The 64,478-nt window shown below is 44.6% G+C and overlaps 1 protein-coding gene across 7 annotated transcripts; it reads left to right on the forward strand.

Annotated features, from left to right (window-relative positions):
• Window positions 1-27,797: 27,797 nt before the first annotated feature.
• YPEL5 (yippee like 5) lies at window positions 27,798-41,022 on the forward strand. Of its 7 annotated transcripts, none has more exons than XM_075042476.1 (8): window positions 27,798-28,067; window positions 31,746-31,782; window positions 31,886-31,950; window positions 32,132-32,283; window positions 33,576-33,669; window positions 35,204-35,306; window positions 37,045-37,217; window positions 38,891-41,022. In XM_075042476.1, the coding sequence occupies exons 7-8, from the start codon at window positions 37,077-37,079 to the stop codon at window positions 39,113-39,115; spliced, it is 366 nt and encodes a 121-aa protein (XP_074898577.1). In that variant the 5' UTR covers window positions 27,798-28,067; window positions 31,746-31,782; window positions 31,886-31,950; window positions 32,132-32,283; window positions 33,576-33,669; window positions 35,204-35,306; window positions 37,045-37,076; the 3' UTR covers window positions 39,116-41,022. The 7 variants fall into 7 exon arrangements, with proteins under 7 accessions (XP_074898577.1, XP_074898579.1, XP_074898582.1 ...); XM_075042478.1 differs by having other exon boundaries at window positions 33,576-33,641; XM_075042479.1 differs by lacking the exons at window positions 33,576-33,669; window positions 35,204-35,306 and adding an exon at window positions 29,275-29,354 and having other exon boundaries at window positions 27,978-28,067.
• Window positions 41,023-64,478: the final 23,456 nt, after the last annotated feature.

Genomic DNA, 64,478 nt, shown 5'->3' on the forward strand with positions numbered 1-64,478 from the left:
TCCAGTGAATGGCTGAGACTGTGAGACAGTCTTATATTGTTCGACGTTTTCCTTCCTCGTGATGATTACGGGTATCGGTGCCCTGTTTTACCATACCTCTATGTAAATGTCAAGGCTGACAACTACTAAGAAAGCATTCAGGAAGGCAGGAATACATTTAGTTTCCAAAATTCATGAAAAGCAATGTTTTTCTACACAACCCATAATTAACCTGGGGAATTCAGTGCTACACAATATCAGTAAGGCTAAATGCTTTACAGTCTCCAAAGTGAGATTTTATTTTTACTGTAAATAATAAGGTCTTTGTTCTGTACATATGCAGCAGCTGACACTACACCAAAACTGCAACTCTGAGGTCCTACCACCATGTAGGGGTGCAAGTAAATAAAAAACTATAGCTGTGCGATTCCTAACACAATGATGACAAATTTGTCTGAAACTTCTTAGTAGTTCTAGTATTGGTATTGTGAGCAAGAGCTTGTCAGAAAGTTAACGTCTGTGTATTTTTGTGGGGGAAATGCCAGTGCTATGAGACTGAGGTGCTTCACAGAATCTGTCAGCTTCATTGCATCTTTTGACAAATTCATGGTCCAAAAAGGGATGAACATATTTTTAAAGTTATTTTTATTGAATCCACTACAAAAGAAAAATCCAGGTTGTGAGCAGCTCTGTTAAACCACACAGTCTCCAAGTTATAATCCCATAATTAACTGCTGGAGGTTGCTGAAAACAATCTTCAGCCTTAGCATCATTACAAAATCATTTGTTAGGAAGGTCTTTCCAGTGTCTTCTGAGGCCTCAGAGACTGAGAGAGACTTCAAAGTTAATTCAGTCATCAAGAGTGCCAATTCCTAGGCTCTGCGTTTCGCTGTCTCATAGACAGTATACTTCATCCAGAGACAAAGATAACTACTCACCACTACGTTCTCTGCAGTTTCCAGTGGGGTTTTCTGCAATGGGCTTTTAATCTGGGGTAAGTGCACAGTCCAATCAACAATAAGCATTTCAGAAATACCTGAAAATTGTATTTGTCCAAGTGAGATTCTTCTGGACTTTATTATCTCTAATGCTTTGTTCAAAGAATTGTATTGGAATAGTGGATTCCCTGAACAGGGCACTTAGGATGACTCAGCCAATGACAAATTGCTTCTACTACCACATATAATGAGTTCAGAGCCTGCTAACCTGCAACTGGTCATCTGTTTCCTTCTTCTTTATGGATTAATGTATATGTGAAGTTGGCCAGTGAGAATTCACTCAATAGCAGATGGATTACTAGCAAAATGAAAGCAGGAAATTCTGTAAGGCTGCTTAAAGGAGAAGCATTTTGATGCTTCAGAAATGCTTTGGGCACAGTGGTTTCCCATTAAGTCCACAGAGGTACGGTGTTTGCTTGGGCCGTGAACTTTCAGTGGGAGGGCTGCCTCAGTGCTCATTCATCAGCACCCAGGAAAATATCATCCTGGACACCTCTGAGCTGTCTGACAATCCAAATACTATAAATATCAGAAACCCTGAAACAGCTGTTAGTGCATAACAGCCTTTAGTGAGATTCCCAGCCAACAGCTGTTGAATTAAACACTAAAGGAGAATTTAAAGATCTTCACAGTCAAAGCCACCCTTTCACTGACTGAAGCCTCTGGCTCATATATCTAATTGATTCAGGACAGAAAAATAAATTCTATTTGTGTCTTATTAAACATACTGAAATACTCATCAATAATGCCCTAAAGGATGTTGAATTGCTTCAGCATACTGCAGGATTTAAGTTAATCACTCCTATATTCTGTTTAAAAGGAGTCTTCTGCCCATCATGAGCAAAACTATCTCCTTTTGATAAAGTTGATAACCGATCATAAGGAAAGAACTTTTACTACAAAATAATGAAGGTGGGAGGCAGAAAGAAATCAGCTCAACTTTCAGATCTTTGCTGGAATTCAGAAGGATGGCTTAAATTTTCAATATACATGTCAACTGGATGCTGTTTATCTTTTGTTTTCTTTTTTGTTGTCTTTAGGTGAAAAACCTAGGAAGTAGAAGCTCTTTCCCTCCATAAAATGGAGTCTGCACAAACTCATGTTTACAGTCACCTTTTGGGTGACTCACACCACACTGCCTTTGCAAACGCTTGTTCAAGATCTCAACAGCGAGGTACTGAAATTAAACCAAAACATCAGTGTGGCCCTCTTTTCTTAATGGGATATGAGGTAAGTTGCAGAAGGAGAGATACACCACTGGCAGCAAAATTCCTCTGGGTACCACCCTAATCATAATGCAGGCTAATGAAGGGCCGTGGCCTATATTCATGTTCTGGGACTGCAAGCTCCCCTTTGCTCAGCAGTACATGCTGCAGCTGACGTGTGCGTTGCACACTGAATGTGGTTTCTCCCCTCTCCCTCCCTGTCTCAGGCTTTGCATTTCTGCACCAGGCTGTGTCAGTGAATCAAATATCCAGGCTCAGCTGGGGCAGGGGGGCAGGAGTTAGACTGGGGAGATGCTGCTCTCCCTGGCATCATGGATGGTGGTGAAACCTCAGCAGATACCTGAGGTGACCCTCCCTTTGCTTTGCCCAGCAGTGATGCTGACAATGGCAGGCTATTCACAGAGGGCTTCCATCCCTAAATGCAACATCTAGTGCCATTTGAGATGGGCTAAGGATCTGAGACACCTACACAGAGCTGCTAGAAGGACCTACTGAAGCTCCTCCACCTTTCCACAAAAGTAGCTCGTGGCTAGGGAAAATAACCTGGAGCTTCTGACTTAGCACCAGTGTTAGACACCTTGCATGGCTTCACACGCTTCAGTAGCCACCCTGTGTGACATGAGCAGGGACTCCTTCCTCACCTCGGAGCTGTTGCTTCAGGGGGTGTGGGTGGCACTGTCCTGTGCACACACCTCACCTTCTGAAGGTTGGCTGAGCTGTGGGCACACTGAAGACCATGACTGCTTGTTGAAAGCTACTGTAGTCTTCAGTGGGAAGACTGGAACGTTTTTATGGAAATGGTTCTCCTCTAAAGAGCTGCAGAAAAGCCTCTGGTGAGGTCTGACCCTAGCAGGGCTGAAGAACAGTCGGGATTTCTATTACAGCCTCTCTCTGGTCCTTTTACCTTCAGGGCTGCTGTGGAGCCCAGGAATTCCCTAGCACGACACTACCATGCCAAGTCCCAAGAACAGTCCATGGGCTTGCAGGCTGGCTTGTTCCCTGGGCGCCGGAGCACTTGGGAACCACACAGCCCCTTGAGTAAGGCTCCCAGCCAGCCTTCACTCCTGCCACCCCACAGCTCGGTCAGGCGGGTGACGACAGAGCTGGGACTCCTCGTTCTTCCAGCAGCCAGGCTAAACAGCAGCAGTGGCTAGGGATCTCCAAGAGTCTTGATGCTGGCAAGATGAATTGTTGTCCAACTCTAAATGATATTTGAATTTGGACATTTAGATCTTAATCTGGGGTCTGAAAATATCCTGAAAATAGAATCATCTTTGTGAAACAGAAATTCATTCTCCCAGCCAGCTCCAGTTGTCAGGACTCACTCCTTCACAAAATGAGGCCATCTACCATGGAGACAGGCATCTAGCTTTAACCCAGATTTGAGACGGTTGGCTTGGAGGTTTGTAACTAAAATCTCAGCAACACCCCAACTGTTCTCAGGCTCAAACTGAGGGACCGCAGCTGCTCGAAGTAAAAAATCCAAATTTACATGAGTCACACATCAACTCATTCTATGTAAAGACACTGTAAAAGCAATGCCAAAAAAAAAGCTGTCTGTGTGCCAGCAATGCCATGTTTACATTAAAGCCTGTCAAATACAGCCCTAAAAACACTACATAAATAGGTGGAAATATTGAATGTGCTGCTGCATCATAAAATCGAAAGTGTTAAACTATTACAGATGGCTAATATGCATTATCTTCCTCATCCGTGAAAGTGAGGACTTCTCTTCATCAGGCAGAGGCACTGTCCTCCTGACAGACACAGCTCCTGCAGGAGAAGGTGACTGTCATGAGCAAGCCTGCTTTGCAGCTGGAGCCATCCTCTCCCCACATGGCCCTGCTGGTCTGCTGTCCTATGGGCAGCTCAGTGCTAAAACAGAATCTGCAAACTGTAAAAAATTGGTGTAACTATATATCAGCTCCAGAAACTAATCTGGTTCCCTGTCTTAAGTATGCTGGCATTTCAGAGCCTTCATGATTTTTGTCACGCAACTCTTTATAGGAGTGAAGAATTACTATTCACCCCTCACTTTACAAATTGGAAACTGAGGTAGACAGTTAGTGATTGCCCCAAATAACAGAGGCAGTCAATGTTTCTTCTGTTTCTGTAGTATTACTTTTTTTTAACATGCTACAAGTCTTTCCGGCTACCTTGGATTCACATAAGAGATAGGGCCAATATTTTGGTATGAGCATATCAGTGTCTTCATGACGTTCCCTAGCACCTGGTGAATGAACACCAAGTTCTGGAATCTGGGCTAAAAGAGTGTGAAATACGCTGCTGTTTCTACCCAATTTTAAAGTCTCTTGCGTGTATGATCGGCATGTTCTGCTCACTTGCTCAGGCTTGACTCCATCCCCAGATATCAAGTCAGATAAGACTTTTCTTGCAATCAATTTCTGGAGAAGCAGGCTTGAAAAATTTAATCAGCAGTCTAACCATTTGTATTTATTTATGTTTTTCTCATGCATTTCTCACCATGGGCAATAGAAGTGGATGAATTTGTTTGCTGACCTGCCTATATTCTGCTTAAGATTTTGTTCCATTTTCTTGATGTAGTCTAGGCTACAATACGTCCTTTTTTCAGGACATCATCTCTTTCCCTCTGCAGAATCTTATCTGGGTAGATTTCAAGAGGCTGCTGTGTTGTCTGGGATTTATAGATGTGTGATAATCCCACTTAAGCAAAAAAAATTGATACTCCATACATGTACAGTCACACTGACTCTCTCATCAGTGGCTATTTTTCAACCTGGGTTCCTGCATACCCATGATAACATGCATCCTATTGCTGTATAAAATACATACCAGGCAGCCAATGCTTTCTGGAAAGTCTTGGACTTGTTGTACATGAGCTGTTATTCTGTTCATGAGCATATGTCTGATGCTTCCCAGAAGCTCCGCAGTTAAGGACGTGTGCTGTCATTGCCAGGATAATCCCTAAAGGCAAACACAATAGTACATGTGGTAAATTCTCCCATCACACCTTACTTTCATGAGTTTAGTGAATTTTGTGATGCGTGGACTGGCTGACACAGGAATTTCACATCTTAGAAAGAGGGAAGACATTGCATACGGGACAGATGACCTTTAATGAATATTTCAGTGTTTTTCCTCTGCATTTCCTCTATAATTGAAAAGTTTTAATTATTTAATTTGTTTACAGTTTTCCAATAAGACCACTAGTAAAGGCCAAATCAGTTAAGCCATGAAAATCAACCACTAAGTGCTAAAATCTGTTTCTGTCAGCTGGCAGAAAGCAAGCAGAAAACCAGTTCTTGATGACTGTCTAGTCTTTGACAAGCAGCGTGAGAATGAATCAACCATTGCACGCCTCACTATTCAAATGTACCCCTGCAGAGTCAACACAGGGAAAAGTCTCATCTCCTTCAAGCACCCACAAGGTGGTGCCATCCAATAATTTTAGGAGGAAAGACTCCACCAAGACATTAAGTAAGAGAAGTCAAGATCCAGCTCCCCTTGTGAATTACCACCTATTGCACAAGCATCTCCTTTTTCTAAACCGTAGGCCAAGCGTCACCCCACCAGCGACTTGCACGCCATCAGTCCAAAGGATCATATCAAGGATTTCTGGCTGCTGCCTCGTGTCTCCTCCAGACTGTTCCCCGTTGCAGGGTTGTGTCCACTGCCGTGCACAGCCCTAGGGACTTTCCTCCATAGGAGATGGCTCTGCAGCATAATAAATCTCACAGTTAAGACTGCCTCCCTATCAGCACGCCTCTGTGTTAGAGATCACCTTTAACCTCATGGCCCCAAAATATGCAGCTTAGTTTGCTTTGGATAGGCTAACAGGCATGGGAAAAGTCCCTGGCAAGGACAACTCTCAGCCCCGTGATAATTCCACTTCCCATACAGAGGTTGCTTGTCCTTTCTGCATCATCATCTCTTGCCGACAGGACAAACACTGTCCTCCATAAGCGATAAACTCAGGGTAACTGAGCCAACAGAGTGAGGAGTGGGAACCCCTCGTTTCAGTATTAGCAGGACATCACCAGCTATACTCCACATCAGTTTTCCCACTCACATGGAGATGACCAGTTTATTTTCTAGTAGGTCTGGAACGAACAAAAGATTTTGAGGACTCGGAGGCTTCCTGCCCCTGTCATATTCAGATAGGTGGCTCAGAAGTGTACCACTCCCTCAGACCCAGCCTGAATCCCTTGCTCTAGTAAAGTTCCTCTTGAGATCAGGGTGAGCTCTTGTAGGGTTCAACTGGTTGTTCCCAACCTGCAGGTTATCCTCTTCCCTTCAGGCCCTGCTCTTTGCTGAATGTCAAACTGCCTGCAAAACTGGTGACTTCTAAATCATGTAAACAGCATATGTCGACCAGACATTAAAATTGTTGCTTGAGGATGCATATTGAGTGTCCTCATAAACACAAACACCAGATTAGCACAGCAAGAAGCCAAAGCAATCTTTCAGAAAGAATTACAGCTCTCTAACAGATTAAGTTGCTTTTTTCCCCAGTCAACTTCATCGGCAGCACTGTTCATAATTCTAATGAAATTCAGATGATAATCCAGCTGTGGGTCTTGATAGCACCTCTGCCTGTGGCTGTTCTTGAGTCTGTGGCCTGCAGGAATGCAGAGGAAAAATTGTATTAGCCTGTCTTTCAAAGGCAAGATATTAAACTTGTGAACATTGCTGTCTAAAGTGTGTCAGTAAATCCTATGTTTACCATTAAGCAATTGCCAGAACAACACAGGTAAATGAGCAGGAAAATGGTCGTTTATAGCCTCAGTTACTCCTAGTTGCTGTTTACTGGTGGAGGTCCATAAAGGCGAAGGAGAAGGAAACAGAAGACTGGAGAGACTCTCTAAAGCTGACACTCAAATTAAGCGTGAGGAGTCACATGCTGCAGGGAACAAAGGGACAGAAAAGCAGAATATAGCATTTGTCTTATTCATGTATTTTTGTCCTCTCTTTTGTTATCACTTCTATAGAGATCTATAGAGTCATGGAGGGCAGCAGGATGATAAATACTATACAATGGTTCATTGTGCTTCTTGTACGAGAACAAAAAATGAAACTAGCAATTAGCAAGCTCTCCACAAGCAGAAGGCAGTGGTTCTTTACACACTGTGCAAGAAATCTGTAAAACTCCTTGCTGGAGGAGATCATAGATGCAAACTTTTACAGATGTTCAAAAAAAACCTGGACAACTTCATGGAGGAAAAGAACCTATGAGGGGCTTTTGACAGCAACTTCTCAGAAAGCCTGTAAGCTGCTGGGTAGGAGGAAGGCAGCCAGAATTGAGAAAAGTTATTTATTCTGGACCGGTCGGTGGTGGTGAGGCCGCACCTGGGTTGCTGTGTCCGGCCTCAGCTCTCCTTCCCAGGTCAATGGGAATATGGAGAAACCAGCAGGGCCCAGTGCGGGCTGCCTGTGTGTTCAGGGCCCCACAGCATGTACCCCCTCAGAGAACTGGAGGGACCTGGGCTTGCTTAGGCTGGAAAGAGGTGTCTGAGAAGTGAGCTAGTGGTGGCCTACAACCACCCCATGGAGAGATACAAAGGCGGCAGAGCCAAATACTTCTTAGCTGTAGCAGATGATACAAGAGGTGGTGGTGACAGTTTGCTGTTTGGGACGTCCAGACTGGACTTTAGGGAAGATGTTTTCACCAGGAGACCTGCAGAGGGGACTTCCAGCCAACATTTCCATGATTCTATGAGTATCAGTTTCAAAACCGAACACTTGTATTTTGCAGGACCCCCAAAAAGTGGTGGGAGCTTTCTGAGACAAAATCTAGAGAGAGCCAATATATCTAATATGATAGCTAGTGGCACCACTGTCTTATTATCCCCTGTTTTGTACTGACACCATTACAGGTTTCCAGTGAGACAGTCTGTTACTTATGCACCTCATTAAAAGGACCATTCTCAGTGTCACTGGGATGACACTGTTCTTTGTTTGTATTTTAACAGAAGCAACGCAGTCACATCATGTTCCAATAAATAGGTCCTGACCAATAGTAGCTGCATGCGAAATAAATGAGCACCTGAGAGGAAGCTGGGTACCTGTCATCTCCGCCTCCCCTGGTCAGGCATTCACGGGTTATTTTGGGCCCCAGACCACTTCCAGTTCAGCATGAATGAACTTCTCAAGCCATGGTCCTAAAGCAGCTCACTATTCACAATATTAATATTATGTTCATACAATGCAGGGGGACCAATGGGAGTACCCAACCCTCTCATGCTAGCTGAGACATGGGCTCAGAGAAAAATGGCCAGCACGCTCCCAAAGAGTCTCCAAGGCAGGGAAAAAAACCTGCCTGAGCACAGGCTGGCTGGGCGCTAAAAGCAGGAGCTACCAGACAAGCAAACATGAGAGTGACACATGTCAGCCTACGCGCTGCCAACTTTTGTTTAAGCATTTGGGCTTCCTCAGAAGGATTTCAACAGAGAATAGCAAGTGAGATCTGGGGGTGTGCTGGGGGAGGTCCTCCCAGCCACAGACAGCATCATGAGACTGTTTGCTGAGGAAAGTATCACGAGTGAGGGAAAAAGAGCAAAACAGGATGATATGAAGAGCTTGGTAATGAACATATGTAAGGTCAAGGATACACAGTAGAAAGAGAAGACCATTTTTGTTTGATAAGAAAGAGAGCATCAAAGGAGGTATGTATGGAAGTAATAACACCACCCTCCCCTTAGACCTTTTGCTGGGGCAAGTAAGCTCTGCTAAGTGTACCAGGAGCTGCCCCTCACCCTTTGTAGAACATTTCTGTAGTTTACCCATCCTTCAGCCTCACTGCTAGGGCTAAAAAAAGCTTGTCTGTAACTTCTTGGTGGTGATTTTGTGGACTCCTGTCAATTAGCAACTAGAAGATATCCTATGTTCCCTTCACTGTCTGTTAGGATGGGACCTATTTCTGTCTGAAGTGTCTCAGCTGTCTTCGGATAACGGTGTTGTGGAGATTAAATACTTCATAACCCTGGAACATCCCAGAGCTTTCGTTATGTACCTTCCTCAGCCTGGCTGAATGAGATGTTAGAATATGGGAAAGGCAAGGAGCTTTTCAGAGGAAAACATTTATGGAAAAATAGAGGGAAAATGGGGAATCTCTCCCCACTTCTGCCCCCAGTGGTGCAGGATAGCTTTTGGCATATTCAATAGCAACTGTTATGTCCAGCCACGTTTTATATTATCTAGTATTTATATTGTTTGAGATGACTCTACATTTCTCTGAGATCCTGTTGTGAGGGAGTTTCCTTGATATTATTCTTTATTTGGATTCATCTCCTGAGGACGGATGAGCTTAAGTTAAACCACCTGCACACAGAATTTGAAGATGTGATGATTTTGGACCTGAGGTTCCCCAGGCCAAGTAGCCCTGCTCTAGATCAAACGTTAGATTTCCTTAATGTCCCGTGATGCTCAGATCTGAGGGCTTTGAGCCTGCTTCTACATTAATGTGTCATTTCTCTTTATTGCAGCTCTCCTGTGCTAGTGCAGAAACTTTAATGGAGGAGCCACAGGCTACCACTTGCAGCTGCAGCCCTGCTGTTTGAGGAGCAATCAATCAGACAGCAGTGGAACATCACATCTCATATTCTGGACAGGCAGGCTCTTCAAAATGTTTTCCAAGAAAATTATCTGCACAGAGTTCTGTAAAAATCTAATTCTACCCCATTAACCAATAGCTTATAACCAGCCCAGAAAAAAATTCAGGTATAATAGCCCTATGACAAATGTGCTAGCACTTAGTCAATTCATTCAATCTATCCACTAAATGGATGCTTTAAACCCAAGAGCCTCACTCCTTTAACCTCCCTGGTTAATGTCTCCAGATGACATGCCAAACGTATCCATTTTATAAAACCACATTAAAATTAGAGATGGGAAAAGTCTGGTGGGTCATCTTGGTTAAGCAGGATTGTTTCATAAAGAATAATACTGAAATTGTATTAATAAAGCTTCAAGAGCTTTTTGACATGAAAAAGACTGATACTCCTCCTCCATTTTGCTCTAACCAACTTGCTTGTTATCTGCATCTCAGGTCAGAGCCCCAGTTTTGTACTGAGGTACCCATTGGACAAAGATAGAAGAGAAAGGTGGCCCATGTGCCAGCAACCCAGCCCCATGTGAGATACAAGACAACAGAGGTGCTATCTCACAGGTCAGCCATGCTCGAAGTAGTGGGTCGAAGCTGAGCTACATGCTTGGCAGCGTGTTTAGCGTGTGCCATCAGTCTAATTCTCACTGAGTTTTCCACAGAGCTTATGACAGAAGAATTTTAGGAATTAATTTACAGGATGTCCTTGAAGGTGATGTCATGGTGTTTAAATGGAAGAGCTCCTTTGCTGCATGGTGCAGAGTGGAAAGAACATCTAGTCAACAAGACTGTTGTCCTTTGCTAAATGGAGACATCTGGATGGTGTCAAAAGAGGTACAAAAGGCCTTAGAGGAAAAGAGAAGAAATTTGGTTTTGGTGCTGCTGAGAGAGGAGTTTGCTAAGCAGTGGCAGGGGCTGGTGATGGTGCAGGAGTAATGTGGTCACCCCTTTTGTCCTCCTCAGTGCTTTGCTCTCTGCCCTCTCTGCCTTTGCACAGCATCCTACCCAAGTGACCCACACACTCTCTGTTGAATATGCCTTAACAGACTGTTCCTTTCAGTAGCCTCTTAGATGGGCTCTGATGTTCCTACCCAAACTATGAAGGTTTTGCCTTATTCCAAGTCAAACCAACAAACTCACCAGACATCAGAATTGCTGTGCTGTGACAAACCATACAGCCTACTATCCCATCCCAAACAGTGGCAACCCCCCCCTCCCCACCCCGATGCCTGGGGAAGGTTTAAGAGAATAAGCTGATATTGGACATCCAACTGCTATTATATGCACACCCTCTCTGCACTTGTTTTGATTACTACTGATAGGAACAGAAAGGAGCACAGATATGCAGGCATGAAGAGGGTACATCAGTCAACCTGCTGTGGCTATGCAAAAACCCAGGGGTGTTGCAAGGAATCTGGAAGTGGAGTTCTTTCCAACTGTCCTGCACTGTGGCCTCTCTGGTCCTCAGCTTTTCATTAGGATTTCAGAAATCTGTAAAAAGCTGGAATCAGGAATGATGACCATCCTGAATGTATTAGGGAAGCAGGATATTCAAAACCATTGAGGCTGTCAGATTTACAACCTAGGAAAGTCACTGGGAATAGGAGAGCAGGTCCTGAGAACTTAGCCAGATGTAATCAAAGTCAGAGGCCGGATGCACTTCAGGGAAGATGCAGATCAGAGAAGGAGAACGGAATACCCATTAGAAAGAAAATGTGTCACAAATATTAGGTTTGCCTAGGAAGACTGTGGAATCTTTGCCATTTGAGATATTGAAAATATGCTTAGGGCGATCTAGAAGTACTTGCTCCTGCCTCAGCCTAGGAGGTGGAGGTTGGTGGTGTTCTGAGCTGGCTTCTGACCCTTCATTATCTGAGTCTCTGGTATCAAATACTAACTTTCTGTGTCAACAACATGTCATTGACAAAATGAACTGCACTTTCTTTTTTTTTCCTGGGTGTCTTAATACCCTGTGGCAGATGATGCCACCAAAGCATTTTTATTGCAGTCTTCTATGGGGATTTGTGGTCAGCCATTTGAATGCAAGCTGCTCTCACTAAACTTACATGGACAAATATTTACCTGCAGCAGAGGTAAGCAGAGGACAGGCAACTGTACCTGCAGGCTCCTCTTTATTTATGGCTCACTAGCATGGGCAAGCTGCAGTCTTGCTGTCTTTGGTCACCTGCTCATATCTGAGGTTAACACACGAGTAAGCAGTAACTTCCTAAAGGCTAAACTGTATTTGCAGAAAAGATCACTTTATCCCAGTCACTGCTTGGACAGATATAAAGTATTCCCTACAGACATCTGAAGGCTAAGCCTGCTTATCGGATGGTGTGAGGTCAGACAGAGGGACTGATAGGGGTATGTGTTTATAATAACAATTGGGATTGCTCTGCAAAAAGACATCCCTCAAAGGGTTTTTTCAAAATACTGTCAGGTCAAAATACAGATTCTTGAGAAAAATAGGGTTTTACTAATGTATCATCTCCTATCAGGATATTTAATCACCCAAACACAAAATAGCTGTGAGATATTTTCTGAGAGAGCTCAAGCTTATCGGATGTCATCTTGCAAGGTTAAGCTGATTAGTGCAATGGTTAGAAAGAAAAACTCTCCCCACCAGGCACTCAGTGGTAGTAACACATTGGTTAGTACCCACTGATAGCTGAGGTCTTACCCAGCCTCTGTGGCTGGACACAAGCTGTGGTGGATCCAGAGCCAAGTGTGGGCTGGCAGGCTGGCCGGCGCTTATGTCCAGTTGGCTGCTGCCTTTCTCAATTAAAGAGCTGGGTTATCCCCGCCTTCCCCTGCATCAGGCCACCTGGCTCTCCACAGAGGGAAGTGCCCACTCTCCCACTGTCAAATTTGGCTGACCTTGGCCAATGGGTTCCAGATTTGCTGGGGAACAACCGAAGGGGAAACAAATGGACAAGCAGCATGAGAGCATAAGCTTTGTTTCCCTAGAAAACCAGGCTAAACTCTCCTTCTTGGTTTAGAATAGCAAATAAGGACTTGCATGTGCACAGCAACTGCTTGCTAGAGCCTCAGGTATCTTTTGGCTTCAAAGCCATGACAGCCCTATGAAATATTGCCATACCCGCCATTCCTAGCTATGGCAACTGAACTGCTCTCCATGAATTCTGGTTACATTGTCCAGAACTCTGCTGCAGGGTATATCTTGTCAAGTGGTGGACCTCCTCCTCTCCTCCTTCCCCACCATCCTCACTAGGTCTGACTCCAGCCCTGAAGATTGCAGCCGCTCTGCTTCTCCATCACACAGAGGGATCACCTCTGAGCGATGGTAACTCAGTTGTAGCTGGAATACAACTATGGATTATGTTGTAGCCAAGCACTGCACATGTGCAACAAGCACTGCACATGTGCAACAAGCACCACAGGTTTTTCTCAATAATAAATATTGATAATATATGTAATATGATAATTAATTATGCAATAAACATTGATCACAATATCCCTGCAAAATGTCATAAAGAGAGGAATCCAAATGAGTATCTCATTGACCCAAAGCGGCTTGGGCTTCCCTCTGCATGTTAGCTCCTACCAGTCCCTAAATCCCGCAGATTCCCCTGCAGCGTCTGGCCTTTGGAGCAGAGCAGGTTGGTCAGTAAGACAAGGGCTGCAGGTAAAGTTCCCAGGGTCACAGCAGCTTGTAAGGTGAAGTGGACTCCATGGGAGAAGAAAAGGGAGAGGGGTCTGTCTGTGAGTGGTACATGCTGGAAGAGAAAAGCAGTCAGGGTAGGCAGGGAGCACATTTTGGAGCAAGTTGATGGGCCTCCCTTTCAAAAAGCTAGGCCCAGGCTTAAGAGTTATGAATTTCTGCACAACTTGTGTTACACCAAGGAGTCCAGGTTTTTTTTTTTTAAGAGGGTCCTTCAAAACAGGTGCTTTCCCAGCTCCCTGTAAGCAGAACCCTTGCAGCCTGGTCCCTGGTTGCCTACTGGTTTCCATGTACTTGGCCTGGAGTCTCCATAGTTCTCCCTGTCCCCAGCACAGATGCCTTCCAGTCTTGGGCAGAGAGAGTTTCAATGGCCTGAGTGGAGGTGAGGAACCAGTGCGCGGCACTGAGTGGCTCATCCTCACCAGAACAGACAGGAGCAGTCCTGTCACCAGCTGAAGAGATAAGGCAACTTGGTTTATTGTTTCTCTTCTGCATGCATGTGGAAGCAATGCAAACTCTGGCATAACCTTGGACTATGTTATTCATCAGAAGTCACTTGATGTAGGATTTGGCAACCAGCCAGTTCCATGGAGTGTTTCTTTCTTACAGCCACCATCATTTCATCTTCCCTATGAACATCTGCAAATTATCCTCCTTCAAATCCCACATTTAAACTCCTCTTTGCTGGGATGCCAACGAGAACTGTGGCTCACCCCAAAGCCTCTGATGTAATCTGCCCTCATCTCATTCTCTCTTTTTTTCTTCCTTTTGCTTCCCTCTCTGAAATAAAGGATGCTAGATCTCAACATGATTCTTGAATGCTGTTTACTCCCAATCTGTGTTGTTTCCATTTCTATGCCTGCAAATACAAGCTACTGTTGGAGCCCAGTCTGAAAGAAAATATCCCAGCATATGGTTGGCAAATGAAGCATGTTCAGCTCTTGTCTCTAAATCCTGTTTCCCAGCGCTTCTTCAGGGAATCAACACGGATTAAATGTGCCAGTATATTTCATTGCATTTGGAGGATCTGCAGATCATTGTTCAGAAAAGTGGAGGCATGAAAAAGTAACTGAGTAACCAAGAGCAGTTAACTGTATGGTGCAAACTGCAATTACACTCAGAAATGGTTAAAACCCAGTGCTAGGTAAGAGATACCTCAGTGACTCCTGTACCCCTTAATCCCTTTGCAAACAGCAGTTGATGGCATTTGGATAAACATCTGCTGGAAGTGTGAATGAGAGCCACCAAATTCATATCTGAATGCAAGACTTCTTCAGGGTTTCCCAAGATTTATGATCAAACTCTCTCAGACTTCAAGCCCTCTCCCTCAGACATTGCTGCTGCTGGTGTTTCTTCAAGCCAATGTTTATTTTCTCTCTGGACAGTGAGTCTTGAACTGGGAGGATTTTCAGTGGTACGACTGACGAGGTTACCAAGCCCTGCTCCCCAGGCCACCCAGCTGATGAGATGGCTTGGCAGGCCTTGGTGCAGCTCTTGAGCTGACTCAAGTTGGCAGCCTCACGTTTTCGTGGTAGGCAGGCACCAGTCCTGCTCTACAGCAGCAAGATTTGAGCCGGCAGTGTAGGATCCATCTCACTACCTGAACACAAACCACCTTTCTTTGACATCAGGATGCCATAACACAAGAAGCTGGAAATATTTTGGGTTTTCTTCCAAGAAAGCTCAGATTTTTGCATTTTAACTTGTTTCCAGGAGCTTCTCACTGTACAGAAAAAAACCCAAACCAAACTGAAACAAACAGTGCAAGGCTAATGTGAACAGACAGCTCTCCTGTTGTCCCCCTCAAAAGGTCACTCAATATTCTTCTGCCCCCTTGCCTAGAAAGCAAGTGCCATGTTATCCTCATGGACCTTTTTTTTTGGCCAGTGTGCCACAAGCAGGTTTGACGGGACTGGAGACTCCAGCCTCTTATTGGAAATCAAATTAAAAGCCCTGCCAAAGCCAGTAGTGACTAATCCACTCAAATAATTACTTATGGGACAGATGACGATGATTTTCAGAACCCAATATTCCCTGCAAACCACTGTCACTGAAAACACTTTGCAAATTGCCCTCCATGTAGGTCCCAGATTTCTTTGCTTCTTCCCTTTCCCATTCCAAACCAGTATCTCTCTGTGTTTTTCAAAGAGCATATTTTTAGCTCCTCTGAGAGGGAAAAAAGGGCTAATACTGCGAGATTTTTCTACTGTACAGGTAACAAATTACAGTGTGCAGCTGGGATTGTTCCCCTCAGATGGAACTGGCAATCATTCCCCACCGACATTTTCTGCCAATTAATTAAAAAGCGCTGTCTCCCTGGAGGGCTGTCCACACAAGGCCTTTTGGCCCATATTTTCCAGGTGGTTTAGTTCCACTGGTGGGATCACAACTGGGGCCACCGGCACGGATGCTGACTCCAGACAACATCAATCATGAGCCTGGGCTGAGAATCATTCCCTACTCAAAGTGAATCAAGGTAGGCGAGAAAAAGAAAGGGGGAAGGTTACATCCACAAGAAAAATCAGCATCTAAAGATCAAGTCCGTGCCTCAGTGTCAGCACCAGGCTGAATTATTAAAGCTGAAATTATTTTCCAAGGCTAATTTTCCTTTCCTTGCTTGTGTTAGTGGATCCTGCCTAGCAACAGAGGTGACCTCTCGAGGTTGCTTCTAGCAGCATTTCACGTGGCTCTGTTTGCTCGCTGTCTGGGGCTCCTTCCCATCCAGACAAAGAATAGCCAGTTTCTCTTTCTCTTCTCGTCAGTATTATCCTCCAATTGCTATGTGACAGCCCTACTTTGTGACATTTCAAGTTATAAACACTGTCAAGGAAAATTTAAATCCCCCAGAAAACAATTCATCTTTAAATAAAAATAAGTATCTATGAATCACTCCTTTTAAAAATAAGCACTTATCAGAATTCACATTGTTTTGGGGTAGGAAAAGCTTCTGTTTGCCTCTAACAAAATCAGGCTAACTCTGTGACAGAAATATCTGGTTTCCTTAAGGTTTTCTTCCCTCTGCTTCAAGAAAAGATAAAGCCCAGACCATTATGGTGGTACCAGACAGTCCCAGCTGTTTTCTCTGTTTCTCTCTTCCAAATCAGGGTGGATTTAATCTAAGCTCTTAATTATAGACCCCATTCTAAAAACTGTTCCCTGCTAAAACAAGGTACCAATTATGCACAGCTCCTCTGTGGTACGGGGGCATGTGGTGAGTTAATCAGTTCCCTAACATCTGGTAAGGCCCCTACTGCCTTGCAAATCCCTGCCTGCAGACTATCCCGCCTGAGAATAGATTAACCCCTTTCTCACTAGTATCTGAACTGGTCTAAAGGCTATATTCAAGTATATTCACAACTGCAACCCGAAATGTTTGGCCTTCAGCTCCCGGGTCCTAGGGAGGGCCTCAGAGGGCAAGGTCAAGGCTGAAAATAGGAAAGACATGGAAAATGTCTGTGAATGAAGCTTGGAATTTATTTCCTTGATGCCTGCCAAAGTGCAAGGCGGCGTGCAGTGCAGGTCCCGAGAGCCTACAGTCACAGCAAGCGCAGGAGACAGGAGAAATAAACTACACCTACTCATCACATCTCTGTGTATGCTTCTTCTGTGCTTTGAAGGGATGTTTATTCCTGACTTCTTTGCCTGGATGTAACCCATTCCTTTACCTCCCTTCTGCTTTAATATATGAGTTTCTATACCAAAAAAAAAAAAAAAAAAAAAGGAGAGATGGGTTTCTGCCGTCATGCAGAGCACTAAGGGTGATTTGCTTATAGGACCAATAGCAAAGCCCTTGCATTCCGGCAGCTTTTTTCTTGGTGTAGCCTCACGTGAGTTCCTTGTGGAGATCTCCTCTCCTGGTCATCATAGCACAGATGGGCTCTTCTTCCCTCCCCAGCCACAGCTCCATCTTACTATGGTTCCAACAGTTATATGTAAAACTAACAGGAGAGTAACATCAGGAAATTATTTCCTATATTTGCCTTTCCAATTGACATACGCTGGTTTCTAGAAATGAGGAAAAAGACCAGTGTTAGTTGGAAAGCTGAGTTCTGCTCAGCTGGTAGAAAAGAATTCCTCAATGCTGTGGGTCTCAGTTTGAGAGCTGCTGTCATGAGCCAAAAATTGATTTCTAAACGGCTCTGTCTCATGTTGAGTGTTTATAATTCTACAATGCTCTCCTAGAGAGGAGAGATCGCATAGCTTAGCCCAGGCTCAAATGCCTCCACAAAAAGAAAAGCAGTGGAGAATCAAGCACACCATGCGCAGCAAGGAGGAACAATCTGCAAGAAACTCCCAAATGCTGGTTTGCTTGAGGCAAGAAAATCATTGGGTTATGATATTAAAGTGAGATATGCATAAAAGGCCTCTTTTATAAGGTGGTCTCCTGCTTTAACATAGCACCTCAGGCTATTTTCAAATGGTTCATATACACGGTTATTTCAGCTGTTTGCTCAGTTTGCTTACTTTAAGCAGCGGTGTCAAGACAAATTCCTCCAGGTTTCAATTTAATTTCTGTTTCTCAGCTTTGTCCCAGCATTACCTTGACTTCTGTGTTCAACAGATAACTCAGAGCTGGAGCTTGCCACTGCCTACATGCAAATGAAAGATCAGATTGTGGGTGTGGGCCAAAGAACTGAGGAACAGGTAAAACAAACAAGCTGCATAGTAGTAATTTAATAGCTAAAGAGGAGGGCTGAGGATCATTTGCCCTCAAGTGTGATGAGTCTAGGTAGACAGAGCTATGCCACACAAAAGAAAGCCTCCCAGGTTACCCAGAATAAAACTCCCTGAATAATGAAGTCTTGATTAACTTAAATTGATCATTTAGCACCCATCTCTTGTTCGGTCCCAATTGTGTTTGCTGATGTTTTGCTCACGGGTGTATGCAGTGAGTCACTGCACGCTAACACCCTCCCAGCCCCCCTCCGAACCGAGATCCACCGTGTTCATTTTTCAGCAGCTAATGACAAGTATTAGTAACCGTGAGCTAGCACAGATGCAAGTATGTGGGCTGCCCGTGGATGCCTGTATGGCAGCTTAATGTGGCTTATGTATGCATCATTGTCCTAGAAGTTAGGCATGTAGGCAGGAGCGTGATGCTTCATGTGCTATCGATAGCCATTAATGGTACCTTCAGAAACCAGGGGGTAATTAACAACCACAGAAAATTCACCTGCCTGACACATTGTCCAACTCTGCTTTCAGTTACTTATCAGGTGCTGAAGTGAATTTGCCAGGGAAAGCTTTTCCTGGTGTTTCACACAGATTTTGACCTATTTATTTTTAATCCATCTCTTGGCTCTGTCATTTTGCTTTTCTGCCCCCTAGTCCTGAGCTGTTCCATTTGTATCATCAGCTTCCATTTTTTTGTGTGTGTGTAAGCGTCACTGGATTTATCTTGTTTACTTGCTATTTTGGGGGAAAGAGTACTGCATTGTTCTGTTCCTTTGGGAACTACCCACAAGAAGTCTTCCAAACAGAAACACATCTGCTCAGGACTTAGACGACCTGGGAGAAGCCAGCTCCCTTTGCTCACAAGGGTTTACACCGTCTGCATGCTGTGAGGTTCTGAGTTTGATTCTCAGTTTAAGGTAGCAAGAAAAAAAACCCAAACAGACAAACCCCAGACCCCAGTAGGATTGACTACCAGATTTTATCTGGCAGAGGACAAAAAGTACAGAAGGGGTCTGTGAGAGTACCACTGAATTGGTACTGGGGAAACAGGAAAAGAAGAAAACACAGGTCAATCGAGTATCAAGTTTAAAAGCATCCCAGTCCTTGTGATGTGCTGCTTCTTGACTTAGTTTATTCTCAACTATCTAAAATTGGATCTCCCAAAGTGAATTAGAAACTGCCAAGCATGTGCATGATTTTTTGGGCAAAAATCTGCAAGGAATTGGAAGGAAATCAGACATGTTTCTCTTGCTAACTGATCAGATTTGAACCCAAGATTCCACCAGACTGAGGTCAGTACATTTCCACAGAGGAAGGTCATGCTGAATTATAATAGCTGAATTTTTAAAAAACAAGAATTAGAAAATGCCAGCATAAGTGCTGTACTGTGAGCAGTTCAGATTAACCTGTTCCTATCATCCAGTTCCTCAATTAGTGGTGCCATTTTAACTCTAAAATACAGTCATGGCCCTGAGGGTACTAAAAGGCCCTAATTGCACTGACCAGCCCCACCTGGGGCCTCCACCCACACCCCCTGCCCACAGGCTCCAGGGCTCCATTTAAGCTCTGGACCAAGCCTTTGTTTAATTCCTGCCTGACCTGTGTTGCAGGTGTGCTTGTCTGCAGCTCTGCCTCCGGGAGAGACTGCAGACCTCCGTTGTAGGTAGTTTTTCTCCTGGATGGGTCCCTCAGATATATGCTACATCTTGTCTCCAGTCCTGGTTCTGTTTCCTTTTGTTCTTGCTTGGGGTCTGAACCTGGTTCATTGCTTGCTATGTCTGGGGCTGTTGACGGACCCTGCTACCAGCATCTGTTCCTGCTTGCTGTGTTTAGGTCTTGTGGGACTGTGCTCCATCACTGAGGGCACTGCTTGTGCTGGGATTGCCTTTGGCTCCTGGCTTGCCTGCCCTTTGGGAACAGCAAGCCATTGCTGTTCCCCAGTAAATATTCTGGAGTTAAGTCTGCCCTCATCTAAGTTACTGGAAGAAACCAGTTCAGTCTAGCCCCCTCTGCAAGGACGTCCAGCTACTTGTGGTACTTCATCTTCACTCATGCAGAGCTGTGTATGCATACTTGCAAAAATGAGTCCCATGAGGAATATATGTACTTAGAGTTTGCAGCTCTTCCATTTTATCTTAAGAATTTATTTATATGGGTCCCCTCTGTTGTCTGCTACGGGTTTCTTTGTATTTATCTGCTCAGCCCTCTGGATTTTGTGTTTTGAATGTTGTTGAGTTAGTCAGTGGAGGTGGGGGATGGCTAGTCGTGTAAGTAAACATGGGCTAGGCATTCCTGTCATCTCTCCACTTGGTGCAAATGATGAGCCTGATGGTGTCCTAAGCTCTGCTAAACCACAGGGTATGGTTGGACATGCAGATGACCACGCGTTCTCAGGGCTCCTTCCAGAACTGCAGCATTAGCCTTACTAACTGGCCTCTAAAGAACTTATCTTGATAGCTCACTAGAGACTGTACTAGCATAACCCATGAGAGAGCAGCTTTTCAATGGGATTGTGCCTGTGAAGGTGACACCTGAGGGAGCCCCACACCCAGCTCTTCTGCTGATGGTAACAGACTGTTTCCCAGGTTGAGTCCTTACAGCAGTATTTTTTCATTAAATGAAACCCTGTCTTGCCATGCTGGTATTGTCTCATTGCTATTATCTTCTCTTCATTGCAATATGATTAACGTATCTGAACGCAATGGGAGAAGGCACAACACACCTTTGCAGATATACTATGGTCTTTCTTGTTCAGAATTTAGCATGAGGTGGAGACTTTTTCCACAATGTGGTTTTCAAGGGCTGAGGTGTAGCATTAGACTGGTTGGTTAGTTCAGCATAATGAGTCTTTTCAAACCAGTCTAGACTTTAACAGGCCACCTATGAAAGTACATTTGATTTTTGCTGGTTAGAGATTTGCAAGGCGATGATCGCTTCATCTAGCCTCCCACATTCCAGGCTGAGGCCGGACTATGAGCTAAGTCCCTGTTGCCTAAGTGTCTATGAAATGAATGGGAGTGAGGCACCTACGTGATGCCTTTTAAAAATCTGTCTAAACACTGTAATAATAATAATTAGCTGTCACATTAGCAGATGCCTAGAAGCTTGACTAATAATGATGCAACAATAACGATGGAATACTCTTCCATGCTTTATTGGCAAATTACTGTTTTTGTTTGCTTCATTCCTGCTTTGTGCCCCCTCAAAATGCATGGAGCGTCCAACTGTTACCTTAAATCCTTCCTCTTCCAGGACCTATCCTGCCGTGTCCTCCACCCTGTGCTCTGTTGGGTGTACAGGTCCCATATAAAGTTGTCATTGCTGTAGCTCAGCTCCCTGCCAAGGTACCGTTGATGCCCTGTTGCCTGCCTGTGATATACTTGTTGAGGCATAGTCATCTGTGAAGGCCAATATCCCCTTTGCATCATGTCCTGCGAATCTGGGAAGAAAGCTCCCTCACCTCTGCCAAATGTGAGCAATCTGTATGTGTAGTCCCAGTGAAATAAGAAAACTGAATCAGGCATGTTGTGGGTTGCTTGTATGCATGCTGTTGTACAGTTTTGTAAGCCCATCTGAGTTTAAACCTGTAGTACTCCTTACTCTTCCTGTTTTCACCTATTTCACTGGCTTATGAGTGACTCAGGCTACCTTTACTAGCAAGTCCCTTGCTAGTCTAACTTGGAGCCTGTCCTGTGTAAGGCCAATCACATGTGCTGAATAATTATATTATTTGCCATATAAGCAACTGATGACATGAAAGCCCCCAAGCCCCCTTCCCTTGGGCTCTCGGCCAAACTGGAGTCTGGAGAGCACAACAAATGGAATACTCTTTGCCTTGTGCTCCTGGCCTAACCCTGCCATTCCCCCTCTGGAAGGACAAGGGGCTCTGGATCATTTGCTTTGCCTCTCTTGTACTCCTAATTTTTACCTCTGCAGCAAGAATTGCACTGCTTACTCAGCTTAGCAAAGTACTTTAAAGTGTGCATGATACTGTGTAAGCACAAAGTCTCATCACTATATGTTCCGATATAAGATCTGCAGATAGCTTCCAGCTTTTTGTTACTATTGTACCTGGAAAGGAAAGAAATCCTTTCTCCCTTCTGTGGTGGTCCCAGTAATGCCCTGGAATAAACCGTGTATCAGGTCTCCTAGTTTGTCCCAGAGGCAAATACGTTATTGTTTACTCAGCTGTACAGCTGGTCTCAGAGTTGACACCCCCCTCACAGACCTCTAAAGCATTTGCAGAAGGGGAGCTAGGCATCTTCTGTTTCATCAGGTGCAGGCTTCTCTCACAAGCTTCACTCGCTGAAACACACTGTGCCTTAAGGGAGGTGGTGCCACCCACATGTCACGGCTGCTGGACAGAAACCAGATTTGAAGTCTGCCTTCTCAAGGCTTCTCCATCCTGGAGACTGGTTTTAAACATGACACACATCTGCTGAGCTCTCCTCCCAGTCTTACGTGTACTCTGCCTTCACAGGAGTGTCTGACTGCAACCAAGTATTTTAGGTTGTCAGGAAGATCACAAAACAAGCCTCTTCCCCACCATTTCAGTGGTATGGATGAAGCTACTTATTGGGTAGGTTTCCATGTCCTGCTCCCTTCCCTTGCATGCCCTGTCTCCCCTTTATTTTGTGGGCCACTTGTTTCTTCCCCCAGGCTTTGCTTGCCTTTTGCTCTCTGCTCCCTCTGAATTTAGCATCTTTGATAAATGTCTTTGGGTAGATATCTATGAACAAAAACGAGTAGTAAGTCTGGAGTGGGGCTGCTGTGTTCCTTTAAATAGGCTCACCTTTGTCACCCAAAAGTGTGCCTCCTGAGCAGGGGGTGGTACTGTTAAAAGACTGATAGCAATATTGAATCAGCTCCAAGACCTTCAAGGAAATGCTGTGTTGGCTGTAGCTGGGAAACCCCACCCAGACCTCTACAAACAGCGAATGAAAAAGACTGACAATGCTACAATGATTTTTCCTCACTCTCTTGTCTGTGAAGTGGCAATTGTAATAGACTAGTTCCATCTCTTTAAGTGCAACCAAAAAGAAACAGTTATGGGAATTCATCTGGGCCTCAGGGGTGACTGTGTATATATATTCCTAAGCTAGTAGACTCCTATCATTATATCAAAAAATGGTGATCCAGTGTAGCCATTAAAGTGTCCTATTCTGTGTGTGCTCTGAATGTCTCTGTGTGGGGCCCTTTCTAGCCCAATCTGTCTTTGTTCTCATCCAGTGCTCACAAACAATAGGGACAGCCCAGACTGTTTGATGAAGTCCACGTGCGTTGGAGTAGCTACTCTCCCCAAAATGTTTATCTCTTCTCCTGGTAGACAGCTGTTGTGATGTTTTTTTTGTGCCAGAGGAATGGTTCCAGCTTTCCCTCCTCTGCTGAGGATGAAAGCTCACTTGAAATCACCTGCTGTAAAATACAGGGGAGTTGGCAGCTGGATCACTGTCTGCCCTGTTCAGCTGGGTCAATGGAGCACTGCCCCATTGCATCTTCTTTGCACTCATGTGTACATCAGACCAACGCTTTGTGCAGAGGAAGTGGCATAATCAGATGACTATAATCCATGTGTTGCACACCTGATAAAATCTCCCCCAAATAAAAGATTGATAACTCAGATGATCTTGCAGAGGGTTGCCGCTGTACAGCGATTTGTGAGACAGCAGCAAAGGAAAGCACCAGCACGCAGCTGTCATACAGGTAGCCTGTCCTCCAAACCTCTCGTGATCTTCTGAGCAGCATCAGGTTTCTAAATGTTTTCCAGGAAGGAGGGACAGACCCTGTCCCTTGGCAAGATAATGTGGTTATGGAAGCCTGTACACAGAAAGAATAATAATCAGCCTGACCCTTTGCAGGACACCACAACCTGAAAGCTCTCCTTGTTTCAGTAATCATCCTCCACTGTGGAAGACCAAAATAAGAAGGCTTAGCAATGCAAAAAACCCTGCAAGATCCCTGTCCCATCCGTGATATGTTTGTATCACCGCCCATCCTACTTAGCAACCTTGCTTGCTTTGCTAGTGAATGGCAGTGAGTCCTGCTCACTGCAATAGTGACTGGCTTCAGGGTGATTTGTGTCCCTCTGCCGCCCTCCCTGAACTGTGGTGTTCACAACGATGACTCTTTGTTTCTGCAGGAGAGCCTTATACATTCCCCAGCATCAGGCCTGCTTGCCATCTCCGTTCCCAACATCTTAATAAAGGCATGTAAATTCCGACTCCCTCTTTGGACATTAAGTTCTTTCTTTGACATGGATCCCGGGTGCTTTGGGGTTTTACACTTAAACACCTTTTAAAATCTGGCTAATAGATACTAGGTATGGTGACAGGGTAACGAGACCAGCTCTGCCGTTATGGAGAGGGCATGAAGGGACCTCCTCATCACTGATCTTCATCAGATTAACTGTATAAATAATTTCCCCTGTCAAAACACAGCTATCTGAAAAAGTATCTGTAAATGGCACTTGTGCCCACATCAGTTTTCAGGTAAGCCAAAAGCAATAGGTGTCAGCTTGTGAGGGAAAATGAAAGGTAATTACATTTTTTGTGTGTGTCAGTAGGCTTACTTTATGAGAATGGAGCTGCAGGCTGTACCATCTCCACTGAAAAACACAGGCTATCAGTAGCCACTGTCAAATAACAAGAGCAGCTAGCGGGATGAACCCAGCCTTTGATGCGAGGCAAAGCTGAGAAGGCACAGAGAGGGTATCTAAAGTCAAGCTGCCTCTCAGAGAGATCACAGCCTCTATGTCTATCTCTGTATTTCAGCTTCCTCCACTCTGCTGCCAGAAATCCTGGGCATGGGAGAAACAGCAATAGAAAATCCTGCTAGATTACTGTGCCACCTCAGACACACCTGGTTTGGTAGGCTCAGCTTTGCCACACAGGAATCCACAAGCGTACTGGAAAATCAACAGTGGTTCTGGAGGCTAAGTAGGAGCAAAAACCACTAAGCTGTAACATCTTCTCTTTAAACAGAGAAGATCTGCACAAGCAGCCCCCAAGCCCTGACACTGATTCCATGCGACGTACCCAGGTCCCGCTGAATTCCACTGAAGTTTTGTCAGAGGTTTTAATTAGATCAATGTGTTGCTGTCTGAGTTTCACGGCACAATTCTTTCTGAGATTGTGATTAATTCCTCAGTTACCCAATTTTCTCTGAAATGCTTCCTGTAGTTTTGCTCACAGCACTGGAAAATGGATTTAGATGGGACAAATATTAAAGGTGGGCCTTAGTAAGGCTGTTGGGCACAGGCATCTCCCCTCTCTCTGGTTCATTAAGTTCCAGATCTAACACAGCCTTTTCTGCTCAGTAGTGCTGCACTGAGGACTGGCTCCTCCAGAGTCATCTGAGCTATTGTGATAGGAATCAGCTGTGGAAAAGGCCCAGGGTCTTCCCAAATCCTGGCATAAGAAGTAAAGGAACAAACTGCTGACTGCACTGCATTTCCCTGTGTCAGAGGAGGATTAATTAATGTTTTCAGGCTGCTTTGAAAATTAAAAGTGCCATGTGATACAATATTGCTGTTCCTGTTTTTCACCCTGTAGCTGATATGTAGCATGTCCCTTACAAACTAATTGGAAATTGCTTTTGGTATTTTTGGTGTTTTTCAGCTGAGCTGCTACAGCCTGCTGCTTTGTTCTAATAAATGTGCCCTACCTCACCCTCCCCTGTCCCCCTTCCTCTAAGCTCCTCTGCAAGGGAAATAAAAACATCAGTCCCTGGCACCATCTGTCAAGCACAGGCTAATCCATTCTCTGCTTGTCTCATGGTCAATTTGGTTTCTTTCTGATTGGTACAGCTACCCTTCCTATTGCTGAGAATTTAATACTATTCACAGGTTTGGGCTTTGCTTTATTTTCATGGTAATATCATTATGATGATTGCAATGTTCATACATCCATCCCCTCCACATGCCCAGATGGGACAACAGTATTTAAGCAAACATGCAACCACGCAGTAAGGCAGATAGTATTGCTCTCCCCATTTTACAGAGGGAAAAAGAGGCGAAAAGAACTGACTAGCCCAAGGATGTACGGATGCCTCAGTCAGGAGAGCTGGGAAGAGAGCTCACAGGTCCCTGGATGAGACCTGGTCACTGACACCGACTAAAGCACCATTGCTTTGCCTCTCTTTTTTCCTCCTGTTTTGGCTTTGTTTACAGCGATCTCTATGGGAGATTTGCAAAGATGATTAAGATGTGGACATTTGTATAGCTCCTGTGATGAGACTGAGCAGATCCACCTGGGACAAAGCTCACAGTTGTGCTCTATGAGGCACAACAGCACATCAGGTCAATCTGTTAGCAAACAGGGCACCTTAATCCAGTTATTTCCTCCGTTTGCTAGTGGTAAGTGGGACCCCAGGCCCAGTCTTTATGGCTTTCTTCTAATATTCTTAGTACTTCTGTTGTTCCCATGCCATTAACTAACAGGTGATTGCTGTCTGACAGACTGCTCTGACACTTTTCACTTCCTTTGCATGATCTAAAGAGAAGTTGATGACAGGTCAATCAGAAATGTCAATGCTCAGCAATGTTCATGATCAGGTCAGACCTGACCATACTGAAGAGATCTGATTTTTTGGAGGTCTGCCTCAAAGCAAACAGCAGTTCTTAACGTATCAATGTTGATCCATCACTGACTGTCTATCCTCATGCAGGCGGTTGTGTACCCCTCTACCTAGCTGTTTCTAACAGTAAAAGAAGGAACCCATGCAAGAAGACACAAGCTGAAGGAAAGCTGGGCATATAAATACATGCTGCCTGCTGTACGTTCACAGAGATGTCCTTTTGTCTTTGGTGTGAAATGACAGAAGAGTCCTGCCGAGTCATTCCTTCCTGCAATTACTGCAGCTTCTCTGGTGATACCACATGGATAGACCCAGGAATCACCGTACATGAAAAACACACTTTCCCTAACATGGATATGATATTATTAAAACAGAAATCCTTAAAATGGCATGGTTTGCCCTATAGGGGAAAGAAAAAAACATCCCTTTTCATGTCTTTTCATAACCAACAACTCAAAAGGATTTTTTTTTCCCACAGTATTTTGGCCAAGACCAGTTTATTTGCCAAGGATGCAATCTGTGTGTGAACACGGAGCCATTAAAACTGGCAGGGGATAGCGCTTGCAACCAGTGGCCAAGAAGGGCCACAAACACTTCGCCTTTTTCTTCCCCGAGCTTTCGACTCCATCATGGGTGATATTTGAGGTGTCACGCAAAGATTTCAACCAGAGTGGCCTGAAACACTGCGAGCAATATCAGTCACAGCTTCACTGAGGTGAGGGTGCGGCCGACTGTCACCTCAGCGCCTTTCCCCACCTCAAACCCTCACAGGGCCTGTGGCGTGGTGAAGCTCCCTGCCAGGGCAGGCCAAGTCCCCGGGCACGGAAGGCCTTGGGGAAGAGAGCAGCCCCGGAGATGGGAATCCCCTTCCTCCCAGGCAGGCCTACGGCCCGGTCGGCACGCCCGCCCTGGCTCCGGCTTTCGGCTCCCTCAGCAAGAGGTGGGCGCCTCTGACGGGACCTCCTGACAGGGCTGCTGAGGGAAGGCGGCCTGGGAAGGCAGATGGGGGCGACGGAGGGCACCGGCCTCGGGGCGGCGGCCGACAGGCGCCTGGGAAAGGGGCCTTGACGGGCGGGGAAGGGCTGAGCGGTGCCCCCGACCCCGTTCCCCGCCGACCGGCACCGCCACACTGCGAGCCCGGCTTGCCCCGACCCGCCGCCTGTCGCGGCGGGCGCGGCCGTGAGGCGACCGGGGTCGGGGCGGAGCTTCGGCAGCGCTGATTGACGCGAGGCGGGGGCGGGGCCGCGAAGGGGCGGAGTCACGCCGCCGAGCCGGAGCGTCGGGGCTGTGGAGGGCGGGGGGAAGACACCGGGCACGGAGCCGCCGCCGCCGCTGCTCCCCTGCGCCAGGTAACCGGGCGGGGGGGCCGCACCGCGCCCCGCATTGCCCAGGGTAGGCCGGTGCGGGCCGCCGGCGGTTGGGGAGGGAGGTGGCGGCCGCCGCTCCGGGTCCGCGGCACCGTGTCTCTCGGGCCGCGGCGGGGCCCCGGGCGAGCCGCTCCGGCCCGGCGGCGCGGACGGGGGCAGCGCCGGCCCCGCTTGCCCCGCTGCGGCCCGGCGCCGCGACAAAGCACCGGCCTTCCCCCACCCCGTCCTCTCCTCCGTCAGCGTCTCCCAGCGCCGCCCAGCCTTCCTGCCCGGCCCTCCGCCTAGGGCCGGCACCGAGCACCCCCCTCCCCGCCGCGGCCGCAACTTCCTTCCCCGGCCCCGCACCGCCGCCGCCGGCTCCTCTCCCCGCCGGGGCGGTGGCAACTTTTCGGGCCGGTTCCTGAGGGGGGTGGGGGGGGCGGGCTGGGGGGGAGCGAGGAGCCGTGCCGGGGCCGCGTCGCTTCCCCCCCCTCACACACACACATACCCCACCGCACGGCTGAGGCGGGGGAGCGGGAGCGGTGGGCGGCGGGAGCCGGCCGGGGAGGTGGTGGTGGGGGCGGCGGCGGTGTTGGGTCCGGTCGGCCCCTCACGGCGGCGGCCCCGGGGCCTCCCGTCAGCTGTTTCCTCCTGTTTGTTGTCAAGTTGCCTGCGCTGCCGGCAGCGCCCGGCGGCGGCGCCGCCGCCGGGGGGCCGAGCCGGCGGCGGTTGGCTGCGCGCGCCCCCGTGACGGCGCTCAGCTGGGGCCCGCCCCCGCGCGCGGGGCTTTGTGTGGAGCGGGGGGCAACGGCCGCGGCGCGGGCGCGGGCGGGCGCGCGCGGCCCCACCGCGCACGCGTGGGCTGGGGATCGTCCCCGTCGTCCGTGTCCCCCCCCCCCCCCCCCCCCACTTCACCGTGACGCTGGGCCCCAGCCGGTGGCAGCGGGGACGCCGCTCCGGGGTTGGCGTCGCCTCCGCCGGGGGCGGCTCGGGGCGCGACGCAGGCCGGCCTTACCGTCAGGGGTTACGCGGGGGTTAACCGCCCTGCGGCAAAGGCCGGCGCCGGCCCCGCCGCTCGCAGAGCGTGGGTCAGTCTCCCCCCCACACACACACCGCCGCTTCTGGCCGCCCGCCCTGTCGTTCGCGCTGCCCGGTTAGGGCAGCAGCGGTGCCGCTTGACGCATCTTTCCTCTCCCTTCCCGATGAGAAGGTGCTGCTTGTTCACCGCGCCTTGAAGACTTACTCATCGCCGAAGCAGCCCTGAGTAAAGCCCGTGTCCCTGCCCCACAGGTGACTCTGAGGGGAGGCCGGTTGTCAGAAATGGAGTGGTAGTTGTTACTTGCTGTTCCAGCAATGAGCCAGCTACGCCTGTCACCTCTTAGGTTGGATTTTGCCTGTGAAAGTATGGATTCCCAGGGAACTGAAATATTTGGCAAGCGCTTTTTTTTTTTTTTTTTTTTTTTCGCTGGAAAAGGCTCTAGTCAAAGCAAAAAGGAATGCAAAGACTGTCATCTGTCTGTTCGTTTGTTACTCTGTGTACAGACCTCAGCTGTACTGTGCAAACAGATACAGATTAGATTAATCCAGCGTGCTTATTTACGAATAAAGGATGTGTTTTGGACTAATACAGTGATAGAATTTAATAAATTATTGTTCTTTATTTTCTTTAAACAATAAACACGGTGTTAGGGTTAGATTGAAGGAGTAACAAAGCAAGTACACCAGTCTCGTGAGAGAGAAACAGGGCATGGCTCAGAGTGGTAGGTGTCACAGAGTGGCTCTTGATGTCAACAACTAATGGCAGTAGATTAACCATTAGCATAACTAATGTTTGTGACTGATGGCAGAAAGTGAGAGAACTTGCTCTGTCATAAAGATTCCCAGCTGGTTCAGCTATATAGCCATATATATAACTATATAACAGCTATATATAATCCTTTTATGTATAGACTCATTCTGGATAGCTGAATTCAGGTAATGTTTGTGACAAACGAAACTGTCCATTTTTAAGTGTTACTTTCTTTTTCTAATGTTAGTCTTTAGAAATATTATTTGGAGGCTTCTGTCATCTGTTACTTTCACTTCCGTAGTTGTGGAAGTACTTAACTTACAGAATGCAGATCTAATTGTTTATATATAGCTTTTAATAATAATGAGTGAGTTTCAGCTGTAGCTGCCAAGTGCGTGAGGACAAAAGAAATTGCACCTCAAAGCCCTGTAGAGAAGACAAGAGCAGATGAGATTTGTTACTTATCATCTGACAGACTGAGAGTTGTACACATGCACACAAATATATATATATATATTTAGCATTCCCTCTGCTGGTAGTCATCACAAGCTTGAAGTCTTGTTGTCCAAGTTAGGTCACTGGTTCATGTTTGTTTACTATCATTTGACCTATGTTGAAATCTTGAGTTGCTCAGCTCTTGCTGAAATACGTAATTTGCTTAAGCAAGTTTTAACTTAAAAATATCTTGTTAAATGTGTAGAGGAAATGCCTAAACACTGTTAATGTTTGGTAGCAAGGCTCTCTTTAATTTTGGAGCCTTTACTTACGTTTAGGAGTTTCCTAGTTAATATAAAATTTTCTTGGTGAGATGCACTAAGCATATTCGCACCCTTTCTGCCAGTTGGATGTAGTTTGTATGGAAGTTTAGGTGATCATTGTCTTTTCACCATTTCTTTAAAGCTTGTTTATTTGATTTTTTTTATGACTCATGAAACGTGTCTACAGGTGAAGATTTGTATCACTTCAGCACTAAAATGAATGAAAACAGAAAATCTGAATTTAGCCTTCTGAATGCTGCAGAATGGATTAATAGGCAAAAGTTGTCTTATCTGCTTAATTAGTATAAGAATAAAGGTATTACAAAAGCAGGAAATACAGCTTTCTTAAAAACAGTTGGGGAATTATGAGAGGAAAAGATGATCCTTTTCCTCTCTTAGGGAAGGAAAAGGGGAAAAAGAAAGGGTAAAAGAAACAAGGAGACAAGAATAATTGCTGCTTTTGAACTCTAGTAGTGGCAAAGAAAATTAATCTGAGTCTGATACCATTTGTAAACTAATACTTTTATATGTTATCTAGCAAGAGTATTGTGAGGGTGTAAGTTACTGTGTGGGGGATGCTGAGATATGGGGGCTGTATTAGAAACAAGCACCCAATTGTATGGCTCTGCTTTCTGTAAACTTGAAACAAACTATGCTGTATTAGTGTTTGCATACACCAATATAACGTTATGTTGACATATTTAAATGCCAGTATCCCAATGCAAAACTTTCGCCTTACCTAGAAAAAAAAGCCAGTTTGCAATAGAAAATTATACTGCTGTAACTTCCACAAATGCAGTTTCATCCAGCACAGCAGCCTGTTCTAGGTGGGTGCCATGCACTGCATCTGGGCACAGCTTTCATTACTTTGCCAAAGTCTCTTCAGTCGTTTGACTGTATGAACTTCCTTGTACAGTTTGCTACAGTAGCTGGATGGTTCTAATGAGCATAGCATACTGTTCCAGTTCACTTTCTTACCTCACATTTGGCTATGTGTGGTGCTTTCTGGTAACAAATTCTGCATGTAGGCAGAGGCCAGAGGCTGGGCCCTGCTTACTTCAACAGTCACCGAAGTCAGTGGCAGACAGGTGAATCTCAGACCTCCTAAGAGACTGACCACATGTGTATTTTCAGATGCACGCCTACTCGTGAACAGCAGAAACCTGGGAAGGTAAGGAGCAAGTTTTATTATTTTTTTTTGCTTACCCAGTCATTCTTTAATGTGTGGTCTTGTGTAGCTAAGTATTCTTTTTCCTCTTTTGTCCATCTCTGAGATGAGAAAAGGAAGTTTAAGCCCGGTTCCTGAGATGTGAAGATGAAGTTTAAGCCCGGTTCTAGAGTAAGTACATCTTGAGAATGTTTTACTGTGCTTAGGGGAATGTACAGCCCTTTTTCAAGGGGGAGAGGGTGTTTGTTTGGCTCACCATACAAAGGAAGGTGTTTTCAGTCAGTGAAATGGTGAAAGAGAGGCTGTCATAGGGGTTTTTTATCCTTTAACTAGCAGCTGTTTTCTGTTGTAGATCTGAGATGCAGTAGATGGTGCTGAAGCAACACTGAGGCTCCTGAAATATCCACAGTCCAGTGTGTATATAGAAAGTGCCTGCTGGCTCTTCCAAATGTTGACGGTGCTGTGTCTTCAAGAGATGCACTCTGGGACAAGAAAACACTGACTGTTAGTTTTAAAAATGTTAATAAATAATTCTTTGTGTTACTTTTTTGTTCTTTATTGCTTGTGAATGTAGGCAGATTAGGTAGTACAAATACCAACCAAGTAGTGCTTCAGGTGGTTTCAGCTCTGTGTGGAGATAGTGGTCAAATTTAAGCTGTTGAATGTCAGCTCTTTGACAGCTGTTGCTTGGTGTTGCCAAAATCAACACTGAAAGACAGGTGGACGTTTGGGAGGATACTGCTCTAGAAATACATATTATAGCACACAGCCACAGTGCTTGTGTTTCCTGTCTGTCCATGCACTCACTGGGAGAAGCATGCAGGCAGGAAATTTTTCACAGTGCAACTCAGAAGTTGTATCAAGGTTTGAACTGTCAAAATAATGGACTGTCACAGCAAGCCTTACTAGCTAGGTAATACGAGCTATCACTGATTGTTCTGCTAAAGGTCCTCTCAAGAATTCAGGTTGATAGTGCTGGTCAGGGTGCCAGTTAATGACGCGGTGGCATCATCTCAGTTTGTAGAAGTACCTGTCTCTTTGAACTGTGTAGATTTGACCAGTGGTAGATACTTATATCCCTTTAGTGAAAGTAAATATGCCTGCCTTTTTTACATTGGAGCCATTAATTTAATATTACAACTTGTGTTTGGTAATTTGCATGAGGACAGGATCACTAGGACTTCATCACTGACACATATCCAACAAAGAATGCGTAGCTGACTTTAAAGATTAAATCATGGGCCAAAAAAATCTCTGTTCTTTCCTCAGCATTTGGTTTGTGAATAACCAAGATTCCTGTCCACCGCTTCTGAAAAGTCTGCTAGTAGCATGATGGAATTGGTGTGATGTGGTAGTGTCACTTTCTGGGGTTGTGAATAGGAATAGGGAAGTTGACTGGCTCTCTGAACCAATGGAAGTTATTTTCACTGTTTTTAAGTGTAGAGAGTGGATGAACGGCTAAGTGCACTTCTAGCATTTTCCTCCCCCTAGTTAGAGGATCTTATGCTTTAGAAATGCTTTTATGCTTCACAATTCTTTGGCTTCTCTTCATTTCAGAAAGCCCTCCCACTGCCTATAAAAGCTGCCTATAAGTGGCTTTTTTCAGATCATTTATGTATGTGTGAACATAAATAGACGCCCACACCTTTTACATGGAAAGAGAAAACTATAGGAAAAAAAATTACGCAGTTATCTTGGGTGACTTTGTACACACCACTTCTGTATGTGAGGGTTATGAGCCTGAGAGCAAAGGAAAATTGCTTTCCCATGTTCTGTTGTGCTTCTGTTTTTTCCAGTGTACAATAAGTATACCCTACAGGATTCAGGATCCTTACATAAGGAGAGAACAGTCTTTATCCACAGCAAGTACCTTCTGAATTGGTCTTACAAGTGAATACTATGTTTCTAGCTTGGGGAAAAAGAACAGAGAGGGGAGAGTGTGAAATGATTTCAAGCTGAAATTAACTTCTCTACCTTATATGAGAGGAAAAAGCAAAAGTTCCTTGTTAGCTTATTTAGAAAATTCATGGTCAAATGCAGCATTTAAAAGCTGCCTTCCTAGCAGTCATTTTGTAACTTTTTTCCTATTTTTTACTACTGTGAGCAGTAATACAAAGACTAATGTAAGGTGACTAGTTTTATAACACTTCAGCTGGACCCTTACAAATTCATTGAAATCCTGTAGGAATCAAAACTGAGAGCTATTGATAGTTGTAGGCTGCTATCTCTTTTGCCTGAAATCTGCCAGGGGGCAGTTAAGTGTAGAGATTATTTTAAACGTTGGACATTCTAGTAGGATTACATTATTTTAGCAGCTTCTTAAAAAAACATACTCAAAATCTAGACTGTTTTGATGCAGATTGTAGAATTTAATTTTCTAAGCTTTTAAATGTGTTTTTATTTATTTCAAGAATACATGTTTTCTTAGGAACTGTATTCTGAAGAAAATTATTCTGGTACCAGTTGGTTTATTAGATTCTGCTGTAACTTTAGTCTGAATTCTCACAGCCTTGTGCTACCATCAGATGAATCTTGCTTTGTCTTTCTCTTGGGACCCAAGTCTTATTGGAAGTTTCTTTCTCATTGAGATACTTGATGAGGTTACTTTCAGCTTTTTTGGGTGATATGAAGAATTGAAGTTTTTAAGCCTTATATTACTAGGCAGGTTTTTCAGCCTTGTGTCTTTGAACATATTTATTTGTGTATTTATTTTAATGTTTAATATTTTCAGGACTTAAAACTTCAGTCCATGCATAATGCCATATCCAGAAGTAAAACATTTGTATGTTGCTTTGACTTCAGACTTGCTTGTAAGAATTACACTTGCACTCTCTTCTGAAGTATTTAAATTTTGGTTTCAGTGACTCTGGGTTACTGCTTTTCTGGGTGCAGTAACATGAATTATGTTTCTAGATAGGTGATGTATTTGCATTTTAAGTGTTCAGATGCGTATTTTCAAAATGACATCCTTTGCAAGGTTAGTCTGTGTAAATGGATCTGTTCTTGTCACTTACTAATCTTAGTGTTCATGTTGCTCTTGGTAGAAGAGAGGGATGTTTTTGGATTTGTTTCATGGTAGCCTCTAAAAATACTGACAGGGTGAGCATTGTGTTTACCCTGAAAGAAATACCCCTTTGGATGTTGATTCCACATTTACAATAACTTATGATGGGTTAATTGTTTTTAATCCACAATACAATCAACACAAAAATAACATTATCCAAAATTAGTAAGGATGGCACATGGAGATAGGCCAAGTGCCTTATGGGCATATCTGTCACAATTGCCTTTATTGCTTGTATTTGTGGTTTCTTCTGGTTGGAGGCTTTGACTGATAGTTGTTTATTCATGCTTATTGTCTGTTGATTTTCCTTCATGCTGTCACTATTCACATTTTAATTTTTCTTTTGCCCTCGCTTGCTAGGAAAGATAAAGGCATATTGGAAAGGTATAATGCTTAGAGAAACTGAAGGAAAACGCTTCCTGTATTTTGAGTGGAGTCACAAGGAGTCATACCCAGACATTCAGCTAAGTCTCTGAAATATTTTTATCAAAATCAAGACCTGTTTTATTTATCCTTCTAAGAAGAGAAATGGGTATTATATCACCTTTAAAGGAAAAGAGTCATTCCATTGCTTTGAATTTTTATGTATCCTTCAGATGGGATACAGAAGACTAATAGTGATGTGAAAAATCTGAATGTAAGGAACTTGTGTTAAAATCACTCTGTTCAATACTAGGAACCCTTTTTATTGCCACACGTTGTAAGAAGACAATATGGTGAAATAAAGCAATTGAAAAAAAAATCAGGATGTCAGTGACTTATGATTTTTACATGTAAAAATGATATTTTAAATTTTGTGTGTGCAGGTGCATGTTTTAGTCCATTTGCTTTGTGCATGTCAGAGTAACCTTTAAGAAACTGATTCCCTAAAACTGGAAATGGGTTTAATTTAGGTATTTGCGCTTCTTAAAGTCATTTGACATAGAATATTCAGCTTGATGAGCACAAAATTTGATTAATTTCTCTATGAACGGCACACTGTCTCCTGTTCTGAGAAGTAAAACCCACACAACTTCAATATTACTGTGTATGTCAGTTTTACTTTGCATTGCTGTGCATGACAAAAGCAGAGACAACACTCTTTTTCTGATTCCACATATGAAGCATAAATGGATATGCTTTTTAACTTGTTTAACTATAGATGTTTAGTCATAAAACTTCTGCAGTTGGAATGGAAATAACATAATTTAGTTCCTTTGTCATGTTATCTCATCCTTCGTGATTTAAGTTTTCAGCTGTCTGGTATGTTCTGTGCCTACCTGCTAGTTAACTTTTTATGTTAGTTGGTATAAAGTTGGTGAGATACTTTAATTTTCCCAAGCAGTGTAGAGGTTTATTTATCAGGTACTACAGATCTGCTGCTATAAACTTTCTAAGCTCTCTTTTTCTGCTCACTGGAGTTGCTCAGGTGTTTTAGTGATGATGCTTTGGAAATAGCTTGGGTAAATGAGACAGTATTTTGTATTTAGATTAGACAGCTTTAAATGTTTGTATATAAAGCTGTCTGGTGTAAAGACTGGGTGGATTGTTTATTGTATACATATGTATATGAAACCAATAAGTAAGTGTCAAGTCAAATACAGTAGCCCAGTCTGCTATACTGGAAGACTAAAGCATCCTGGATGGTGGTGTTGTGTTGTGTGCATGTCATCAATTGTGCAAAGCTGAGGGGAAGTGACAAAATACAGATATATATTTAAAAAAGGGGGGGTGACTTGGGAAAATTAAACTATAATTGTCTTGGTGACTCAGTGTACTTCTCAGTGCTTCATTTCCCAGTGCTGACTAAGATGAGCAAGTTGTCGGGAATGGAATTTCAGTATTGTATTAAAGACGAAAAGAAAATAGGGAAGAAATGGAAGCTTTTGAGTTTAAGAACTATAGGGTCCAGTAGTGGTCTGCAAATGTCTGAACTATATTCTGAAGGTTTCAGTTCATGTTTTGCTCATTTACTGTAATTAGTTCGTATCTAGGTGTGTTATCTTATTGGTAAGATGGTCACTTTTGGAAAGAACTTGTCTTGAGAAAGGATGAACGCAGTCTATAAGTTCAGTAATTCATCTATGAAAGAAAGAACCTCTATAATCATTAGCTGAACTTTTTTGCAGAATATTCTGCCATATATATGGGGTGGTTTGAGGTTTTGGGGTTTTTTTGCTGTAATGCTTTTTTTTTTACGTGATCTTTCCTTTTGCTTTCAGGCCTTGAGTATAAACTTACGTAAGTTCTAAAAATGGGAAGAATTTTTCTGGATCATATTGGTGGCACTCGCCTGTTCTCCTGTGCAAACTGCGACACGATTCTGACCAATCGTTCTGAGCTCATCTCCACTCGTTTTACAGGGGCCACGGGAAGAGCCTTTCTTTTTAACAAGGTTAGTAAGAAGCTGAGGGGGAGCTACTATTTGCTTTTGAAAAATGAGTTTGTGGGATATGAATCTGTTGTCAAAACTAAAAAACTTCTTGGCTAAAGTGTTGTGTGATTACTATTTTAATTTTTTAATTCTTATTTTTTTTCTATTCGGCTGTCTTTGAAGTCAAATTAGACATTTACTATTGATAGCAAGCTATCTAAATTAGTTTATGTGCAATTCTGAAAGACTATAAAGAGGATTGTGTCTGTAGAGACATCATGCCAAAATGCGTGGACTTTTAACTTTGGGGACTTCTGTAATATGAACCTCAAATTCACTGTGAGAGTATCTTTTGTCTATCAAAGAGTTTCAAAGGCATTTGCACTTCTACTCAGTTTAAAAAAAAAAGTCTAGACAGTATTCTGTTTAATTTCTAAAACACATCTAAGCTAAGAGTAGTTTGGCAGCTTTAGGTGACTTTAATCTTTCACAGGCAATAATCTGGTTTAGTTCAATATTTTTTTAATTTATCAAATTTGATTTAATTCAACAAATTGAAGTATGGAAGTAAACTCTGAGTTAATTGTAGCATTATTTATTAACCCTTCCATATAGACTTGTCCATTAGACTCATTGAAAAAACAGTGATCATACTTTGCTTTCTCACAGTGTTCCTAGTCACGTAATCATTGGTGTATTTTGGTTTGGTTTTTTTCTTGAAAGCCATTTGGCCATTGTCAGAGTTGGTAGAGGCATCAGTGATGTCTTCACTTAACTATGCTTGGCCTTGAGATTTCTGGTGTGCTGAATCCTGTCGGTAATATTTATATGTAAGTGTTAGGCTGCGTAGCTACAAAAGAGCTGTGCATCTGATTTCTTTCTCATCCAATAAGCAATGGATCCTGGGGTTCAAATTTTTCTTGTGTTACATAGTGAGATTTATTCACAGAAGTTTGATTTTTACATTTCTGCAGTCAGAAGCCTTACAGCTGAAGCAGAGAGAGCAAGCACAGTCAGGTGGAAAGTTGAGAAAGCAGTGCAGCACCATCTTTTAGAACCCCACCACATAATGGCAGTTTGGATATAGTTCTGACATCAACTTTTCAATGAATTATACCTGGTTCTATGGTGTTGCTGCCTAAACAAGTTAAAAGTATATTTCAAACTGCTAAGAGAGCACATAAAAAAAGCGAATGTTTAATGCCTGCATTGTCAGCCACTAAGTCTTTCTTTTTCTTAGATGATTATTTCAAAAGCACCCCAAGATTTTTAAAGAAGTACCTCTTTTAATATTTTGGTTCTGATTTCTGGGAGTAAGTGAGCACATCAGTTGCTAGAAGTAGGTTACATACATTACAAGGGTATTAATATCAATTAGTTTACAAGCTATTCACCAGGAATTTCTCACCCAAAGTTGAACACAGTACTCTGCACTCTCATACATCTTGTGATAGTATTTCATGTCTCTCAGTTGAACAGTGAGGAATGTACATCCCCGTGAAGCACATCTTTGAAGTGTAACCTTCTCAAGCAGGAGATTTTTAATAGCTGTTGACTTACTACACTGCAGTTTTCAGTTCACATGCAGTGCCACAGGCTCTTTTAAAATGTTGATAGTCATGCACCTTATTACCAAGCTTTGCTCTAGGTGGACTAGTCCTTTCTATTCCTTATCCCCTGTATATTTGTCTCAGGTGGTAAATCTGCAATACAGTGAAGTTCAGGATCGGGTCATGCTCACTGGCCGCCACATGGTTCGAGACGTGAGCTGCAAGAACTGCAACAGCAAACTGGGTTGGATCTATGAATTTGCCACCGAAGACAGCCAGCGCTACAAGGAAGGTCGTGTTATCCTGGAAAGAGCATTGGTCCGAGAGAGCGAAGGATTTGAGGAGCATGTTCCATCCGACAATTCCTGAAGAGGCTTGGGTCTCTTCTCAGGTTCTCTTCAATTGAAACTCAAAAATAATAAAATCAACAAAAAAATCTGCTTACATACACTGTCACCTTAGCATCAGAGTCGGATTCATGGACTACAGACTGGGAAAGATTGTGAGAGTATTTCAGATGGAACCTTCCTTTCTTTATTCCTTTTATATTTGACTTTCCCTCCAGCAGCTGTTTGTAGAAAGAATGTTGTGCAGATGCCGTAACTTTTTCTCTCTTGCATTTACATCTGTTAGATTTGAGATTGTATCTACAGATACAATGGGCTAAAATGAAAATATTTGGGGGATTTGTCTTTTGTTAGAGAGAAATTCAATGAGTTTTTTTTAGTTTGCACAAACTGATGTCAGCATAAAGTTATTTTAAAACTACAGATGTTTTTTAAAAAGCATATTCCAATTTTTGGCTTAAGTTTTTAGTTAGTTTTTTTTTTTTACCCAGTCTTTTCACCTGATTTGCTAGCTAAAGTAAAGAGATCCGAATTTGTGCCGAGTGCTAAAGGTTCAGTGTTGGTACAGCTTGGGCTGGCCCTTGTGCCATATTCTTGTTGAGGTTGATTGGTAGCACAGAGCCCATTATTTCTTGTCATTCTTGACCCAAAGATGTCACCATTCCTTGTTTATTTGTGAAGTCCCATTCACCATGTAAACTGGTGTTGATTGGAAACTATTCTTGAAATAGGGCAAAACTGCTTGGCTTTTTTTAACTTTAACTGATGTAACTTATAAGCATAGTAATAATATAAAATAATAGTTGTCTGTTTAGTCTTGCGTTGCTTACAAATCAAGCTGTGTTTGTAATGATAGGGATCCACTGAGAAACTACTGTTTCAGTAGTAATTTTTTTTCGTTTCTCTAATCTCATTAAGTAGACAGGGAAATGCAAATCTTAATTCTTCTTCAAGTAGCTTTCTTTAAAGCCAGAACTTCCTATGTTAAACACAGCTGCTGTGTAAAAGGAGAAGATTGCCAGGATATTTGTTCATGCCTAGAGTTATGCAATCTGCATCTCTTGAAAAGATAAACAGCTTGTTTTCAAATGCTGCTTCTGGTGTTGAAACCTTTCTTTCAACTTTGTTGAACCTTTTCATTGTGATGTTACATTTTTATCTTTCTGGGCAGCAGTACATGTCAGCCTAGTAGTAACTAGTGACTTGGATTCCTGCTTTATTCTTGTAGAGGTCAGCTCTGTTCAAAACAGTGATCTTGCTTGCCTTTTTTAGCAAAAATGCTCTTCATTAACTTAACTCAAGGGTGCCCAAACACTTTCATTGTGTCTTAAGCCATAAGTTAAGATCTCAAGGGCTGAAATTTATTTGAATGTTAGATATGTATGGTTCTTTATCAAAGATACAAGTTTGGTTTTTTTTCTTATTGGATAAGTTGTTGTCAATGTGAAATAAGTTACCCATAGATGTACGAGAGTGGAAAAAAATCCCACCCAACCAAACAGATTTGGGCTCTGACCTTTCAGAAGACGTTTTCTTCATTAGCCACAGCTCCATATCTGAAACTAAAATGTGGAGGGTGACTATGCAGAGTATTTTTCTTAATTTTTTCAGTTGCCAAGTGGCAATTTGGACACCCCTGACTTGAATCTACTGCCTATTTCATGTAAAAGTAGCTTTATTATAGAATTGTCACATAGAAAGAAAACAGAGTAGATCACATACCAGAGCTGTGCTTGAATCAAGCTGCTTAAACAATAGTGTACTTGTGCCTCAAATGAATCGGTTTTTGCACTGAGTACAGTAGTACCCCATTATCTTGTACTTCTGTCCTTCACAGACCCTAAAAGCCCCATTAGCATGGTTCTCTGCAGTACTTTTCTTGTACTTCTGACATTACAGTACAATAAAGTATGTTTTGTCCTGAATTGATATTTGGCGTTCTTTTTGAGTAATTTTCATGGAGTCTGTCAACTGAATGACGTAACCTGTCTTCCATTCCCTACGCTGAGTAAATCATCGAGTTTCTACAGCAGAGTGACAAGCTGTTGATGAGCATCTCACTCTGAATAGGTGACAAAGGAGTGTACTGTTGATTTTGGAAGGTGCTAAGTAAAACTTCATGCATACCATTTGGACACTTGAAAGCTTTCAATTTACTCCTGTTAAAGAGAAAATAAAACTAGGAAATTGCTCACTTAATGGAATTCAGGGTGTCAAACGTCTTTCCCTATCTTTGAAAAGACAGCGAGCTAAGCAAAACTCCAGCTTCTGCAAGAAATGTAAAGTTTTAGCTTCTGAAATGGCTTGGGAATTGAGGAATTGGGAATTTGTGTATCTGGAATTCTGTGACCTTTTTTCTTTGTGTGCAAATGTTAGGGAGAAGCTGCCTGCTAGCAGCTGGTCAACTTCATAAGCTGTAGCTGAGGAACTGAGGTGAGATGATCATTATATTGGTGTAATGGAACCTGAGGGGCTTATTCTAACTTAGATTAAGACCTCTTCGTTTTGGTAGAATATTAGACTGTGAGATATTAAAGATGACTTTCCCCAAAGTCTATGATTTGTAAAACACTATTGAGGTAAATTCATTAAAAGCCTATGAGACTTAAGCAAGTCCACTGCAGCTTTAAAACAGTAGACTTTGGATTGTTCTTTCAGCCTACATGCTGTTCCCTTCCATATCACCTTGGTGACTCTGTGGGAGAGTTTAGCCTCATAAATTTTGACAGCTCCTCTTTGAGACGCTTTGTGTGTGAATACAGATAACTTTATCTATAGGGAACAAGCCGATTGGTTACAGTAAGGCTAGCAACAGAGAAGACATTGCTGTTTGGCATTAAATGTTATTTTGTAGTAGTGCAGTAGCCTTGGGTTCCCAAACAAGGCATGGCTGGCACAGCAAAATGTGCCACTACAGTGAATTTGTGCCTGCCGTGTGACTGTGTGCCTATGCCTTCCTTAGGCAAAGAAGGTAGCAAGGAAATTGCAGTGCACAACAGACTCCACTGTGTGTTTATGGAGACCTCACAATTTGTGCTCTCAGGCTGAAGCCGAGGCTGCAGCTTGTGCTAGCAGCGGTGCTATGACTTTTGCCTAATGTTAGCTATAACAGGGTTTACATTACGTGTGCTATGATCTCATTCTGTAGTTGCAGTGTAGGTGTACCCAAAGTGGAAGTACTTCATTAAAGCTGTTGACTACAATTTCAGAAAAACACAGCTTTGGGAAGATGAAAAGATTGGATGGTGTGTTTGTGAATTGAAAAAGCATTTTAATTATGCTTTCTGTGGATGTTAAAAAGAACTTTTGAAATGGCATATGTAACTTGTGGCTCTGTTAGAAAAGGTAGCATTACAGTGGGCTCTGGGGCTGGCTATGACACAGGCTTATTCTTACAGGGCAAGCTTGTCTCTACAGGTTTCTGCCAGAGCTGTATGAAATAAAGTCAGCAGATTATCAATGGATTAACGAGTAAGAAACCAGTGAAGCTGCAGTTCAGGACACAATTGCCAGGTATAAGGAAGAGGTGGCTGGGAATGTTATGGCATTGACGTGGGAAAAGGCTAGTTGGTTAATCAACCCTATTTTAGAAGAGAAGCCTAAGCTGTGATGTTGCAGTACCACTCTGCAAAAGCCAGAAATAGTGTGTTGTATTTCCTTCTTGGGTCTGTCTTCACTTCTTTAACAAAAAATAATAAATAAACAAAAAAACCAGTGAAGCTTGGTTTCCTGTGAATCTTGAGGGCTTTGCAGACTCCCTGAGGCCTGACAGGGACAAAATGCTTCAGACTTTGTAGTTTGCTTTGGGCACTGATTAGGATCGCTCTCCAATCCGGGCCTGTTTTTGCAGGACTTTAAAGACCTAAGCAATTTTGAGATCCCTCTCTTCATAAGCTGGAGTTAAAATTGCCCAATAACTTCAAAAGATCACTTTGAGTGGTGAGGAGGGGTATGACCTGATTGATGATGTCACTGTGTAAGCCTTTTTCTTCTTTCAGGAAATCTGACATATGGCCAAAGAAAATGAGCTCCTGCCTGTCTCATCAACTACTACATGGCAAAGACATTCAACAGCTTCTGATGAGCCTAATTTTGGCAGCGTGGAGCTGTTCCTGGTCTCATAGTTACTTCCTTCACCACCTTTCTCTGGTGTAAGGATTTCTGGTACGTGTAGGAAATTGCAATGGGAGAAATCTCACATTTGCCTTCCAGCCTTTTGTTTGTTTGCTAATAGGGTTGTTCTTACCTGATTTCTGTGACACTAGTAAAACTGCTGGCAGTCTAGTGCCAGCCTGTCACTAGGTAAGGGCCCTTCTGGCAGGGTATTAGTGACATTATCATCTCTCATCCTCAAGCTTGGCAGAGGTTGTTTGGGTATGATACTTGACTGAACATCCTGCTCTGGGTAGAGGTGATGTGAAAGAAGAACTCATTCACCCTGTTCACGGGACACTTCCATTCCATTGCTATGCTACGTCTCTTTCCATCTGATGTTACTATATGTGTGATCTGCTTTAGTTTGCATTGCAGCTCCTCCTTTTAAAAAGGAGGTGACTGTGTAACAGTAGTCTGTGCCTTTTAAATGTGGCATTTCTCTCTCAAGGACCTGAAATTCCTAGTTTGGTACAGGCTGCTCTGCTGCTCAGTTGGAAGGGGCGGCTGTGTTCCTGTTTGACTTGTTACTGCAAAAATAAACCCTGGTGCTTGAGAAACCCAGATAAAAGAGGAAGGAAAATATTTGTGTGTGAGGTGGGATTCAAGTCTTGACTAAACCAGACAAATTCACTCAGAAGCAGCAGGGGTGGGAGAAATTCTAGAGGTAAGCTTGCACCTTTTCTTTATGACTTGTGTGGGTTCAGGGAAAGTGGAAATCACTTGGGCATTGTGGAGGATCTAAGGTCCCCTGATAAACAGAGGATGAGACTGAATGTAAGCGCTTCTGTTTCTTTTGAGAAACCTCATTGAATGTCCTCACTGTAGGACACTGATAATGGGAAGTGCAGAACCACAGCTAAGTTTCTGGCCTCTTTGTGTTTGGGTGAAGGCAGCTGGAAAGTATTTGTCCTTCAAAGTAGGCTCTGTTTTTGTTCTCATTATCTGAAGCATTTAACACTATCAGAAACTTGCATTTCTTATAGAAGTAAAAAGAGGAGAAGGAACAAAAAGCTATGGCATTAATTTACAATTCCTAATTGTCTGACAGGGGCAGGTAGGAGGGAGAAGGGTGTCCAGAACCTTACGTTTTGACTCTGCCCATGAGAGAGATGTGTGCTTGCCTGACGTCAGGATCCAGCGCTGTTTGTCTCTAGGACTCAGGGATGTGGAATTTTGCTTTGTCCTTTTGGAAGCATTTGATTTGACTGTTGTAAACATTTACAAGTGTTTGAAACAGTAAGTTTACTGAATTACAACAGACTGCATGCCATAGTTGTTTGCAGACTAATGGCAGATGTTGCAATAGATGCAGTTGGTGAAATGGGGAGACCTCTTTCCTACTAGGGGAACACAAAGCAGAATGGCTGGCTCATACAAGGGTCCTTAGCCAAAAAACTGCCTGGTGACTTTCACCTGTCTTTACAGACTGACTGAGTATAACAATCCCCTGTCCTTGGAAGAGTTTGAAGACTATTATTCTGAGCACAGCTACATGGTGAGTACAGAAGGAAGAAGAGGACGTTTATTACTTTTCAGGGGTAGATCTTTGCTCATGCGCACCGTCAAGAAGGTGGGATGCTCTGAGGGAGGTGGTGGCAGCTCAGGTGCATCCCCCAGACAGGGTGCAGAAACAGCCTCTGTGGCTATGTTGCTGCTGGTATTTGGCCAGCAGATCTTTCTCCCCGTCCTACCCATTTTTATTAGGTTTGGTCTGGTCTTGAAATCCATGTGCAGGTATGCTTTAGTCCACACAGTGCAGCTGCCCATTTCCTCAACTAGAACAAGTTGCTTAGGCTTCCTTAGGGCAATCTTTCTGCCTTAGGGATTAGGGGGAAAGAAAAACCTACCTTAGCTCAGTCAGCACTCACAGATGTATGTGGTGAAATGTATGCAGAAAAAACAAAGCCACAGCTGCATGAATCTGTAGTGATTGCTGCACCTTCTCTACAGAATTAGCACAGTTTAAGGATTTCGGAAATGCCTGCTTTTGGCAATATTAGAGGGTCACTTCTAGTATCACTGTACCAGCACGATGGATTAGTCATTGAAGCTCATAAGGGATCAATGGACTGTCTATTCCATGTCTCCCTGCTGAGGAGGGATTAGCTTAGTGATGTACTCAATAAGCCTCCATTCTTGGGATGAAGTTTCTCAGTGTGATTTCTTATTGTAGCTGAACGTACATTAGAGAGATACGATTTAGGTCACAGAAGTAGAACACTTAAAAAATGCCAGATTTCTGATGGATTGGGTAGCACATGGTTATCCTGTCCCTGCATACGTGCAGCCTGGGGCTGAAAGTGGTATGTGATCACAAGAGTAAGGATGGGATAAGAGTAAGGGTGATGCATCATCACCCTTTTGTAGATATGCATTGAACTTGTACTTACAACCTCCGTTCCACCATTCCTAACTCTGGACTGTTTTCCTTCTTAATAATTTTGTTTCTAAAGGTAATTTGGATATGAACTTTCTAATGTGCATTTAAGTGGCAAAGGTAAAAGAAACTCAGATTAAACATTTCTAATTGCTGGATTCTTCATGGCTGGGATTTGAACTGGGAACCCCATTATGGTGCAGTAACCATTACTGCTTAAGCTCCAAGGCTGACTGCTACTTAACCAGCAGCTGGAGGAAGCTTTTCATCAAAGAAGGCTGAGCAGATGTCAGATCTAGGCTTTAGAGGTTTTCTTTTGATGTAAGGTCTCAGCATGGGATAGAGAACTTTTTTCAGTTTGTATGCTGGTTCAGGTTAGGTTGGGGGGTGTTGGGGTTTTGTTTTGGTTTTATTTGTCGTGTCCCCCCCCACCCCCTTGATGCCTGGAGTTGGTGAATTTTCTGCCCCGTATAGGACTTTGGAGGAAGAGATGGGAAGATGAAAATTATTCTGTATTTCCTACCCAGACCGCTTAACTGACTCTGTTGCTTCCAGCCTCCTGAGTTGGGAAGATTCCTGCTCCATGCATGTTCCCTGTCAAGGAGAGAAATGCCCCATGATTCAAGCGCCACATTTCTGGGAAAGGGAGGAGCAGTTGGAGGTAGCTTACTGTCTTTTTCACCCCGCTTCATTTGCTCTATCAAGCTGCAGGTAAGCTCAGGGCTTCTGGAAACTTTGGCTACCTGTCAAAACAAACCTGAGGCACAGAAAAACAACAGCTTTTAACACTCAGTCCAGTGCAGATTTAGGACAAAAAATTCCAGTGTTTGTATGAAACCAAAAATAAACATGAAAGCTATTTCCCCCATAAAACTCACTCCAGCAGCATTGGTATTTTTATGTGAAAAGGCTGAACGAGAAGCTGGTGAAAGTCTGCCACAGGGAGGGAGGGGAGGAAGGTAAAGGCAAAGAAGGATGCTCTGCCAGAGGTTTTGCAGTTACTTGCTGGCAGTGTTGATGCTTAGATATCGGGTCCAGGTGCCTTGGGGAAGGTGGTACTTGTCACTGGCTCCTTTACTTGTCTCCTCCTTTTCTATCCCTTCTCTCCCTGTTCTCTGCAGCCCTGTTGTGCTTTGTTCCTCCTCCTGCAGTCTGTGCTTTTGCCTCTTGTCATCTCCCCACACTGCCATTCATTCCTGTCTCCTTCCCGCCCTTGCTCCTTGCATCCCCGCTGAGTTTTCAGCAGGTGACCTCGTTCCTCCCTGCATGGCATCAGAGGCTGCGGTTCTCTGGTGCCGGGCTCAGCTCTTCGCTGCAGGCTCCTCCTCACCCCTGCACTGTGACAGCAATGCTGGTGGCGTGGTCGTGTGGCGAACTGGTGCAGGGAGACAGAAAAGCATTTGCTGGTCCGATTCACTGGGCTGTCACGCAAACAGCACATGCAGCCCTGTGGGCAGACTGCTGGAGGTGATGCAAAGAGCAGCCACGGCTTGCTTGCACTGGCACTACCTCTGAAATCAGGTTTTCATCCCTGCCCTTTCTGTGCTGCCAGAGAGGCGTGAAGAGCACAGACACCAGTGAAGTGATCTGACTGTTCTCAGTTCTTGCTTTGGTGGCACAGATGCTCAGGAGAGACGGGTATGGCGAAGGCTCTGCTCATCTCTTCTGCATGGGGCTGGTGCCCAGTGTGGATGAGGAACTGAGCTGGAACACTAACAGATCCCTCTGCAGACACACGGGCAAAAGGCATGCACTGGTGTGAGAACCCTACCAAATTCCAAATTTCAAGGCCCTGCTCCAAAGTATTGTGTCACAAAATTTTTTTAACAAAGTAATTGGACACTTTGTTTTAAATGGGCAAATTATATACATCCCCTGAGCCTTGTTTTCAGAAATGCCTAACCATTTCTAGATGAACTATTTTAGAACATAATAACCTATCCTGAAGCAGACCTCCAGCATGGAAAACGTCAACCCAAGTGTTTAATGCTTGGTAAGTAAAATTATAACCAGCTGAAAAACAGAGCTATGTATTGGAAAGTGCCAAGCAGCCTTAATTTACGAGTCACGTTTTGCACAGACACTTCAGTTTTCCAGAAAAGAAAGGAAAGCCCAGCTGCCAACAAGTGCATCAGTTTGGACAGAGGGATGGAAAACTACATTTTTGCTTTTCATTTATTGTGCATTGATAGGTCTTTTCAGGATGCATACATACATCTGGTGTTTCTTGTCTTAAATGTGTAGTTGTATAAAATCTAGCAGAGGCCCATGTTTTTGTCCCTCTTTTAACACAGTAAAATTGTTTACAGTATTGTCTTAGAAATTGCTTAGTTCAGTGACCTTTTCCAGCACTGACTAGCTGCCAAATAATCAGTGCTTGAAAGACTCTGAACCTGATTCTTCTCTCCTTTACACTGTTGGTTTTTTGTTGTTTGGTTGTTTTGGTTTTTTTATCTTGTCATCATCTGACTTCATTGGAGCTACTCATTCCCTACAGGTCTAAACAGAAGAAATATATACATATATATGTATTTCTGTATATATACAGAATATGTATACATATATAGAGAGAAATTATATAGAATAGAAATGAAATCATAGTTAACTGGTGGGTTTCGGTTTTACTTGACATTGTGCACACGTGCTGAGATTGCTAGTCTCCTGAAGCGTACTGGTAAGCACCTTTTCCCTAAAGAATACCTCTGCAGGTGTTCTTTAGAGTTTTGTGTGACTTGCTGTTAGCTGTAAATTTTCCCATCTGCACCAGTTAGAGGACCAGACCAAAATCTTTGTTATAAGAACACTAAACCTTTTCTTTTTGTAGGCAGTACAAAATATGATCCTGGTTTGAGGTCCGAGAACTGGCAGCTCAGGTGAAACACATGCTCTAATCACCCACAGCTGAGGCTTGACACTGTAGCATTAAGTCGAAGCAGTGTCCTTTCCTACTATTAAGCTTAGTAACAGATGTGATCAGTTTTGGAATGACTGTAGCAAATCATCGCAGTTTTCCACACCATGTACTGCACGTGCTTATATTTGACAGGTGAGAATGATACCACCTAGTATTTTTATTTAAGGTTTTAACCCAAAGACTTCAAGGCCTTTTACAAAAAAGCTGAGAATGACTACACTCTTTTGCATGTGGATGGTCAGAGACTTCAGATGATTCACCTGGAGTCCACGCTATAGTTCTGAGGTCTTACAGCTTGTGACTCTGAGAGTGAATTGACCCTGAGTAAAAATCTGCACCCATTGACGTTGGATTGCTGGCCTGTAGTGGCAGGGAAATGCTGCTTGGTGAAGGCACATTAAGGAGGTGTAACCTGAGGTTAGTAAGGTTATATTATCCCAAATATTAACTCAGCTGTGCCTTATGGCAAGGCTTAGACTGGTGCTGAATTAAAATGACAGTAAGCAATGAAATGATGTCATTTTTCCGTCACCTTTCAGAATGATTCCTTTTAAGTCCTCTTAGATAAACAGTTTGGTAATCTGCCATCTTCATTTCTTCCCTGCCTTCGCTCCTGTCTTTTGTCTCCATCTGTTCATCACAAGCTGGGCGCTTCTCATCGTGACATCTTGCCAAACCACCATCCTCTTTCTTGAAGACCTTTTGCTCGCTGGTCTTCCCACCTACCCTGACCTTCATCAGGTTCCACCCTTCTCCAGTCCCACCATATGCGTTCTTTTCTTGGCATCGGCTGCTCTCTGCATCCTCTTTCTACTTCACCAAATCCATGTTGTTTCTTACTAGATCAAGTGGTGTTCAGAGCTCTTACTGACTCCTTTTTTTTTTTTTTTCTAGGATGCAGGTAGGATTGGTGTGGAATGTGCCAGAGACTTGGACAAGGGTCCTCAACAGACATTCCACCTCTCTGTTTTGAAACTGATCCTGGAAGTCTGTAAGATTAATGTAGGATCATTTCCATCACTCCCTTAACAGATGCAGTACTTCTGACTAGCCTGCTGCCTCTATGCTTTGAGTGTATCTGATTACCATCCTCAGCGTACCCTTAATAAAATCCCAAGCTGCCTTGGCTGCAGCTGGTGGGGTGTGATAGAGGTGACAAAATTAATTTACAGGAGGGGAAGCAAGCAGTGGCAGGGACCCCTGCATAGAGATACCATTATTTTCTTCCCTCAGCCTAAGAAACAATAGAAAAAGAGAATGCTGCAGCTGGGCACTGCAGTATGTATCCGTAGATGGTGGATTGCCTTGCATACTCCCTTCGATACTTTTTTTTATAAAGGGCTATTTTGTGCTCCTCTGATATTTGATGTGGCCAGATCCCAGAGAGGAATGCCAGCCACTGTCACATGTCTACTACATCTGTTGCTTCATTTGCACATCCTTGTGGGATAAATCCAGCCCCTCTGCAAAGCACCAGTGTTCCACACATCAGCTCTATTTTACAGGTTTCAGTTGTTAAGAAAATGCTGTTGCAATCCCTTCCCACATGATCTGTGAGCTGACCCTTATGGGGTGGTCTAAATCCAGCTCAGTGCCAGCTCACCTCCTGGGGGCATCTGCATCCCACCCCCCCTTCATTAGCTTTACAGTGAGATGTGCCCATTGTAATAATCAAGGTTTGTGTCTGAAAAATGTTAATGGCTGGATATATACCACATGCCATAAGTTATCAATGCTATTTTTTAATGAAGAGCTCTTTTCTGACAGCACAAGGGACTCTGTGGAAGGTTCAAGATCCAGAAATGTTGGGGAGTAAAACGTGAAGCAAAATTTGGCAGCCTGCAAATTATTTATTATATGGGATCCAAAGAAGAGCGGACTTTCACTGAATCACTGCAGCCTAGAAATGTGGTCCTGCCTGCTTTCTTAGCCTTTGCCAGGTCTCCTTGCCTAACTGTTAGCTGAGAGCAGTGGGCACCCTGCCCTTACTGGGAAGAACCTTTCTCTGACAAGTGTACCAGGGCCTCAAGACAAACATATGTCCTTAAAAGCTTTTCCCCTGAAAATTGTGGTTTTATTTCCCTGGTTGGTCAAAGCTGCTAATGAAGATGATTTGATTTGTCCTTGCAGAATAACTTCAGACCTCCTTCCCAAGGAGGCTGCAGTTGTAATGTGTGATTAAGGTATTGCAGTGTTCCTGGCAGAACCAGAGGTCCATGGGATTGCAGGGGGGATAAGAGTTTGTGACTGACTTGAAGGATATATAATATCTGACTATAATCTTTGGAGTAAAATACATCTGTGTCACTTCAAGTTCTCAGGCCAGATCCCAAGTTTGTATTTGTTTCCTTCCAAAATAAACCTCGGGTCAGGTTCTTCCCAAAGCTGTGCTTCACCATGGTTTATTGCAACATCAAGCTTTCAGACAGACGTTGTTAGTCTCATGTTGGTTGAAGAGGTATTTACAGGAAATCTAAAGCAACTTTATTTCCCCAGGGTTCCACACTGAGGATGTCAGATTTGGAGCTTTCTAAGGAAGCTGCTGCCTTAAAATACACCAAGAGAATTCCTATTGTTCAGGTGACATAATGAGGCTGAGATGCAAATGCAGAGGGAAGCAGTAGCTGGTATGTTTTGACTGATTCCTTTTTTTTCCTGACACCTTTTTTCTTATTTTTCTTTCTTTCTTTTTTTTTTTTTTTTTTTAAATAATATGTTTTATTGGGGAGAATAGAGGAAGATCAGCGGCCAGCTTCTGACTGGTGAAGTTGGGATGTACAGCCTGCACAGAGGGTGAACGTGACTTAACGCCTACATCTGACAGGAACTGATTTAGACAGTTTCTCTATCTCTGCAGAAGGCTGCACTGCAGTATTAAATATCGGTGCCTGATTAGTTCCCCCCTCCCCCTTTCTCAAAGAAGGAGAGGAGGAACAAACAGAAGTTAATAGCTGGTGGCCAGTGCATTCACTGTAGCTTTATAAGCACTGAAGTCCTTGCCCCAAAGTGTGTGGGTCGGTTCTGATATAAAACCAGGTCCCCTTTGCAGACCATAAGTATTGCACTGTGGGGAGGGGGAGCTTCTATAAGCATCACCCCAACCAGAAATTCTGCTGAGGACCACAGCAACACATCCGAGTCAAGCTTCATTGAACCCAGCACATCCTCACAGACTGTTTGAATGAATCAGCGTTTATCAGCATCAGGCTAAATTTTGTTGGTGAAAGTCCTACTTGCATCAAGTGTAGTCAGAAGGGGGGTAGCTGGTACAGCCCTGGAAATGAAGATGCCTCAGGTCCGTGCCCAGTTCTGCCACCAGCCTTCTCCGACAACCCCTTTCCTACAAGGTCATTTCACTTTTTGTCCTTCAAGTTACCCCCATCCTGTGTAAAATAAGAGGACTATGAAAGACCTAGAAGTTGTCTGTCAAAAGTATTATTTTGTCAACTAAAGAAGCCATGGCAACATAAAGCTACAACAGTTTCCATCACAAGACTAATTTGAGTCAGTTACTGCCTTTGAAACATCTGTGGTGTGGGCTAAAAGTAGACTTTTCTACCAGAATTGAAGTACACTGAAGGAGTCACAAAAAATATCCCAAAATAGGGGGAGGAAAGAGGGAATATCAGATTGGAGAGGGAACAAGAGTGCAACAACAGTTATGAAATGCCTCAACAGTTTCCCCGCTTTTGTTGTTGTAATTCTTCTTCCAGCCAGACTGATGTGTTTACTGGATTAATTGAATTGTGATATAGTGAACAGAACCACTGTTGAGACTCTCGTGTTAAGATTCTTAATACTAACAGCATTCCTGCAAGGAATTACCTGCACTTGGGGGTTTATACCACTGCTTGCTTCTGTAGGGAGCGGAACGTTGTAGGAGTCTTACCTGAGGGCTTTATCCAGATGTGTACCAGTTCCTATTTTGCCTTTATCCTACCTTATGCTAACTTCTATCCTCCCTGCATTCCTCCCTGTTCTAGGAATGCATCTATTTACAGATCAGAAACGTGGGAATAAGATCACAAGATGACATTTTACCTGGAAAAATGCAAATATATGTCCTGGAGGGGGAAAAAGTTGCTTCTCTATGAGAGAGATTTGAGACATCTGAAATAGCTGAGACGTAGTGGGGAACTTTTCAGACATGACTTTGTGATGTGACTAGCAAAATAGGCCAGTCTGGGGCCTGCCTGTATGAAGGCAGCATGCCCTTGGACACATCACACTTGCTTGGATCTGTAAACCGCACAAAGGATTTTTATTAAAGGAACACATTTCTACAAGGCTTTTCACTTGATTATCTCGGAGTGCTTTAGTAGGCTCAGAAGATGCTGGGGAACAATCGACACAGAAGCTGTGCTGTAAATCTTGCAGTGTTTATTTCTATGGAAGTCATCTTTTCTTACTCCCTTTTTATTTGGACATCAAAAGGGAAAAAACAAGATGAAGGCAAAGGCTGAGGCTCACGCCCAATGTTTTTCTCTATCATTTTTGCCAAAGAAAAGAAGAAAAGAAACAAACACCATTGCATGTAAATAATCTTTCTTCTTTTCTTTGCCTGCTTTTAGACACGCTTTCATTGGTTCACTGTAATTAGGCAGAAAGCACTGAAATGATTTATATGTCAGACCTAACAGATAATATTGTAATTGTACCATTCTTTTAATAGATACTTCAACTTCTGAAAGCTTTGACTCAAAACCTTTATTTCAAATGCACGCATACTTCAGCAAATTTCAGAAGTAATTGCCAGTTTCATGGTTTGTACCTGATATTAGGTTGACCTAAAGCCAGGATTTGAAAGTTTGGAAAAACACGGCTCCAGATTTTTTAGTCAAAGGCCATCTGAGATAATGAGCAAGAAGAAAGGAAGAGTGTTAATGTTTTATGGGTCAGGTGTGCAGGGGTGTGATATACTTGGTGCTTTTAAGGTATGCCAGAAAGTCTAATCCCAAGGCCAGGAAGGCAACCCAGCAAGCAGAGGAATTTGGATGATAAAAGAAAGTATCAACTCAAATTGATGACTGCTGTAGTTAGGGTACGCATTAAGGGGAGTTTAAAACCCCCTTAAAGAGAAATAAAGACTGTGCAGTGTTGTCAGGAGATCATTGTCTGAGGGATGGTTTATGTGCAGCCTTGAAGGAGGATGGAGAATCATTGTGGAATCACACACGCGCCGGCGCTGTGGCTGTGCCAGGATCGCTGGGCTCATCCTGGCTGGCACCCACGCAGCCGCGTGCAGTAGGTGCTGCTGTTTCAGTGCTCGGTGGGGGGAATCGAGGGCCAGGTTTGCAGGGCTGCAGCGAGTATGGGTACCTGCTTGCTCTGAAAATCAGGTTTTGCTGTTTGCAAACTAGCCGTTTTTGTAAATACTGACCTTGCTGGTTTTGGTGCCTTGTCCTGGTACAGCAGTGTTTGGAGTCGTTCCTGTGAAAAGGGTAATTTCTTCTTGTTTTTGTAATGTTTTACATTAAAATCTCCTCCATCCCCCAAGTCCTCCCCTCCCCCCAAACTGTAGTCTTCTGCCTCCATAAGGAGTGTACCTGGCCTTGGCTGGTAGGTCACCTCTCCATCCCCCCCCAGGACATTAACCTGTGATGAAACTCCACTGATGTGGAGCTGATGAAAACTGCGTGTGGGACCCTGAATGAGAAAGTGTGTAAAAGTCACTCGCCAAGGTAAAGCAAGTCTTTTCAAATCCCTTTCTTGGCAGGCAAAATAAGAACAGTCTGAGCGTGGCTGGTAGGGGGTGGTTCATGGTGCTGTACTAATGCTCCGGCCCCCGGGGTGACTCTCCTGATGCATGGTGGAACCAGCAGCAGGGATGGAGTTTGCTCACAGGTATGTTATTAAAAGGTATTTATGCATGTGAGTATTGGATATGTAATGCAGTGGCTGAGTGTCATGGTGTGAAGCCTGCATCACCCATGGTCTCGATGAAACAAGCCCCGGGTGGAAGGACCGCTCCCCTCACCATCATAGCTGATAGCAGCTCTCTGTTCCCCTGTGATGGGCAGTCTCCCTGTGCATAATGAACAAACTTTGGAGGACTGTGGCAGTAGAAATGCTAGGGTGTTATGTAGGCCTCTTGACTGAACCTTCACCTTGTCTCCTCAAACAGTTATCACTGTGTAACCTTTGTGATAAACTAGTTCCTGCGCTGAAGAAAGCAGAATCCAGACTGGCCGTGAGTGCTCCTGTAGCCTTGTGTACGTAACAGATGTGTACAGCTCGCACCCCGTTATCTGTCTTTTGCATAGCATCTCTGAGAGAATATATACCCTCTATCTGCTCTGCAAGCACAGCGTTCACATCAGCAGAGCCTGTTTCTCTGCTGCTCAGTCTTCTGAGCACAACAAAGGGTGGCAGTCGACCAGACGCAGTTTTCTGAGGTTGCTGTTGGATGCTCGTCTTTGTCATTATTCCAGCTTAGCAAGTATTGCCCTCACAGAAGTCACGGTTTCTTTCCCACAGCTTGTGCCATTTATGTTGGCTAGAGAAACACGACTTGTATGAGAAGACATGCAATTTATTGTTAGTGTACTTAAAAGCTTTAACAGTCTGCTCAAAGAGTCCTCATCAATCCACTTACAACGATACTAACAATGATAAATGCCATTATCTAGAATATTAGAGTGAAAGAGGATAAAAGAAAAAAACCCTTAACATACCAGTGTCAAAACTAATATACACACAGCACTTTAGCCACTGCAGATTTCCCCAGGTTATGCTCACCCCTCCACTGCCCAGGCACTGGATTCAGAGGTGCCGGCTGTCCCCCAGGAGAAGGTGAGAAGGCTACAGGTGTCACAGACCCACCAAGTCCTTTGCCCCCAGTAGCACGATGCTGATGGTGGGGTGTCTCCGTCACTGGGGTGGTGGTAGTGGGGCTTCTGCCTCCTCCTCCTCTGCTAGAGTCCACCTGGGGCTGTGTCCACCCTGTGTCCAAGGCTCTCCCGCCGTGCTCCTCGGTGCCCAGAGCGGGGTACGTCCGCACTGACCCTCCAGGCAGAGCTGGGCACACCTCGCAGACCTGCTCCTTGCCCTCCCTGCTGCCCACAAGCGGTGTTTCCCAGCCCCAAGGTCACGTTCCTCTGCCGATTCCGCAGCTGCCCATGGGGGAGTGCTTCATAGCTCCGGGGCTGACAGTATTTCACGGAGGTTTCACGGCCCCACTGTCCTCCCCTGCGTTTTTCCTCCCGGCTCAGGGAGTGATTGCTGGGCCCACAGCTCCTCTTGCTGCCCTGCAGAAATACAGCCAAGCCGTGCTGCTGGAGGGCTTTCGGCACCTCTTGGACCAGGCGAAGCAAAACCTGAGGGCAGATGGGTGAGGGTCCCGGGTTGTTAGACGGTTGCTGTTACAGCTACAGAGCTCACGTGAAGCTCCCCGCGTGGCAACTCCCAACCAAAGCAAGGTTGGCGAACCTCTGTGTTAGGTTTTGCAGTATTAGTACGCAGCCTGTGGCCTGTTTCTGGCAGCGGCCAGACCGTATTTTGTGGGACAATAGGCATACAGACCCCCTTCTGACAGTCCATGGACATGAGGTGTCATGCACGAGTCCAGCAAGGATGTTGCAAACCCTCCTGTGGCTCAAGGCTCCTCACCAGGACCGAGCAAATGATCTTCTTGGAGGCATTTGCTCTTTCCTATCTGGTCTTGCCTCGTGCGGGTCTGAGGGTGACCTGTAGTTCTTGGTTTTGGTGCATAGCTGCTACTCGGTTTACTTAATATTTGATTTTATAGGCAAGATAATTTGCACAATTAACCAAACTCTTACAATACCCAGGATTACAGCTCCAGACTGTACAGCCTAGTTAAAAATTTCAGTAGCTGATGGGAGTCCCGCTGAAGCGGGATTTACACCAAGAATGATGGTCGGCATCTTTTATTGCAGTTGTAGTAAGAGCAACTTGCTCACTCTTGTCACGTACTGTAAACCTTGCTTTGGTGGTTTGTTTTACTGCCTGTGGGACTACAAATGTTACCAGTGGATGCTCTGTTATCTGCAACAACTGCTCAAAACCTAAACCAAATGTTACTAGGCTTCATTTAGTACACAGTTAAAAAGCTTCTAGTAATTTTAGTGTCACTTCTAAAAGCATTGTGTAATTAAAATCATACCTTTAAAGTAAAGTTACATTACTTGCAGATGTATTATCAGACAACTTAGGCACGCAGAGGTGATTTCTGGATCCTGGGTACACACAAACACATCTGGATCCCACAAAAGTGATTACAGACCCACTAGAAACCAAAGGATACTGTTCATATTCACATCTGGCTAAACTCTGTTCTAAACCGATTGAAAACTGGTATCTTTTTGTATGCAGTTTGCACATGTAAGTGCCTTCCGCTTGCTGGTGTCCTTCCAGAGAGGTGGCTGGGAACACTCCACCTTGCTGGGCTGCCCGTCATTGCTGGCGTACAGTTCTCGTCTCAGAAACCCTTCTGCTCTAAGTTTCTAAAATCACCTCATCATCTCCACCATAACAAAATAAAATTTTTCATCAGACCAATACATGATTACGTATCATACATGTATGCAGTGTTTTGAAATCCCCATCACTGGGGACCTTTAGTTTTCTACCCATCCCACCACCATCAATTTATACATAGGTGCTCTAAATTATACTCGGAACTGCACTATGCAGCTGTCCTAGCATTGCAAAGCTACAATTAACAGTATATATTTTTAAAATATAACTTACCCTACTAGAAATTTCTACACTTAATTTGCTTATCTTTGCTTCTCATAGTACTCAAAATACCATGTTTTGCAGATACACAAAGTCACAGCTACGTGTTTTCTCTGTTACATGTACAGGCATTGCATGGTTTGCTGGTGATCCATTAATCTTGATCACTATTGATAATAGGAGGTATGTCCATCCTCATCAAGGGAAACAGGGTTTCTCTTGTTTGGAGATGGTGACCCCTTTAAATTGGATCCACTTTTTCCTCGTGACAACAGTTTGTTTATACTTTTCTCTTGTTTGAACTTCAGCAACAGGAACTTATCTTAAAAAAAAAAAAAAAGGTTATATTTTTCCCTTCATCTATGCATATACGATAATAAAGCAAAATAAAAGCAGGAAAGAAAACACTAAGCAACATACAATTAATAATATCCATAATTTGGAATTGCTAGTTATTCTTCTGTACTACCTATGGAAGACAAAAATAGCAAAGATTATTATTAATACTTATCTTAGTTAACCAAGGTAGATCATTTACACCCATAGGACTTTTTGATGATATTAAGGATCTAATAAACTGCATCTTTGTATATTTTTTATACAATTTATTAGCTTATATTCTTAAACTACTGCTCACCGATCCTCCATCGTATTTGATTTCCGTCAGTTCTGTCTCTTCTCTGTAACAGAAGAACTTTATATTTTAATTAAAAATCTATCACATTAATGCATACTCTTCACCATGATCAATCTTTTAAAATTTTTTTTTATTTTACCTTTTCTTCACTCTAAGAAAAAATGCTGGTGTTAACACATCAGCTAGAATCATGTATCACAGGCTTAACTGCTTTCGAAGTGAACTTTGTCCCAAGTAAATTAGAATATTTTATCGTTAATTACCCTCCCCTCAAACCTTTATATATACATGCTTAATCTGCCATTTTTCCAGGTTCTAACTTTTTATGTATTGGTACCACTTAGCATTCCTCTGTTGCAATCCTTTTTTCCATTTATTTGATACGGCTACTAAATCTCTTTCCTGCGCATACTTCCACATGCTTATGTGAAACCCCACTCCTGAATTTAACAATACCAATGCTAAGTGTGAACTGCTTCATTTGCATTGTTATCTTTTGAATTTGCCCTACTTGTAACTCTTGATTTTGCTGCTTTACCTCTGTTAACAGGCAGGTATTATTTTTGAAAATAGTGCTTTTCTTTTTTTTTTTAAAGTCCAAACCCCTCTGGCTAGTCTATAGAAGACCCAGAAAGAAGACGCTGTTTTCTTCTCCTTGCTTCACTCTCAGGGTTTATACCGTGCTTGGGACTCCTATAACCTTCCTTGCACAGTCCTTCATACGTATAGCTCATTCTCCGTCCCGCTGCTGCACATCATTGCTCACACACACTGCAGCCCAGTTGGTATCACAGCCTGGACTCGCTCCAGTGTTTTATCACTCCTTAAATTCTTCTGCTTTTTTCTCAAAACAGCCTCCGCTCACTTGGCCAGAGCCGTGCTGGGTATCCCTGCCTGGACTCCTTGCAGCGAAATAGGTACCAGGGTGGCTGTGGCAGAGCAAAAGCAGCCTCTGCTCATCGCAGCCCTGGCTGCTCTTGCGGGAAAAGTCAACTTCTCCCTCTTTGTTTCTCTTGTAAAAATAAGCAAACAAAAAAAATCCCTTAACACTTCACTCCTCCTGCATTTTCTCCATCAGAGGAGACTTCTTAACCTGCATCGGCCGCAGCCTGCACCAGGTGCCCTGGCTTTTCATGTGACATGGGCGATGCCTCGTGGGCTCTGCTCCCGATCCCCCAGTGCTCCCAGCGTGGGAGCCTTCCCCAGTGGTCCCGTTCTGGTCCGACCACGAGCCCTGGGAAGGGGGGGACCGTCTGTCCTAGGCTGTGACAGGGAGGGCAGGGGCCTCGGGCCCACTTCCCTCTCTTTTCCCGCTGATCTCCAGCAGGCGATCCAGCAAAACCCTGATGGGAGCGTTATCCCAGCGGGCCATATCCTCCCCATGCTTCCGAAGCTGCCTCCATATGTCCACTCGCATGATACTTAACTCCCTCCTGGCCACGGTATTTCGTACCATGCCTCGGGGAGCTGTGCCCTGCTGCCACTGCCTCTTGCCCTGCCACCTTCCTTTCCTCCCTTTCCCCAAGGAGGGGATCTGGGAGGTCGCACTGGTGGAGGCAGAGGTCTGCAGCCCCTCCGAGTCCCTCTTCTCCTTGGGGTTTTCCTTTCCTCTGCTGCCCTTTGCTCTCCCGGAGCCCCCTCCATCCTCCCTTGCCCAGGCACTCCCTGCTGACTGCTTGCTCCTTCCCTGGGCGCTCCCTGGTTTGGGGTGCTGTGGAGCCGGGTCAGCAGTGGTTGTTTCTCCCCCGATAACTCCATCTGCCTGGGGCTGCACGTTTCCCCTGCTTTTCCCCTCTGCTCCTCCGCCTTCCCTTTTCACAGCCACCTGAGCACCGGTAAGTGAAACGGGGTTTGCTTTAAACCTTTCTGGCACCTCAAAAACTAGCGAACGCGGGCTCGCAGGCTTACAGTCCTCTTCGGAGGGGCTGCCATCTGGATTAAACCATCTTTTTGTGTCCCAGTGCTCATCGTCTCCTTGGTAGGGTGTTTTCATAAGGGCCATGACCGTGCTGTGCTTCACCTCTAATGCTGCTTTTAGCTTTTCCATCTCAGCCTTGCAGGCTCCGTGGTCTGCGCCCTTCTCTTTTAGGATCTGTATTTTTTGCACTAATGCTCGGATTGCTCCTTGCACCTCCTCCACAGCTTTCCTACTGACAGCTAGTTTTTCTTTCAGTGCCTGATCTTCATCCAAAATGGCCTTTTTTTGTTCACACACCTCTTGATACTGGAGAACACTTTGCACTTGCTCTACAGCTGCAACTCCTTCTCGAATTTTACCCTCCTCTAGTTTAAGTTGCTGAGCCTTTATTTCTGCTCTCAGTTTGTTGTTTTCTTCCCTTAGGTTCTGAATCTCTACCTGGGCTGCCTGTTTTTCTTCAGCTAAATTTTTGGCCACTATCCACAGAGCCCACACTCCTGCACATTTTAAGGATTTTCGGGAGAAGAGTTTAGACTTGGCTGTCTCTTTTAATTTGGCAAACTCTAGGTCTGCCTGCTGGATACTTCTGCAAGAGTTCGGACCCCAGGGGTTTGGTCCCCACTGAATAACCCAATTCGCCAGCTCCGACATCTTTTTGGCTCCCCTAAAGGTATTTCAGACTCTACAGAAAGGGCTGCTTCCAAATTACAACTCAAGCAGGCTGAGAGAAGATAGCAGAGGCTCACCCAAATTTGGGCGGCTCCTCTGTTGTTTTTCTAGTGTACTTCTTCCCTCCAGAAGGTTTTCTCAACCAAGAAATCCCCTAAGCAGGGATTTCTAATTTAGCTCTTCTCACAAACAAGGCAAAGGGCTTTTGTTCCCCTGTCCAGGGATGCTTAGAGGCTCCCAGGCAGAAGGCAGAGGGCTTTCCCTCCTGCTGGATTTCCCAGTTCAAGAATTTCAACAAGTCTTTAAAGGGGTGCCTGTGTTGACCCTAAAACTGGGTGCTATGCTTTAAGCAAGACGCTTGCTGGGGCTATGGGAACACAGGGTAGCCTTGTTGCTGGTTGTCCCTGACTGCCCCAGGACGGCACCCAAAAAAGGCTCTCCCAGAAGGGCTGCTCACAAAAATGCCATAAGGGCTCCCAGGAGGGCTGCTGCCTTCTCCACTAGTTCAGTGCACCATAGCTCATGCCTTTAAGTGGGCTAGAGAAACATGCCTTACATGGGAGAATCTGCTGTTTGACTATTTAAAAGTTTTAACAGTCTGATCAGAGAGTGCTTATCAATCTACTTACAATGCTAGACAGTATTATGTAGAATATTAGAGAGAAAGGGGATAAAAGGAAAAAAAAATCCCTTATCAGTATCCAACCCACTCCCTCCCTCAGCCGCTGCAGCTTTCCCTGGGTTATGCTCACCCCTCCGCTGCCCGGGGAGGGCTGCGGGTGTCGCAGCCCCGCGTCCTTCACCTCCAAGCAGCACGATGCTGATGGTGGGGTGTCTCCATCTGCCTCTCCAGGGTGGTGGTGGTAGCAGTGGGGCTTCTGCCTCTTCCTCCTCTGCTAGAGTCCACCTGGGGCTGTGTCCACCCTGCGTCCAAGGCTCGCCCGCCGTGCTCCTCGGTGCCCAGAGCGGGGTACGTCCGCATTGACCCTCCGGGCAGAGCTGGGCACTCCTCGCAGACCTGCTCCTTGCCCTCCCTGCTGCCCACAAGCGGTGTTTCCCAGCCCCAAGGTCACGTTCCTCTGCCAATTCCGCAGCTGCCCATGGGGGAGTGCTTCATAGCTCCGGGGCTGCCAGTATCACCCGTGCCAGAGGTTTCAGGGAGGTTTCATGGCCCTACTGTCCTCCCTTGCCTGCACCCCAGGCTGCGTTTTTCCTCCCGGCTCAGGGAGTGATTGCTGGGCCCACAGCTCCTCTTGCTGCCCTGCAGAAATACAGCCAAGCCATGCTGCTGGAGGGCTTTCGGCACCTCTTGGACCAGGCGAAGCAAAACTTGAGGGCGGATGGGTGAGGGTCCCGGGTTGTTAGACAGTTGCTGTTACAGCTACAGAGCTCACGTGAAGCTCCCCGCGTGGCAAGTCCCAACCAAAGCAAGGTTGGCGAACCTCCATGGCCAACCTCTGGCAGTGGCAAGACTGTATTTTGTGAGCTGTAGGCATGCATTGCGTCACCATCATCCTTCTGTTGTCCCCAAGAGCCTTGTGCTTTGCTTAGAGCTACAACAGCTGTAGGGACACAGGAGCGAAGGCCTTGTGCTTTGCCCTGACTAAAAGACCATAACTGATGCTCCTCAGCATTTTCACCAGGCGCTGCAAGGAGAGCGGTGAGTCTCTGGGGACTTGACGGGACTGCGGGTGATGGCCCAACGTGCCCTACAGCCAAAGAAATCCATCAGGCAGCTCCAGCAGCAAGAACGATAATCCTACAGAGACACAATTTCCCAAATAAGTGAAACACGAAGAAACATTTGAAGTTCTGTAATTATTAAAACACATAAATCCCTGCTTGTATATCCCACCGTCCCTGCAGATCAATACTTTGAGAGACATCTGAAGTTTTGTAAACTAGAAGATGTAATAGGATTAAAGCTGCAATGTGACAAGACAGCTAATTTTTAATTATTTCTAACTCCTTTCTAATTTCTACTTCATTCTGAATATTTAAAAGCCCTTCCAAATGTATTTCACAAGTTTCAATAACAACCTAGTAACTGGATGTGGCATTATAGCAATTTATAATCACCTCCTAAAATGGGGATCTAAATTAATCTTTCTACATCTCATTAGTTTAGCTATCAGAGATCTTTTACAAGATAATTGGCTTTCAGTGGCTTTAATTTAATTTAATTTATTAATATCTTACATTCATATTTCATAGATGCTGTTTTAATTATTGAACTGATACATCTCAGAAACATAATTCTTTTATACAGCATCAAACTTTTGTTTTTAGGGCTCTAGAGCCTTTTTGAGATGTTTTAATGATAAATAATAAGTCCTTGTTTGTGTTTGCCTTTAGAGTAGATATCAATTTACTTTACCTTAGGTTCTCGCAAAGGAAAATTAGATCTTATTTTGGAACATCCTGTTTTTCAGATGAGGCTGGCTTTATTCCTAAACCAAAACTTGTTCCAACTTTATAATGCTATAAAAGCACAAACAAGGGGAGGCAGAAATAGTAAAAAGAATGTATAATAAACAGCTAATTCATACCTGACAGGCATTTAAGTAAACAATTTCAGTGGGGAACAGAGTTAGGGAAGCCCAGTCTCCCGGGGCCTTGCGTCCCACGGCTGAGCTCTCCGGTGCCGGCAGCGATGCCACCCTGCCCGAAGCTTTTCCGCAGCCGGGAGCATCGGTGCCCACCCCACCAGGTGCCTGCTCTTTCTGCACCCACACCACTAGCTGGGTCCGGGGGCTTCCCCCACCATCCCCTTTGCTAATTAACTTGCAGGAACATAGTATTTTGGAGACTTCCAGTACATAGCGTTTTGGAGACTTCCAGTACATAGTGTTTTGGAGATTTCCAGCCCTCTGTAAACTTCAGCCGAAATGAACCAGGAGGTTACCAAAGCAGTGAGGACAGAGAGACAACCAGACCGCACGACTGACCCCAAGAACCTCCTTCCTTCAGAAAGCAGCCTAAAAATATGTTCCCTCCTAGAGCAGAATAGCAACGCCGAAACATCTGACAGTAAATGTGATGATGATAATTGATGCTTAATGAATAATCCAGGGTAGTTTTAATATTTTAGCTTCATAGAATACCTTTCATCCCCAGGAGCTGAAGCAATTTTTAAAAGGTGTACTGTTATCCGGCTCGGTCTCCTTTCACCATTACATCCACCGTTTCATGGGGACCAGTTCCATGACTGGGCCAGCACTGGGCAGGGTGTATGGCACAGCAGCTCGGTGGGGCAGTGTCCCACCATCGTACCTGCTCCGAGGGAATTCCATTTACCACATTTACCTCTGGCCGGTGTCGCACCAGCCCGGCTTCGGTTGCAACCCAAGGTCCCACAGAACCGAGGACCTTCCAGTTCCGCGGTGGGAATGAACTTCCACCCTGCCTCAAGACCCCCATCGGCGGACACCTCTCAGGTAAGAGGTGTGCTCCCGAGTTTTTTTGCCCACGGTTTTGCTCCCAGATGGAGCGACAGCAGCTCAGGAGCTGCATCTCCCCGACGGCTGAGACCTCCCTCTCCCACCCAAATCCCGTGGAGATGAGGAGGGGGGCAAAAAACCCCCAGAGACCCCCCTCCCAGGCAGAGACCTGCTGCACCCATTCCTCCTTTTCATCCCCGCACCTCCGCGTCCCTCCCCACCCAGACCCCATGAAGAACCCCACCGGCCAGTGCCAGCCAAGGGAGGGGGGGTTGAGGCCAGGCTGACGCCGAAGGAAGCCCACCCGTGCCCCCGCAGCCGCTGGGCTCCGTGGGGTGGCTCCGCTCCCCCCCGCGGGTGGGGAAAGCAGCAGGACGGCGAAGGCCGCAGGAAGCCGGGGAGCCCCGTGGAGGCGCTGCGGGCCGGGGACGGGCTGAGCCCGGCGGGCCGCCCCGCACGGCAGGCGGAGGAAAAGCGGCCCGATGACCCCCTCTGCTGTCAGGAAACACCATGGCAGGGGCTGGCCGCACCGCCGGCGGCTCCTCCGCTTCCTTCGGGGTCTGTGTGTGGGGGGG

The sequence above is a fragment of the Buteo buteo genome, chromosome 12 (genome assembly GCF_964188355.1).
Source record: "Buteo buteo chromosome 12, bButBut1.hap1.1, whole genome shotgun sequence".
Lineage (NCBI taxonomy): Eukaryota > Metazoa > Chordata > Aves > Accipitriformes > Accipitridae > Buteo > Buteo buteo.

Excerpts from the sequence above, each read along its gene's own strand:
- YPEL5 (XM_075042476.1), top strand. The coding sequence starts at position 37,077 with ATGGGAAGAATTTTTCTGGATCATATTGGTGGCACTCGCCTGTTCTCC. Across the intron at positions 37,218-38,890 it reads GAGCCTTTCTTTTTAACAAG|GTGGTAAATCTGCAATACAG; the intron begins GTTAGTAAGAAG and ends TATTTGTCTCAG.